Here is a 72,089-nt window from a genome sequence, read left to right on the forward strand (position 1 = left end):
AAGCGCAGCCAAATGTTCCTCACCTATTGTAGTTACGACTGATGCAGCAAGTCCAGAACTAGAAATAATATTTGTCGCATCCCGTGCACCTCCCAACCCAGCCTGTTATATATAAAATAAATAAAGTTAATATTAAAATTGCCATCTTAGGATATTGAATTGGGTTATGAAAAGCCACCAGTATAAATTTAATTCCATAGAGAATAATTGTAATTGCATATAAAATAATATATATATATATATATAAATAATAAAAATAAAAAATATCAACAAGAAGCAACACTGAAAAAGTTAATAGTCTTCCAACACTGTACATTTTAATTATAAAAAAAAAAAGAAGAAAAATTGCAGAAAGAAGACATCAAATGGCTTAAAAAAATTACCTCAATAACTGCAATGTCAACATTCTCTCGAGCAAATAGGGTGAATGCCATTGCAGTGAAAATCTGAACATTATACAATAGCGAGTAAATTAGCGAGTGCAAAGGTAATTTGATACAAACACAAAATTTAACTAGATAAAATTTCCAATAACAAAATTTAATTTGGCTAGGCAACCAAACCAAATACATTCCCCCCATCTTCAATTGAAATTTTAAAGGTACAAAATCAAATCTTAAACATGAGAATTTAACATGTGAAAATATTCATGGTAACTACTTTGACCTGAAAGCTACAATAAAAGTTTCAGAGGAAAGCAAAAGAAGAACAAACAGGGCAGGTCAACTAATTGAATCAATTACATATACCATCCCCAAGCTTGCACAGGGTCATGTAAATACCCATCAAATAATCACTGATTCTAACATCTTTAGAATAGCTATTCAGTTCTGAAATCACTAGCTTCTGAGTCTCTTTTTATTCCTTGAACTAAATTCCATTGTTCATCTAATCCAATTGGGAGGGGAAGTCAGGGGTGGGGGACAATACCGTACACAAGTTGATACCTCAAAATGACTTATACGCCCATTCTCATGCTCTATTGCCTGATCAAGAATTTTTTTAATCTGAAGGAAAAGACAATTTAATGTCTTTGCTGACACCGGCTCACCAAATCTGCCCAATGATATGCGTTCCCTTATAGTCTGAATATGTGGGCTGCTTAAGAAAATGAAGCCTACTGTTAAAAAAATACAGCTGAAAAATAAGCAATACCTAAAAGTTAAAACTAAAAAGCAGCTGCAGACTGCATAAATCCTTTGATACATTATCTGAAAAACATGAAGAAAATGTCAACATTAAAACAAACCCATACCTGCTATAACAACCAACAGAATACCCTTCTGCTCGTAAAATATTGGAGAGAAACGCAGCAGTTGATCCTTTTCCTTTTGTCCCAGCAATGTGAACAGCCTATAATAGCTGTTGAGCTAGTTACTTAAAATTAATACTCAAACTCACCAACAAAATGAACAAACAAATTTACAATAAAAATTCAAAATTCAGAACTTTCTGTGCCCACATACATAAAGCATTACTTTTTTTTTTTATTTAATTCAATATTATGGCAAAACTTTCTGCACGCTGAGCCTAATTAGACTACTGGGTTTAATTCAATAGTGTGGATTTTGAAAAATAAAATAAAATAAACAAAAAATAGAACACAAAGCTTTGAAACGTGAATATCCTCTTCTTATGTTGTTTAAACTATTTTTAAGTAATAAATGTAACATTCAAAACCTGAAATTCTATTATATCCCAACAGAGAAGTTTTTACAACCAAAGCTCAAAACTTTCACCTTTTTTTTTTCTTTTACATTTTCTCAGAAACCAAACAAAATAAAAAAAAAAAAAAAAAGTGTTGGACTTTGAACCTTGAACTGAGCTTGAGGATTGCCGAGCCGCTCCATAAGCCGCCTCATCCGACCCAGATCGAACCCATCATCCGAGTCCGTACCAGCACCTTTGGGCACGCCCACTTTCTCGTAGTTCTTCAAAGAATCCATGTACTCCATCAACTCCTTCAGCTCTGGCTCCTCCGAATGCGCAGAGAACCATCTTCTGGGACCCAATTTTCTAAGAACTCCGAAGCTAATCGAAGAAATTAGGGTTGGTCTGTGCTGGAGGATGGACTGGCAGGTGAGAATTTTCATGTTTTTCAGTTTCTGTTTGTTTCTCACGAAAGCGAACAGCCTCGAAACGAGCAGCATTTTCTATACGGTAAACAACTAAAAAAAGTAGCATTTTTATACTATACGACTTGTAGTACAAATGTCACTTGCTCAACTATTTGCAGTTTTGGACCCAGGAATATATTAGCTTAACTTTAAGTTTCAATTTTTTTTTTTTTTTTCTATTTACGTCTTTCGTCAATTTCATTTAAAAAAAAAAAAATTGATAAGGTAAAATTTTGCCAATAAAAATATTTTTGTCTCAATGTGAGTAGTGGACGAAAGGCCATGTTTGCAGTTTTTTCATTAGTTAATTGTATATTTAACGACAAATTTTTAACAAAATTAGATGAAAGACTTGAATAAATTTAAAACTTTTGAAAACTCAATTGAACAAAATTAAAATTAGAAGATTAAAATGAATTCTAGTTAAATTTAAATAGTGCAGTTTGCATTGAGTATGACTTTGGTAAAGATGATGTGTAAAACCTATTTTTACTCTATCTAGTAAAAAATTGTTATATCAGTCTTTTACATAAAACTTTAATATATTTTACTACACTTAATAACAGCACATTAATCTTTTACTTAAAACATGAAATATGATATTTATTAAAATGTATCCTTTAGTAATACGATGGTATAACTTTTCCTTATTAAAGTATGTAAACCAAATGATTTACATCATTTTTTTTTTTTTGATAAATTTATGCTAAATTATTATAGAATTTAATCTCATTTGCATTTTACCTATATAATAAAGGACAAAACTTTTTTGTATTTTTAGAAGAGTAAAAGACAAAACTTAGTCGCAGTTTTGCCCTACAATTCCTCAAAAAAAAAAAAAAAAAAAAGGTTTTGCCCTATAATAAAATGATGTGAAACGTGGCGTTTATATAAGGGCAAGCCCATACGTCAGATACTTTATGTATTGACTATTGGAATAATACTCTTCCTGTTCCCATTCCATTCCTTCTTTCCTACACTTCATGAAAGTTTGGAAGTTGATCAAACTCAAACCCCACAAAGGCAGAGGACTCTCTCTTCGAATCGTGAGTCTTTCTATTCCCAATACTACTCCTTTAAATGTGTTTGCACTTTCCATTCCAATTCCTCCTCTTCTCTTTGGTTTTTGTTTTTTCAATTTTTTAATGTTGCTTGGTTTTATTATAAGTACAGTTTCGCTTGTCTATCTTTCAGTATAGTTTGTTAATATTCGAGGTTGTCTTCTTCTTGTTTTTACTTTTCCTTATAAGGGTTATGTTTGTTTGCTAAGGAAACTAAGAAAAAGAAAAAGAAAGAGAAAAAGAAAATAATTGACTGGTGCTCTTCTTTCCCAAATGGGGTTTAGAAGAAAAGAAAAGGAATTTAACTATACTAGGGAAAGTTTTTGCTTGCTGGGTGTTTTCTATTTTTCCTCCTCGAATTATATTGTTGGGTCAAGTTGGGTTTTATTATTTATTGCAGGATAAGTTTTTTTTCTTACTTAAGTCTTTCAAGTTGTAACCTTTTTAATTACTTTTTCGAATGCAGGTATTTTTAAATGTGACATGATGAGATAGTTTTAAAAAGTTGATCATTTGTTAGATATGGCGACTTGAGTGGTGCTTTTCGTTTAGGTTATTTTGAGAGTAAATATGGAGATGGATTTGGGAAAAGCGAAAAATGAGGATGACACCAAATGTGAGATTTTTTTTAAGAATGAGTTGGTAGATTGTCTATGTGGTGAATTGGAAGAGAGGATTAAGAAAGCTGAAGCAAGGTGTGTTGAGTTGGAATTGGATATTCAAAAGAAGAAGAGCGAGTATGAAGTGCTTGAGGACAAATTTAGGGCATTGGAGGCTGACAAGCTTGCAATTGAAGAAGAACTTAAGGTGTTGAAGAGAAAGAATGATGAAACTAAAGAGCATGCTGATGGTGTTGAAGGTGAAATGAAGGACAGTAGTAGAATAGAGAGGGATGTGGAAAAGATTGTTGATTTGACAGAGGAGAATGAAGAGGAAGATAAGGTCGTTCAGCTTTTGATTGAGAACAAGGTTTTGGAATGTGAGAAGAAAAAGGCTGAGAGTGAGGTTAAAGTTTGGAAGCAAAGGTTTAAGGAGTTGGAGTCGCAGGTTTTACGGTTGGATGAAAACTCATTTGTGAGGTATGCGGAACAGCCATTGATGGGAGGGACAAAAATTGAAGGGATTAGGCCTAGAGATGGATCGCATGATGAAACCGACTTGGGCTATATGCAAAACAATGCAAACGTTGAGAGTTTGGTGGATGTTGGCTCTACTTTTTGTCATTCCCCCGGTAAAGGAACCGTTGATCTGCAAGCAGCAGGTACTAAATTACAGGACATAAAATATTTGTGTTTTCTTTTCTTAAAAATGCAAGCTTTTGGAGGTTAGGTTTTACCTTTTTGTTAACAAATAGATTGCGTTTTCCATTTACTCCCCTCCCCACAAAGACTTAATGATAATAATAACACTAAATAAAATGATCGACTGTTTGAGGAAATATGTTAGTGCACAAGTATCTCATTACCAATTTTGCACCTTTGGGACATTTAATTGATTTGAACTGTATTGAAGTTGATAATTAGACTAGGTGAGCCAATGATTTAATCAATTGTGTCTGCTTAAGTTGTATGTAAACAGTGAGATTAGCTGCAGATTGTTACTTCTTTTTTAATTTTGAAATATATAATTAATAATTATGCGCTCCTAAGGATTGGACCTTAAACATCCTCTGTGAGCTACTTTAGCAGCATGTTTATGACTTCTCTGCACACAATTATCAAATTTTATTACGGTCTTCTCCTCTGAAGCAACTATCTAAACAAAGATTCTAATCTAATGCAGTCTCTTAATGTGACTGCAATCTGGTATTTCCTTGAGGGGTGAATTTCATTTTGGTGGGGAGTTTGGGTTTGACTATTGTTTATAATTCAATGCATGATCATAATGTTTCAAAGCTTTCTTCTGTCAGGAGGAAAGATATCTTAAATGATCACATATGTAATGACATTGCCTGATTGGGTGAAATTGGCTAGTCGCTGACAATGTTTGTTTTTTATTTATGTTTTTTGGTAGGCACACCTTTCACTGACTTGCCATGTAAGCGTGATGTTTGTATTGAGGAAGGAAAAAAAGGTGTCTGTTTAGAATATGAAGTGAAATATGCTAGACAAGTTAGAAAACAATTGTCTTTTGAAGAAGAGAGAAGCCCTAGCAAAAAGTTGGCTCCGTCCACACCCGGTGGTGCTAGGCCTGCTTCTCTTGGCATCATTGATATCAGTGATAGTGACAGTGAAGTGGATAATTCTCATGCTAAGAAAATCAGAAAGGTTCGAGTTTTAGAGGATTGCATATTAGGAGGATGTGTGGGTAGTGAAAAAGAAAAATTTTCTCAAAATCGTGTGAAACAGACACATTATGATCAGAATGACAAGGAAGATATGGATGCTCGGGAGGAGAATATTTTAATTTTTCCGACACCCAAAAGAAAACGAGCTTCTAATGTTGTTAACAGTGACACAGAGAGTGATGATGATAATGTTCCTATCTCTAAACTTAAGTGGATGCATCTTCAGGAAAAAGTTCCTGAGATAGTAGGTTCTGATTTGAATGACTGCTCAGTTACTGATACTATTTCTGTGGGCAACAATGTGATGGATATTATAACACCTCCAAGGCGGCGTCTGGTGACTTTGAGAAAATGTGAAGGAAAAGGTGGGGCAGGAAGAAACAATTTAAGTCAGGCTAGTGAAACTAAATATCATCAAGGAATCCCTACAAGGGAGGATGTTGAGGATGAGGATTCAGAAGAAGCTGGGTCAGAAAGTGAGGGTGAAAGTTTGGGTGGATTTATTGTTGAGAGCTCTGATGTTTCTCATGCTGATGATGCTTCTAGTGAGTCACAAGATGTATCGGATGACAATGTGGACTTTGATGAGATCCTATCCAAACTTCAACGGAACAAAGATCATAAATCAGAATGGGAGTTTGAGGCAGACATGCTTGCGGCATTCGGAAAGGATATTGAACTTTGCATGAAGGCTGTATGTGCTCTATATCGACAACAAACTTCTGAGGAAAAACTTAGTAAGGAGACATTCTACTATAACAGTCGAGGTTTTAGCAAGTTTGATGCTGAAAGGTATGCCTTTGAATGCATATAGTCATAATTATTTTATATAATTTATGAATTAATTGAATTGCTCTCACTTTTAGATGGAATTATACCATTGGACCTGTACAATAAGGCTAGGGAAAAAATATTTCACAACTTGCTGAGTTGGGATGTTGTGATTTGTGTCAATAAAAGTTATGTTAGTGGTGAGCTCATGTGAAAGTTGTTCCAATAAAAATTGGCCACATGAGAAGTTGTCAAAAAGAATTTGAAAATTATTGTGTGCCCAGCATTTCTGGTTGGTTTGTGCATACTTATTGCCAACACATTACGCTCATATTCATCTTCATTAGTAGAATGCACTGAATTATCTTACATTCTCTTTGTTCTACTGAAATTGGGTTTGTTTTTTTATCTGTAGGCAATCTGATGTAGGTCATTCAAAATAAAAACGGAGCTCTATTTAATAATGGCTTCATACTCTAATTAAATGCAAACTGCTGATATGGTTTATGGTCATCTTATTTTCTTTTATGAACTTTCTTCATTCTCACTTTATTTAAATTTTATGTATATGATTCATATGAAGAATCTCTAGCAGATCTTCTGGTTCTAAACTTTCTGTGTTACAAAGGACAATTTTCTGAAGAGCTCTTTAGTGGGCAAAATAGTTCTTCTTACTGGTGCAATGAACAGTATAATCCCTCACTTTATTGACTTAAGCAGAAAACCTTTCACTTTTCCATAAACTTTCCCATTTTGGACTTAACTGCAACCTTTTGGTTTAAAGGATTATTTCTGAATCTTCTAGTTTTCAATTTTTCACATTCTGGACAAGCAAAAAATTTACCACATTCCAGACCATGTAATCTCTGCACAAGACAAAATTTCCATCAATTTAGCCTGACCTGTCTTTAGTTTGAAGCTTCAACAACCTGAGTCAATGAGATTCCCCTTGTATCACTTTTTACTTTTTGTTTATATTAACATATAAAAAGTCTCTGTATTTTTACTCGAACTCTTTGAGACCCTGTGGTTTTGAACTTTTCTTTCACTATGCAAGTGGAGCAAGGTATGGTTCCTGCATTTGCATCCAGGCATTGAGTTTCTGGCTTTAGGCAGATGAGATTTCCAATTGTATCATGTAGAAAACCTAAGCAACAATAGCATTTACCCTTTGCACTAACAGGGCACCAATCCAGCTGGTGCCATTGCTGCCGTCATAAACTTTGAATTTCTGAGAGCATCTAGGCCTTACAACCAGATGAAATGTCATTGTTGAGTGTAATATTGAGAAATAAAGATGGGATGTTGTTTTGAATGCATCATATTTCTGATTTTTCTGTATTTTAATGATGTGTCCTCTTCTTTGGTCTCAGTTAATATTCTAGTGAGAACAAAGCAATACACGTCTCTATCCTTTTTCCATTTCTTGCCAAAATTATTTATGCAATCATATTCTACTGCTCAATTGATTCCACTGGTTTCCAAAATTATATATTTCTGAAATATCTGTACTCTCATATAGGGGCTCTAGATTGGCCGAGTTTCTGACTGACGGAGACGCAACAGGTGATGTTAAGAAATCTGCTAAGGAGTTGCAAGAGTATGACCCAAATGCAGTTGAGCTGTGCCGAAAATTGGCAACTCACTACTCTAAACAATTGTTTGAGATCTACAAGAACAAGGAGGATGCTCTTTTTCTCTCTTCTTGACATGACCTGCAACAAATTCACTGCTAAGATGTTAGTTTTAAAATCCTCCACAAGAAGAATATCCTTGAGAAGGGTGTTTTCCTGGTTTTCTGTTCTCGGCTAGGCCTTCTGGTTATGCATGTTCTGTTTGTATATATAGTCATTTAGGTTATATATCCTAGAGAAGGGTGTTTTGCTGGTTTTCCGTTCTCTGCTAGGCCTTCTGGTTATGCCTCTTTTGTTTGTATATAATCATTTAGGTTATATGCTTGTATCTTTATCAGAGTTAGTGAGTTATCACTTGAACCCCCCTTCGAATGTTATTTGTATATAAAAAGTTAATATATAATATGCTGTTGTCTATAGGTAAATTTAGTGTAGTTTATTTTCATTTATCATTGAATAATTTGCAAACTTCAACCTGTAAATTTGGAATAGAGTTGTGATGGCTTAATGGTCAAATACAAAGGCACCCGAGTTAGAAGACTCGTGTTTATTGCTAGCAGTATTGAAATGAGTTAAAGAAGCTATTTCAATGTAAAACTGATAAGAAATGGCTAAGCTTGATCTTGTGAATAACCCACATCATACATCAAAACCTAATTATATCATATGGCTTGAAGTACATGATAAGAAATTTGACCATATAAACGTTTGGTTTTATCATTCACAATATATAGTTCATGGCTTCATGCAGCTTGTCTAAGTGTATCAAATTGAAAATACAGAACAGAGATACCTCTTGTGTAATATCATGCTAACAGTTTTTCTAGCGCAAAATAAACATTTACAAAAAAGTTCATTCATCCTTTGTTAGATAAACCTGATAATTAGTGGACTTTCACGTGATAATCTAGAGAGTTTAAGCACTCCCTTATGCTCTCTCCAAAAAAAAAAAAAGTACTCCCTTATGTTAAGTTCAAGTTTATATATATTAGTAAAAAATTTCATATCCAATGATAATTTGGAGATTTTCACTCTTTTAGTTATTTTAAGGAAAATGCTAAAACTAGTACCAAAATTATTATAAAAATTTTTTTAAAAAAAAAAAAAAAAAAAAAGGACTTACAAGGTAATGTAGTAATGAATGTGATTGATGCTACATCAACAACAATAAATAAAATTAAGAATTTTTTTATTTTTTATTTTTTATTTGTGTGTGTTCAAAGGTTAACACAATAACACCTCCTTAAAAAAAAATTTAATTAAAAAATTAAAAAAGAAAAAGAAAAAAGAGGTTAACACATTAATTTGTAAAGCTTTTTTTTTTTAATAGGAATTAATTGGTAAAGTTTAGTGTAGGGACACGATTCTTTTGGGGCCCAATAAAGATGTTGGGCTCGCACATGAAAGATCCCTCACAATATGATTTGTAGAGAGTGGGCTTGAAAAGCTTGCCTTTGGTCACGGGGCGATGTTCCGGTCTTGATTTTAGAGGGATTCCTGTAGAAAAAGGAGTCAGGTTTGAATATTTAAGCCCTATAGCGTCGCATCTTATGGGGTTGGGCTCCTCGGACTTGATCCGAGGACCATTAAGGTCTTACCCCGGTTACCCAACGGTGGGTTTTTTTTATGATGTGCATGTGTTTTTAAGGTGTTTTCACCCATGGAGTTTCTTTTCGGAGATAAGATCAGATCCCCCTTCTAGGTTCACTTACTTTTTCTTTTATACTAGCTTGCGTCCGCTGTCCTTCGTCCACGTGTAGGGTCAACCTTTACAAGACTGATATTTGTCCCATCAGTCTAATCCCAGAATTGTTGGAGATGGTTGATAAAGCTGGAGAATACGGCTCTGTTAGGTGCAGAGTCTTATCTGGGAGGGGTAGTAAGGATAACTCTCCCAAGATATTTTAGATCTCCTTCCACATTTGTTCCTTTATCTCTTTTTTACCCCTCCCTTCAATGGAGCTTTGGGGTCTGCCGAGGACGAAACTGTCCTCGGCTGCATCTCCGGGCCATTATCTTTTTCGGCTTGGACCTTTGGACTCCCCATGAGCAAGTGGGCCTGGCCCATAAATTATTGGGCCCCACATTTAGTTACTAAAATTTGTAGTTGGTGTAATATCTGTCATGTTTTAAAGTCTCTCCCTGTATGCAATTTCCAGCTAAAAACTCTATACTGTTATGTTCTGGTGACAGGTTCCTCATAAATTTTGGTGAGTTGTCTTAGGGTATTTTTTGTTTTTTAATGAATAGTTGTCTAAGGGTGTTTAAGTCACCAGAGAATCTTCTTTAAGAAGAAGAATCAACAAAAATGGAAGGCTTAGAAGCATCCATGTTGGCAACAAAAAAAAAAAAAAAAACATATAAAACAGATTACAGTTTGTCCTTCCACCTAACACAGCTTGTAACTACCTTAAACGATGAACAAAAACAACAAAGCAAAAGCATAAAAAAGTTAAAATACAACACAGCAAAAGCACAAAACAATTGGATACAAAAAAAACAGAACAAATAAAGGTAACATGGGTGTATGGATCCCCTAAACATGCGGTTTGCCTCAAACACTATTTTCATGCATAAAACTAAAATATAAAACAGCCTTTCCTTCTCTCTCTCTCTCTCTCTTGTCAAAGCCAATGCTATAAAAACGCTTCCTCTCTCCCAACCTCATTCACCACCACCCTTTGCTTTCTAGTTCTATAGTGATCGATCCATCTCTTTGTATTTGGTACGGGGTTTCTCTCTTGATTTCTCTCTCTCTCAAGGGAAAAATTATTTGTAAAGAATAAACAGTGAGAGAGAGAGAGAAATGGCTGTTGCAGGGGCTTCATTCGGAATGGTTGCCATTGTTGCTGTCATTTTCGCCTTCATTTTGCAAGTGGCTCAGGCACAATCTCCCTCTCCTGCTCCTGCACCCACAAGTGATGGTGTGTTGTCCTTTCTTTTCCTCTCTTATTTTCTGTTTCATTTCTAGAAAAGAGTTGAAAATATTTTGGATACTATCCTAAACTTTCATGACTACCAAACAGAAGTTATCACATGCATCATTCATTTCACAATATACAAGTCTTACACAATTGTGGAGCCCAAATACAATTTTTTTTTTTAGAAAGATCTGGAGTCCAAATACAATGAAAATATAAATGTATATATCGGATGAATAAAATAATTATTGACCAAATCGGCTGGCTCTTTTCTTCAGAAATCTTTAACATGGAATGGCATTCAATGTTTTTAATTCTTGGTCTTATAAGGATCATCCAATCATTATGTTTGTGAAAATGGCATGATGTTTTTATTTCTAATTATATATGTCCTCTTTTTTAAATAAAATTAAATAAATTATCATATATATATTTTTTTTTTTTTATGTTTTTCAAGATCATATTTTATGCTATATGTCATTTTTTATTATTAGTAAAGTTTCTTCTTGTTACACAACAGATCTAGAACTAGAATGGAATGTCGCCTGTTATACCAGGAAAAACAGAAGTTTAAGGAAAGGAATATGACTATTTTCCATTGAATAGACAACCTATATATAGAAAATGAGCCTTTGATGAACAAAAATAATACCCAAAAAAGCAATGATTTTGCAAAGAAAGAAAAGGTTGAGAGAAAAACTATGCGAGAAACGGTCCATTTAAACACCATGGAACCAAAAATACCCGTATCCTAATCCTAAATTTTAGCTACCATCCTATTTTCTGAAGAAAGAAAAGGTTGATTTTGCAAGTTTAATTTCTTTTTAGTTTTTTTAGAAGCATTGCAATTCAGCCAATTTATTTCCAAAACATTTTGTTTTCATGCTTCAACTTTCTTGAATAATCATTAGAAAAGGGCAGGCCACAGTCCTATAATATTTTAAATCCATGTCTAGTTCATTTTTCTTTTTAAGTTTTTTTTTTTTTTTTGAAAGTAGATTCCATTTACTTTACCATTAAAACCTCTTTCACTCACTCTTCTTTGGTCAATATCTTCTAGATTAATTTTGTTTTACAATGATGATGATGATGATGATGATGATGATAATAACATTTGATCATCTATATATGTTTGCAGGGACCTCAATAGATCAAGGAATAGCGTGTGCTCTAATGGTTTTGGCTTTGGTACTCACATACATCATCCACTAATTCCACTCACTCGACGCCTCATCATCACCGTAGAAGTTTATATTTGATCATTAGCGGCACAATAGCAATGATGTTTAATGCTGAATGTACTTTACCTTTTGTTGTTAAGTGTTAAGTTATAGGTGAATGATTTTTTTTTTTTTCCTGTTTTTGTGGTGGTCTTTATAACTTGGGGCCGAAATGCGACGAAAAGGTTTCATTTGGAAAGTGCCCTATATACTTAATTATATACTGAAATGAAAATTTCTTTGTTCATTGTTCTTTGGGTGTTATTTATTTTTTAATTTTTGTTTGTATATTGCATTTTGTAGTTTCTTTATAAATTGAAAATTATATTTATCTAGAAAATTTCGGATGCCATTGACAAAGTCAGAATATGTATTAGTTTTTCGGAAAGCAAGAAAATAGTTTAGGCTCTTAAAGTTAAAAGCACCCAAAATTTTGGTCTAATTCATTTTACTTAAACAAGGGCCACCCTCAGTAACAGATTTATTGAAAAAATAAAAATAGATAAACGGACTTAACTATAACAGATCCAATCTTGCATTCATTTTGCTTAAACAAGGGCCACCCTCAGCAACCTGGTTGTTTTTTTTTTTGTTTGTTTGTGAGCTGTGTAGTTGCGAAGAAGATGAAATTTGTTCTGACTTCCACATGTTAGAGAACACAAGTGATTTTCTGCGTAAGGGACCATGCTGATTCCAGTGCTCAAAGTGCAAAGTTAGGGATAAAGAATAAAATTGTTATCTTGAACATGTATTAATAAATAAAAAAAGGAAGAGAATGTATTTGCTACTAATTTTTTTTATATATACAATTTAATTTTAACTTATGGCGTCCACTTCATAACTCTTAAATCTTAATCATCAAGCAATTTCAAGATTAACAATTCCCAATCATTTTAACGTTTCTACAAATATTATAACAAACCCCTAACTGCAACTCATCTGCCAACATCAATCGTTTCAACATGGAAATTTATAAATGATGGGATTTTCAAGTATGGGGATGAGGATGAGGATGAGTCTACATCCAAACAGAGTGTAACAGAACCAGATACGTATTGTTTTAAGATCCAACAACGAGTATGAAAGAGATTGGTATTAACAAACTGAGATGATATCAGAAAAAAACATTGAATGGGGAATAAAACCCAAATGTTACAAAATTTCTGCTCTAACCGAGCTACAAATTACAAACTAAGAACCAAAACCGTGAGGTGAGAAGTTCATTTCTGCCTTTCAAGGCCTGGAGACGAGGATCTACCATGGACAAGAATCAATACTACATATTTTTATTTTTTTTGTAAAAAAAAGTGTAGGTGAAGGGGTTACCCATACCAGGGTTAAGGCAAGCCGTAGGCCTCAAAGAAGACTTACATTGGACTTATAGATCGCCCATCAAAGGAGGACTACTGGCAGCAAGACTCGAACCTAGGCATTGGGCAAAGCCCTCAAGCCTTACCAACTAAACCAATCCCCTTTAGCTGCATATTATTATTTGCATACTATGATATCCACAGAACAAAAACTTCATGCTTTCTGGTCAAGTCACTCTCTTGCCAAGTTACCAAAATTGCTTCGAGGACTTCCACAGAGAAGACTAGAAGTGAAAAAGTCAAAACTGGATAAAAAAGCATCTCCTGTCAATATTACGAAGTTGCATAATGGTGATGTAGAACACATTTTACAATTTCATAAAATGAAACCTCAATCCCAACTGAAGGGCCTGCACGACCAACACGAGGACCGACTACGGTAAATAGACCCTTCCTCCCTCCATCCCTGTTCCAAGCAAATTTAAAGTTCAAGAGTTACAATTACTATTACCAACAGAAAAATATCCTAAAGCCAGATATAGGTAGTGGTTGGAGAATAGTGTCTTTTGTTAAAAGTAGTTCATTCAATCACAATAAGAAATTTTTTAAGACTGCAGTATCAAGAGAAACAAGATCAATGGACAACATGGTTGTCTAATTTCTATCTCATGTTCTATTTGATTATCTTTTTTCTTTTTGATGCAGTACTAGAACATTGAAGAAATATAATTCACACCTTCATGCCCAGAACAATCAAACAGGAATGATCATAAAATTGGTTGTGCCCATTACACTATGGATTTGCTTTAGCATTACACTTGAACTACAGAAAACCTAGAAGCATTTTTCAACATTACAAATTGTTGAAGTTTATCAATGGGTGAACCTTTTTTAACTTCTGTCTCATCCAGTCACACACACACACTTTTATATATATATATGATAGGTAATAAAACTTCTATTGAAAAAAATGAACATCACATTCATGATGATGAACACTTTGGACATGAAAAAATACAAAAATCTCAAGAGCTAAAGCTAACAGATTGTAGGAAACACACACATATATATATTTAAGAAATTAGTGCATAATTAAATAAAGTAGAGATATACCTCCAAATCTCCAGAAGTGTTTTCCTTGTTGTCATGCTCAATTGCCTGACTGGATCCTTATGAATAATTCATAAAAGAACGGAAAAGACAGAGTTACTCTAAGATATCTAAGCGAATATGGTATAATGTTGTTCGAATCTTGCCAAGGATGCAGACTATGCAGTTATATATAAAGATTAACCCTAAGCTAATTAAAGATTAACTCTAAGATGTGCAATATAAATACTGGTATAACACATTACAATATGCATTGAATTGAACCTAAACTAATATTTCCAATATCAACAAAAAAGAATAGGAATCAAAGAAGCCACAACTCAATAATATTAATCTATGGAAGAAAAACACCTCAAATTCACAAACCTATCACTATCTGCATCTCTTCCTCTAGGCTTATAATTATGCTACTATATATTTTAACCATTCATGGATCCCACATGTAAAAAAAAATTGAAAATATCACTCTCCGAACCATCTTAGACACGCTATAATTAGCCTACATGACTAGACTTTCATAATTGGCTATTGGGCATGACTTTGCTTCACACAGCAATTCTGGTCCATCCACTAGGAGACATGAGGACCTCTAATTTGTAAAGATGTCAATAAGTTTGGTTCCTGGTTACTATCAAGAACAAACATGGACCAACATGCTGACATCTTGTTCTTTTTAACGGACCACTTCATAGTTCATAGCCTCTGCATATTCTCTCCAAGAAACTCTACGATTTACAATCCTTCTTCGTTTAAGGAAACAATTAAACATGGTGTTCCTTCTATGGAACTGATTGTAATAATCCTGTTTTTGATTATACGTATGTTCTTTTTCTATCAATGTAAAAGATATTATGGTTTCTGTAAGTTTAGTCTTTTGAGGAAAATATATTTATTGTCAACCAAATCATTCAACATTTGCATATTATCATCCTTTATTGGAAAGAAAAAAAAAAAATAGCTTCAATTATTTTAAAACCTATTACAGTATTAGATACTACACCATATCCATAATTTTGGATTTGTTTATTTCTGCTGATTGAGAGGTTGATGGACCTATATATGTGAGTATAATGTAATAAAGATTTAAAGACTACTATGTTTGAATGGTAATACAAGGGAAAAAAGAAGTAAATAAACAATAGTCCATGAATAGGACCAACCCCAAATTCAGATTTACGAAATTTTCAGAACTAATTAATATGGTCATATTTCTAAGAATGAAGAAAGCAACTTGTATTTGTAAATTTCAGAACTAATTAATAAGGTCTTGCCCCTATTTGTAAATTTCAAACTATATTGAAAGGTTGGACCGATACATGTGAGGATAAATGTATAATGTAATAAAGTCATATGTTTGAATGGTTCCACACATGGAAAAGAAAAAAGGTACCCAAACAAATAGGACCAACCCAAATTCAATTGAAAATTTTCAACAGTAATAAGGTTTTATGACTCTTTTCTCTAAGAATGAACATGTACGCTGGGGACTATTTGTAAATTTTTTTTTTTTATATATATATGATATAATTTTTAACTTATGACATCCCTGTCATAACTCTTAAATCTTAACCATCAAGCAAACTTCATGATTAACAATTTCCAATCATTTTAACATTTCTACAAATATTATAGCAAAAACCTAACCACAACTCATCTGCTGATTCTTCAACATCAGTCCGTTCAACATGGAAATTTATAAACGATGGGATTTTCAATTATGGGGATGTGGATGATTCTACATCCAAACAGTGTAGCAGAACCAGATATGTATTTTTTTTGAAATCCAACCACGAGTATGAAAGAGATTGGTATTAGCAAACTGAGATAATCTCAGGAAAAAAAAACATTGAATGGGGAATAAAACCCAAATGTTACAAAATTTCTGCTCAAACCGAGCTACAAATTACAAACTAAGAACCAAAACAGTGTGGTGAGAAGTTCATTTCTGCCTTTCAAGGCCTGTAGAAGAGGATCTACCATGGACAAGAATCAAGACTGCATGTTATTATTTGCATACTATGATATCCACAGAACAAAAACTTCTATGCTTTCTGGTCAAGTCGCTCTCTCGCCAAGTTACCAAAATTGCTTCGAGGACTTCCACAAAGAGGGCTAGCAGTGAAAAAGTCAAAACTGGATAAAAAGAACATTTCCCGCCTATATTATGAAGTTGCATAGTGTTGATGTAGAACATATTTTACAACTTCATAAAATGAAACCACAATCCCAACTGAAGGGCCTGCACGACCAACACGAGGACCAACTCCAGTAAATAGACCCTTCATCCCTCCATCCCTGTTCCAAGCAAATTTAAAGTTCAGGAGTTACAATTACTACTATCAACAGAAAAACTTCCTAAAGCTAGATATAGTAGTGGTTGGAGAATAGCGTCTTCTGCTAAAAGTAGTTCATTCAATCACAATAAGAAAAAAATTTTAAGGCTGCAGTATCAAGAGAAACAAGATCAATGGACAACATGGTTGTCTAATTTCTGACTCATGTTCTATTTGCTTATCTTTTTTCTTTTTGATGCAGTACTAGAACATTGAAGAAAACTAATTCACACCTTCATGCCCAGAACGCTCAAACAGGAATGATCATAAAATTGGTTGTGCCCATTACACTATGGATTTACTTTAGCATTACACTTAAACTACAGAAAACCTAGAAGCATTTTTCAACATTACAAATTGTTGAAGTTTATCAATGGGTGAACCTTTTTTAACTCCCTGTCTCATCCAACCTCACTCACACTTTTTTTTGATAGGTAATAAAACTTTTATTGAAAAAAATGAACATTGCGTTCATGATGATGAACACTCTAGACATGAAAAAATACAAAAATCTCGAGCTGAAGCTAACAGATAGTAGGAAAACATACACACATATATATTAAAAAAATTAGTGCATAATCAACTAAAGTAGAGATATACCTCCAAATCTCCAGAAGTGTTTTCCTTGTTGTCATGCTCAATTGCCTGACTGGATCCGTCTGCATAATTCACAAAAGGATGGAAAAGACAGAGTTACTCATAAGATATCCGAGTGAATATGGTATAATGTTAAACTTACTATCCATATCTTATACGAAAACTGTATTTCAAAATCCTTACTAAAATATATTAATAGTGCATGAATTGAACACAAGACCCCATCCCATCCCAAAATTGTGCCATGACAGCATTGGCAATTCAAAAATTTATGCTATGATTCAACAAATCATGTAAACAATCCACCATTTCCATCCTCAACTAAGTTCTGAAATTTTCCTCATTTATTTTGCTCTATGAAAAATTCACATTTTCTCAGTCATCTAAGATTAAAGTATCTATCAAAAGAAGAAGCACACCAAATGAACCTCTAAGACTTCAAGATAATATTAAAGCAGAAATTAATGTAAGTCTAAATCCCCCATAATCAAACAAAGCATAAGTTTCATTTTAAAAAGAAAAAGGGGGAAAATACCTCTATCTGCCTTCGAGTTTTTGCAACATCTAGAGGACATGTGGCAGCAGCTGCAAGACTTCCTGCAACAAAACCGGCAGAAAAATTTGCCCCAAGGACACTGACTGCATTGGCTTCATCCCCCACCAGACCAAGGAGTTTTCTCCTAATCTATACAGAAAGAGAACAGAGCTAATCATCAAAACATATACACAGAGCAGAAATATGCATTAAAACAGTTTGAAGAATAAGATCATACTGGTTCAAGAGTTGACCAACAGATTGCAGAGAACGGAACATCACGAGCAAGCTGTGCTCCCATGCCAGTCCAAAGAACACGATAACCTTGAACTGTAACAGACAAGAGTATGTCAATTACAACTGAAAATGAATTACAACATCCTTACGGGTAAAATGCTAAAACAGCAAATCATCGTGTGCGGTACTGCCAAAATGAAAACAAAGGTGCATAATAAGTACAATCCTTTCTTTCCTCTTCCTCTTTTTGCGGGTGATTTATTTTTTCCTGAGAACTGCTATAATGAAGAACATTATTTATGGAAACTGCCATTTTATTAAAGCATCCAAAAGAATCTAATAGTTTGGTGATAGCAACTAGTTCATTTTCCAACCATAGCCTTAAATTGAAGCCTAGACCTCCAACATTTAAATAGGAAATTCCAGTTTAAAACTTCAGAAGTTCCACAAACAAGCCCCATGTCCCAGATTTCTAGTGTTAATGGAAAACTTTGCACAAGACAACATCTAGCAGATGGTAATCGAAATTAGCTTTTCCAAAATCTACTTCAACAAATACAGTCCTTCGGCCACAAAATAGAGTTGGAATACCAGAGAAAAAAGCAGTAAAAATAATTATATCATGTGACCAGAAACTTTGCGATCATGCCAAGCCCAGTGCCATAATCATACTTACAATTGTTTTGAACACCAGTGCCATTGACGTGAGAGATGACCCCAAGAAGAGTCTTCCAGACTCCAGGAGGCTTCATACCAGTTTGGGTAACCTTAAATGCCTATTATCAAGACAAGAAAGCGAAAAGATAAGAAGCTGCCACAAAAGCAAGCTGGGAGCCAGACTGATATAAAATATTCTGAAGAGCGTATTCCACAAACAAATGGAATTTATCATGTTTGCAAAGAATTCTAACAAATGCGGAACACATAATATGAAACCAGAGACTATCAACCACATAGATATGACTTATGAGAAACACGTGGCCCTAAACAATAAACACACAGGACATATAGAATGTACTGCAATAGACACAAGAAATGGATTAAACAGAAAAGGCAGCTCTGACATGGTCTATCAACACAGAATTGTAATCCATACCTCTAATGGATTCACAAAAGTTACCCCAATGGTTTTATTATTAATTACATACATAATTTATTGTACCCCTATAACATGATATATCAACATGTCACCACGTCCACTGCATGCATAAAGATAGAAATATAAGGCACACATCTTGCTGTATACAGGGATGTTTGACAGCAATCTTTTATGGCCAAGCTATGTCCATGTCTAATAAATATCCACACGGTCCTTCAGCTTTAATAATTACAAATCAAGAAGAACATTATCCCTATGAACTTTTGTAATGTCCAAACTTCACAGATGAGACTATAGAATGAAAATACCAAAGTTTAAAATTACCTGCATGCGAGTTCTAGCAAGTTCAATAGGATAACAAGTTGCACAAGCTAAGGAGCGTGCCAACGCGCCTGCAACTAAAGGGGCATATGGAGTCAAAGTTGGAACATTCTGGGAAGCAAGTTCCTCAAACCAATTTCGGAAAATGTCATAGCAAGGTAGGTAGATTCCCACCTGGATATCAAGGAAGAAAGTAAAAATGATATCAGAAATTTTGTACACACAACAAATTCTGAAAATGCAATCACTTACCCACTCACCCCCCCAAAAACAAAAAAAGCTATGCATAAAATGAGGAACTTACTGTTGGTACAGCAAGTGCTAGACCTGCATTTGTGCCTCTCCATAGCCTGGCAAATCCTTCCTGTAAAAAATACTCTCCCATTAATCCATCATATTTGTAATGTGTGGTGAACACAAAAATAATACTTAAAACAGCAGATAAAACCTATTACATTCTGAAACATAAATTAAATGTGTTTTACATCACTTCAGAACAATATTAAGTTCCTGCAAGTTTTAACTTCTCAACGTTTCTGTCAACATAAATCTAGCAGTTGCCTAGTACAGGATATATATATATATATATATACAAGTAAAACATATCCCCATCAAGCATGTAGGAGAAATACAAACCTTAATGCACTTTAGAATGCAGCATAAAGATCATTTCTGCCTAACAATATATATTGTTAACTCCATACTCAATAGGAAAAATCAACTAACCTGTCTTACAATTTTGTAGAAGACATCCAGCGTTCCTTTGTATTGAAAACAATCTGGAGGACATAAAGCTACAGTACCATGAATTCCAGCACGTGTGCATGATGGGGAACATCTTAGATCTGCAAACATCTGCACAAACACATAGCAAGGCAAAGTTGATTGATTAATTATTGGATGAGGATATGCTTAGATGAAAGAGAAATTCCAAAAATAGTCAGTACATAAATTTTCTGTAAGAAAGCCCTAATTTATATTTCTTTTTTTTAAAGACATAAAACCTAGTAAAAGGAAGGCCTTTTAACATCCAGGTAATTCTTTCCCTTCATACCCCCACACTCCAAAAACCCCAGAACACCATAAGAAAAATTTAACAAAGAAGCATATATAACACTTTCTCATTGGTAATACTTTAGGCACAGAAAGCAATAAACTAGGTTTATGTCTCCTTTGCTCCATTAAGGTTTATTTCAACATCATACTAAATAGGATAATCACATTTGGTTTCCCATAAAATTTGAAGGCATCACTATTATGGACTCATTACAGATTATTAACCTATCACTTCAAGAATTGGAAACAGCATAAGGGGTATTTGCATCCACCCCCCCCCCCCCTTTTCTTTTATTTCCATTTTGCAAAACTCTTCTACTTATCCAGGGAAAAAAAGTTAAAGAGTAACTTCATAAAATCCTACAAAAGGATCCAACATAATAAATGAAAGATCCATTAATTGTTATACGGTATTTGAAATTACAAGGGAACATTCATTTTCATGGGGAATTCCAACCAAGCAACTATTCAATAATTCCTAAAATCCTAAAAGTATCAAAGTGCCTAGGTGAATTAAGGCAATGGTCTTACTATCACCAAAACATTTCAGGCACTGAACAGCCATCTCAGAACACGTCATATAGAGAGTAATTATTCAGTTCTCCGAGAGCAATGCTCCTTCCTCTCACTTGACAGTGGATCCCACAAATTAAATTCATGGTGAATCTCCCTTTCATGTGAGAGGAGGGAACATTACTGCATTACTTCCATTTTTGATGATTCAATAGTTACAATGGGTACGGTGGATTTAAAATTTTAAACCTAAGATGCCAACTAATTGAACTACAAGGTACTAGGGGTGAGCATTACTTCCATATCCGAATAATTTCCCACCCCAACCACCTAGAAACTAGAATCATCGACGGTCCGTTTAAGGAACCTAAGAAATCCTAGCTACTAATGTTTACACTAGAACATCAAAGATATACTACCACATACATTTTTTGCAATATGATTAAGGGACAGAACTAGAGTATACTTACCGTTTTGGGTCCAAAATATGCCATTCGATTCATAATGTTACTCAGTGGATGTGAGTAAGCAACCCCTGCAGCCTGTGCTTGCAACCTCGTCTGATAGACAAGACAGAAAAAAAAAATAAAAAATAAAAAAATAATAATAAAAACCATTATTTTAGACACAAAAATCTTAAATTTGCCATTCAGAACAACAACAAGACCGAAACTTTTCACCAACCCAGATTGTCATTATATCAAATACATAATAAAAAATCAAAAAACAGCACAAAGCTTTTCATTTACATAATCAAAACCCAATCTTCTTTTCTTTTTTTCATTTCTTTTCCCACAGTTCCACACACCAAACCAAAACTAAGGGGAAAAAAAACATGGGCATGTGAATGTGCCTACCTTGACTACATCGAGAGGGTTGACGATAATAGCAGAGAGAAAAGCGGCGCCGGCGGCGGAGACAGCTCGCTCTCCGAACCCCAAAGTCACATCCGAAGTAGAACTCTGCGTTGCAGTTGAACCCAATCCCACCTCTTCAACTCTGCTCTCCACCGCCGAATCCTGACCGTCCATCCACGGGTTCTGACTTTTCTCTGTCTCAGTCTCCACCATCCTATTCTCTCCTAACCAACTTTCTACAATTTTATCACTCAGATCAATCTGAAAAAACAAAAACAAAAACAAAAAACAAAAAATGTTTTTATTTGTTTTTCCTGGTTCCTTGGAGGAGGGGGAAGAGTAAGGAGAATATTAAAAAAATAGAGGAAAAACGCATACCAGGAAGAGAGCGAGAGAATCGTATTTCTCTCTGTTTCTCTGTAGTTTGGGGAGGCCACGTTTGTTGACACTTGCAAAAAGGAAAGCGACTATCACGGGCTTGTAGGACCCTGATACACCAGCTAGCAAAAGCAGACTCCTAAAAGGTCAAGCCCACACAATTGGGGACACTAGAATCTGTTTGGTAAAAAAAATTTAGTAATGTTATTTAAGTGTTGTAGAAATATGTGTGGTGAAAAAATGTTGTAAAAATATGTATTATGGTGTTTAAATAATGAAAATTATTGTTTAAATATCAGTACCAAACGGACTAAATAACAATACCAAACGGACTAGGAAACAAAACAAATTTAACATTTATTTATTTGACTAAAATGTAAAATTTACTTCTTTTATGTTTTATTAGAATTCATTTTAGCCATTTTATTTTATTTTCATTTATTCTTTAAGATTTAATTTTATTCAATTAAAACATCTCTATTGACTTCTGTTAAATGTTATGGCTAATTTTTCAATTTTTTTATTTTTTGCTTCAAATTTTTTAAATTAAAAAAATTTAATTAATTATTGAAAAATATTTTTTTTAAAAAAATTTAATAAAGGTTGACAAAAAGACCTTAATTTAAATTTTTTGAAACTTAGAGGATTTAAATGAACGAAAGTAAAGTTAAAAAATTGAAATGAATTCTAATGAAGCTTAGAGTATATTTTTCATTTTAACCTATTTATTTTTAGTATATATGGTTGGACTTATGTCTAGTATTCCTATAGATTAGATCTAGACCTATGGTTGATCCAAAAAAAAAAAAACACTAAATTAAATATGATATGCAAATACACGTTTAAAAATGGTCACATGTTATCATTGCATTGAATCTTGTATATTGAAAGAGAGTGGCCAATAAGATATGTTTGGATTTTCAGTATAATTATCATTGGGAGTTCAAGTGATAGATAATGACATTTTCTATAGTGCGGAACATAATCTTCTAATTTTGTTTATTTTTCACAATTCATATTTTATTTTCTTGAACAAACTCACTAAATCTGTAGTGTCCCCGTATTTGTGTGTTTGCAACCAGCTTCCCCTCTTCCTGAATCTGCCTATTTAAATTTTTTTTAAAATTAATAAATTTAAGCAAATAAGTCTACACCACTAGAAAATAGGACCTTTTGGCCTTTTGTTTATAAAGACTTAAAGAGGACTTTTTATTCATTGTGGAAACAAACAAGGCCTTAAAATGTGTGTGGGTTTTATGCCGTTGGGGCTTCTAGGGCTTTCCATTGTGCTCGAGACGAGGCGGGATACCCGATGTGGATTGTGGACCGACATGGAGCAAATTAATGTATGGGAATTTTAACGTTAAAAAAAAAAAAAAAAAAGAAGGAAATTAATTGTAATAAATATTAAATACTCCGAATCTAAAATTGTGGTCAGTACAAGTAAAAATTGCATTCTTTCTTTCTTTTTCTTCTTTAATTAATTTATTGTCTTAAATTGCTAATTTTTTTTTTTTTCACAACTTATAGTATCTGCTCTTAATGATAGTTTTTTATTATCAAATCAAGATATTAATCAGTTTTTTACGTAGGTAGAAATTAAACCCTAAATCTCTTACTTAACCATCAAAAACTTTACCAGTTGAGTTAACTGAAACCCACTAAATGGAGCTACTTTTTTTTTTTTTTTTATTAAGTTATACAAAATAGAAATTCTACTCTAACATAATCTAAGTGTATATGTGTGTAAAACTCCCTCTTAGAGATTTGAACCCCAACCCTTACCCTTCACACCTCACAAGTATTTATAGTTATGAAGTGACCATCGCATCAAATATATGTAGTGATCTAAGTGGTACTACTTGAAAGGTGGGATTAACCAACATTTTAGAAACTTTCTCTAACAGCAATTATTATTATTATTATTTTGAATAAATGGTCTTGTGGGGCCCAATAATTCATGGACCAGGCCCATTTGCCCTTAGAGAGTCCAAAGGCCCGAGCCGAGGAGAACTACGGTCCAAGCTCTACAATGCAGAGCACCAAACATTTTTGTGGTGCAGCCGAGGACAACTCAGTCCTCGGCAGATCCAAAACCTCACCAAAAGAAGAAGGATAAAACCGGTATAGGACCAAGCTTAAAAGAGAATCTAAGAATATCCGGGAAAGCTGCTCTCATTGCCATTCAATGCGCTGCTCCTGACAGAGCCGTACTCTTTAGCTTTATCAAACCATCCCCAACAATTCCGGGATTGGACTGATGGGACAAATGTCAGTTTTTGTAAAGATTGACCCTACACGTGGACGAAGGACAGCGAATGCAAGCTAGTATAAATGAAGAAAGTAAGTAAATCTGAAGGGGAGTCCCATCCCACCTCCAAAACAAGAAAGACGACATGGGGGAGAACATCTCAGTAACACCGGACTTCACTGAAGAAAACCCATCGTCGGGTAACCGGGGTAAGCCCCCAATGGTCCTCGGATCAAGTTCGAGGAGGCCCACCCCATAGGATGCGAAGCCGTAGGGCTTAAATGTTCAGGCCCAAATCCTTTTTCTCCACGAATTCCTCTAAAACTAGGACCGGGCACCGCCCCGTGACCAACGGCTAGCTTTTCAAGCCCACTCTCTACAAATCATATTGTGAGGGATCTTTCATGCGCGAGCCCAACATCCTTATTGGGCCGCCAGAGAATTGTGTCCTTACAATTGGCGCCGTCTGTGGGAAAGCTTGCGCGTTGGCGCAGGTGGCGGTGGAATCAACTCATTGGCAAGCAGAAATTTCTGGGATCTCCTCCGTCTCCGGCGACATATGGTTGTCGCTCCGACGAAAACTTCTGCTAGGGGCTACGCCTCGCAGTACTAAGGGCGCGGGCATCTCTAGGGGCTTCCAGCCTCGAGCCAACTTTCCCCGCCCTGGTGTAGGGGCTTATGGTCGAAAAAAAAGAATAAATCAAGCAAAAAAGAAAATCTTATAAGTTTTGGACAGAACCAAGGTCTTGCATGGTCCTCGGATTCAAGCCTATGGGGAAACCAAGTACAAAAAAGAAAATCTTATAAGTTTTGGACAGAACCAAGGCCTTGCATGGTCCTCGGACTCAAGCCTATGGGAAAACCAAGTACATAAAAAGATCATAAGTTTTGGATAGAACCAAGGCCTTGCATGGTCCACGGACTCAAGCCTATGGGGAAACCAAGTACAAAAAAGAAAATCTTATAAGTTTTGGACAGAACCAAGGCCTTGCATGGTCCTCGGACTCAAACCTATGGGGAAACCAAGTACATAAAAAGATCATAAGTTTTGGACAGAACCAAGACCTTGCATGGTCCTCGGACAAGAAAATCTTATAAGTTTTGGACAGAACCAAGGCCTTGCAACTCAAGCCTATGGGGAAACCAAGTACAAAAAAGGTTTGGACAGAACCAAGGCCTTGCATGGTCCTCGGACTCAAGCCTATGGGGAAACCAAGTACAAAAAGAAAATCTTATAAGTTTTGGACAGAACCAAGGCCTTGCATGGTCCTCGGACTCAACTATGGGAAACCAAGTACAGTTTTGGGAACCAAGGCCTTGCATGGTCCTCGGACTCAAGCCTATGGGGAAACCAAGTACAAAAAGAAAATCTTATAAGTTTTGGACAGAACCAAGGCCTTGCATGGTCCTCGGACTCAAGCCTATGGGGAAACCAAGTACAAAAAGAAAATCTTATAAGTTTTGGACAGAACCAAGGCCTTGCATGGTCCTCGGACTCAAGCCTATGGGGAAACCAAGTACAAAAAGAAAAAATAAGTTTTGGACAGAACCAAGGCCTTGCATGGTCCTCGGACTCAAGCCTATGGGGAAACCAAGTACAAAAAAAAAATCTTATAAGTTTTGGACAGAACCAAGGCCTTGCATGGTCCTCGGACTCAAGCCTATGGGGAAACCAAGTACATAAAAGAAAATCATAAGTTTTGGACAGAACCAAGGCCTTGCATCGGACTCAAGCCTATCCAAGGACTGAAGCCTATGGGGAAACCAAGTACATAAAAGATCATAAGTTTTGGACAGAACCAAGGCCTTGCATGGTCCTCGGACTCAAGCCTATGGGGAAACCAAGTACTATGGCACATAAACCTCAAGATCCATCCGAAGAGAGCTCCTCGTTAACAGTTGGGTCAATCCCTTAATTGCACGGGTTCCTTGGTCTACCCTCGGATCCCCCATGCCAAAGGGAATGATGCGATACGGTACAGCATATTACCCGAAAGCACAAAGTCCTTCGCTACTCAACTATCATCTCGAACGAATTGTTTAGAGTTTATCGTTCTCGGGAATTGGTCTGGCGTGCATCGCGCAGCACTCAACAGCTATCCCGGTTAGTTCCATGAATTTAATCTATTAAGGATTACCATTGTTATACTTGATAATATTTACGAGTTTAAACTAATAAGGATTTGTGTTGAAGTATTCTTCTACCCAGAATATTGTTAAAGGCAGGCTTAGACTTAATACTCAGACCCAAAGTGGTTGTTGCAAAAAAAAAAAAAAAAGTATGTATGAAGAAATAAACACATCTTTTATTCAGACAAAAGAACAGTACAGTGTACAATAAAAGCTGAAACAAGCTTACATTAGAGTTAATTGCGTAAGCAAAAGAAAAGTACAAAAGAGTGAAGATGATGCCGAGGAGATAGCTTAGAGGAGAGATTGGCTACTGTTCCAAGATGTCGTCTAAGGAAACTATTCATCGACGCTTCTACATGCCCATAACTCAGGCAGCCAAAGAACCTGACCTCAGGCTAACACCATCTACCGAAAAGGTGCAGGGAGCCGGAAGTTGGGAAGCCCCCGCAAAAATTTGCCTGCTATAAGGCAGACGGCGCTGATGGCGGAAATTCCTTCTTCGGACATACCAAAAATCTGGCATGACCAGAACCTACTTCGGATTTTGACTAAAAGAGGGAGAAACACCCTTTCCCCTCTCTCGAACTGGAATATTCTCTTGAATTTATGCCTCCTTTGCCCGTACCCCACTATCTAGAGTCTCAGGAAGACACGGCGCCTTTGTGGCGGAGAGAGTTCTTTTGCCCCAACCCTTGCCTCAAACATGATGTACTAAGAGAGGAAACTGAAGGATTTGTGCGAAGGTAAGACAGCTTTCTCTCCTATTTATTCAAAAAGCTAAAGTGGTGGCATTTAATGCATGCAACGTCCCAAGGAACGCTACGGACAAAATGTCTCCGGCTCGATTTCCCACGCCATCTGCAATATTAAAGGAGCCTCGTGAAGGCGCACCTCGAACACTGGGACGCCAAAAAGTACCGCGTGACCAAAGACTACGGAAATGCCTCTAAATCTGTGGGCCTAATAAATTCGCGTCCCAGACCCGTTCTACATGGAGGCCCACGGACTACGGCCCACGCCGGGGAATAACTGTTGCCGAGGACAACCTCCTGCTCGGAAACTTGTGAGATACCTGAGGAAAGACCAAGTGCGTAAAAAGAGCATAAAGTTTTGGACAGAACCAAGGCCTTGTATGGTCCTTGGACTCAAGCCTATGGGGAAACCAAGTACAAAAAATAAAAATTACAAAGTTTTGGACAGAACCAAGGCCTTGCATGGTCCTCGGACTCAAGCCTATGGGGAAACCAAGTACAAAAAATAAAAATTACAAAGTTTTGGACAAAACCAAGGCCTTGCATGGTCCTCGGACTCAAGCCTATGGGGGTACAAAAAATAAAAATTACAAAGTTTTGGACAGAACTAAGGCCTTACATGGTCCTCGGACTCAAGCCTATGGGGAAACCAAGTACAAAAAATAAAAATTACAAAGTTTTGGACAGAACCAAGGCCTTGCATGGTCCTCGGACTCAAGCCTATGGGGAAACCAAGTACAAAAAATAAAAATTACAAAGTTTTGGACAGAACCAAGGCCTTGTATGGTCCTCGGACTCAAGCCTATGGGGAAACCAACTACTCGGATAAGAAAAGGTTTGAATTTCGCAAGATGGGCTACTTGATAAAAAGGTCAGGTCACTTCATCCGCGGCTTAAACACCCTAAAGGGTTAGGCCCAACGAAGGTGTAAGGAAGGTGCTAGAACGCCCCAGTATTCATTGGCCTAAGAGGGCTGTTCATCTGGTGGGTGATATGTCTTCAAATGGTTATTTCTCACACGGCATCAAGCCTTCAGTTCTCTCCTCGGCTAGCATGGGTAATTATAACTTTTCACTGGTCGGCCTTATTATGCCAAGCATTTTTATTAGAGTTATGGCGACATCTTTTTTACTATCAAGTATTTTGGTCTTAGTTGACATTGATCTAGATGCTATATTATTGTGCCGAGCGGCGCTTGCAAATTTATAAAACAGAGACAAAACATGCAAAATGAAATAGAAACAACTTTTATTAATATGAAAAATTATTACAATGTACAAAAAGGGGCTTCAACAAGCCTATACAAAAGAGGGGCTGCCGAAGCAGCACTAACACCCACAGTACAGATAAGCAAACGATCAAGCGCTTTTTAAACTTGTCTTCAAAGTCTCTCCAATCTCCACCTCATTGTTGCTCATACTAAGAGAAGAACTCGCTTCAAAAAAAAAAAGAGAATGAAGAAGAAGGAAATAGTAAGGAAGAAATCAATGAAGAAGATGGAGGAGATGAATGAAGAAGATGGAGGACATGAGTAAGAGAAGGAGGAGAAGAAGAGGGGGAGAGATGAAGAGATAAAGAGAGGAGCAAAAGAGGGAGAAGGACAGCACCAGGGCGGAACTGGTGCTGGGAAGACTATAAGAGGAAGGCGGAGGAGGGCACCAGTGAGCAAAGAGAGGGAGAAGCAGAAGCACTTCGCCCCTGCCTCAGCCCTGACTCCTAACACACTGGTGCCATGTTAGGTACGCTCGTGAGGAGCCGGGTGGTGCTGATATTGGGTGTTCTCGACTCAGTCACGCCGAGAATTCGACTTGACGAGCCCCTGTTTCGGATTTTGGCTGAAAGAGAGGCGGGACAGATCTTAAGTCTGCGCCACCCTTGCCCTGATCGAGTCATTTCAAGTTTTATCAGAACATGGTGTTTTGAGGAGGGGCATGGTTCCTTTATCATTCGTTATGGTAGGCGTATACTGATATGGTGTATAACAAACGGGCTAAGCAGACGCTAAAGGAGGCTACGGGTTTCAGATCTCAGAAGGAAGGAAAGGAGTCTGCACGAAAGTGATGGCCTCCTGCTTGCCTTCTTATAGGAAGGGTAAAACGGAGGGTATTAAATGCATTCTAGTTTCCAAAAGAATCTGAAGAAAAAAGAGGCGTCCGTTCCATTTCCCCACCTTATCAGATGAGCCGCCGGACATAAATGAGCCTCGTAAAGGGGATTCATTAAGGGCGCGTCTGGGACAGCCAAGCGGCAGGAGTAGATCACGAGCAGATTAAACGGAATCCCTTGAAAACCGGCTAACTTCCTGGACAGGTGGAAAACCGCTCACATAAATGCGGGGTTGAACTAAATAAGCCACATTAAGGGCCCGGGTTTGCCAAAACCCTCATTTCCAACCCGGAAGTCGGATAGAAGGGTTTTGAGGGGCTATTGTGGGGCCCAATAATTCATGGACCAGGCCCATTTGCCCTTAGAGAGTCCAAAGGCCCGAGTCGAGGAGAACTACGGCCCAAACTCTACAATGCAGAGCACCAAACATTTTTGTGGTGCAGCCGAGGACAACTCAGTCCTCGGCAGATCCAAAACCTCACCAAAAGAAGAAGGATAAAACCGGTATAGGACCAAGCTTAAAAAAGAATCTAAGAATATCCGGGAAAGCTACTCTCATTGCCATTCAATGCGCTGCCCCTGACAGAGCCGTACTCTTTAGCTTTATCAAACCATCCCCAACAATTCCGGGTTTGGACTGATGGGACAAATGTCAGTTTTTGTAAAGATTGACCCTACACGTGGACGAAGGACAGCGAATGCAAGCTAGTATAAAAGAAGAAAGTAAGTAAATCTGAAGGGGAGTCCCATCCCACCTCCAAAACAAGAAAGACGACATGGGGGAGAACATCTCAGTAACACCGGACTTCACTGAAGAAAACCCATCGTCGGGTAACCGGGGTAAGCCCCCAATGGTCCTCGAATCAAGTCCGAGGAGGCCCACCCCATAGGATGCGAAGCCGTAGGGCTTAAATGTTCAGGCCCAAATCCTTTTTCTCCATGAATTCCTCTAAAACCAGGACCGGGCACCGCCCCGTGATCAACGGCTAGCTTTTCAAGCCCACTCTCTACAAATCATATTGTGAGGGATCTTTCATGCGCGAGCCCAACATCCTTATTGGGCCGCCAGAGAATTGTGTCCTTACAGGTCTCATCACAAACTTTTGATTCGGGAAGTTGTGATTGGTAGGAAAATAAACTCTTTACTACCATGTCAAATAATATAAATAAATAAATAAATAATATTTAAGCAAAGTAACTATATTAAAAGGATTTAGTTGTCATCTTCTAAATATGACAAAGTACAATTCATAAAAATAAAAAATGACAAAGTACAAGGACACATTTTGCCTAGCAATGATTCAATATTTCCATAATGAATTAAGAAAAAAAAAATGCATGCGCTTTCCCTCTCATGTAAATTTGGTGTAACACGTTACTCATGTGAGAGAGGAGGGACATGCATTTATTGTATCTAAAGAGTATTAAATAATTACATCATTTTGTTATACACTTTGTCACAACCCGCATATTTGTCAAACGGTTACTGGAAAGTTTCATCAAGTACCAATGATGAAATATATTATAAGCCTATTTAAAAAACTTTATATACTACTTTCGTGTTTGTGTGTTTTAATAAGTATTACTATTTCCTAAAAAAAAAAGCATCAATGATAAACTCATGTGTAAGTAATATAATCCAATCACTAGCTAACACATATGCACATTTTTGCAAGGTGTGTGGTAAAACATGTGTCCTTAGAAGAATTATATTAGGGGAAAAGTTAATGGATGTATCAAGGGAATTGATTTAGGATTTATTTTTAGAAATTTTTTATCAAAAAAAAAAAATTCAATGTTTTTGACAGTTTTTTATAATTTCCATAAAAATAATATCAAAATGTTCTTAAAATAAATTATTAACAATTGTCCTAAATGCACTTATTAACAGGACCATTGTTATAAATATTTGGAGCCTTACAACTTTTTACACTATTTTTTATATATTACATTTCTATTTTCGATAATTCATTCTACACCGAGTGGGGGGAGGGGACTTGAACATATTTTTCCTCCTAAAAGAGTTTTTTTTTTTTTTTTTTTTTTTTTTTTAAGAACCTAAAGAAGTAAAGTTAATGTCAACAAGTTACAAAACTACGATAAAGTAAAGTAAAGTTTTTTTTTTTATTAGTTTTTTTCAAAATTTATTTTATATTATTTTTATGAAAAAAAAAAAAAAACTCCTTTGTTTGCTCTAACTATACATTTAAGTATGGTTTCTTTTAATAAAAGTCACTGTTTGTTTTTTCTAAAAGGAGGGGTGATCAATTAAGGCTTTAGAGTCATCCCATTGAATCTATAAAAATCTTGAAGAAAACTTTGGTGAAGATCCTTTGAAACTATATATGGTTGAGAAACACCTATTGTACTTTTAATTGAAATTTATAAATAGTCTTTGATTAGGAAGGACATGTATTGTCCTATTGGTAGAATATTGTAAATTTCATTGTTTGTCATGTTGCATCCTCTCCTCCTTTATAAGAGGTTCATATCATTTGAATAAATTAAACAGCGAAACTAATAATACTTTTCTGGTTTTCTTCAGATAACTTATAGTCTAGTGCACAGGAACACTAGAATCTAGACTTTAGACGCAAGTCGTATACCAAAAAAAAAAAATTGTTAGTCCATCTACAAGGGTGGTTGCCTTCTTCCATTTACTATAATTGCTTTTTATCCCAAAGCTTTTGACTTTCATGTAAAAGATAGTAGTAAGGTTCATGAGTCCTGAGGTTAATTACTTTTCTTTGTGCAGCTCACAAGAAATTTGGTCGGGAAAAAAAAAGGTGAATGACCACATAATCTATACACATCTTACACACACACAGATTAATTGACACTTGATTTTGATTCTATATTGTTACATGCTGATTTTGTATTAACAGCTTGCATCAAATACCCACTCAAAATTCTGTCCAACTCCAAAGTTGAAGCCCAAAACCTTAGCTCCTTTTATATTAACAGCTTGAACAGAACCAATAGCAAACCAGAAAGCATTCCAATACTATTGTGTATTGAATTGGCCGAAGACTTGGTAATCATCCCATATATACCACCACCGCCCGAAGACTCACCTCCTTTCATTACACTGATTTTTAACCTTTCCCCATTTTGGCAATGATTTTTGAGACCACAAATGAAGTAGTGATCACCAGGTTTGGTGACCTCAAAAATCGCTGGTCCATTATCATACTTTTTGATCACATGGTTTTGAGTGCAGTCATCATAATCTTCCTTTTTAACCTCTAGCACGTTGTGCAAGCCCGTAGTGTACAAGAAGACTGAAATTCAAGAGGGAGAATCAACGTTAAGATTGAATTGAATAAAGATCAAATAATCAGAAGATAAGATAGAATTGGAAACCTATAATGTAATTTACGTCTACTATATGATGATTTTTTTTAATTGTTAGGCTAAGATATCAATGAGGTTGTTTTAGGTGTAAGCATATGATTCGAATCTAGGTCATTTACCCATAATATAGAAGATTTTATTAATTGAACTAACTAGAATTCTATATCAGCCCAATTCCCTCCCCCCAAATATTTATTATCTAAGCTAGGCCTAAGGATGTATATATATATATATATATATATATATAAAAATATAAAAGTGTGTGTGATTTTGAAGAGCCTTTTAATTCAGTCTTACATGACACTATTACAATCATAGGTGAAAAAGTAAAATAAAGATGCTAGAAAATTGTAGAGTTGCTATTATTGTGATGAGTTAGTAATAGAGATGTGACAAAGCTTATGTCATGTATGACATGTTACTATTTGTCTAAAGTGACCAAAAGATGAAAATTTTTAAAATAGAAAATATATAAATAAGAAACTTGGTTTACCACAAGATATGGATGAGCATACTATCGAATTTGACATAAACACTATATTATGTTACTTACCACAACAAAATGCGATTAAAAAGAAGCATATTAAGAGATTGTAAAGTTACTACTCAATATTATGTAAGTGATCAACAAATGAGACAACGTTATACATGCATTCGTATTTATGTTTTAATTTTAATTGCATTGTAACTAAAGTTTGTATTTTGCAGTTGATTCTATGTTGAAATTTTTTTTTTTTTTTTATAGAGGAAATCATACGAAGATCTTTGAAGGAAAATATTCTTATTTCCTTACAAATGATGAAAACTTTTGCATTAAGATTCTCAAATTCCTTGTATATAAGTTGCTTTACAACCAAACATGACGGATACTAATTGGAAGGGGTATCTGATAATTAAGATGGTCTTATGAGACCACCCCTCTCATAGTTCATGGGTCCCATATATGAGGTGTTAGGAGAGACGGTACCTTGTTAGGGGCTCTCAATAAGCCCTAAACTTGTGACACATTTTGGCATAATAATTGCCTTAAAACTTTTAGTATCATTCTGTAAAAACTTCCAATCTTTGTCATTCAAGCATTGATTAGTGAGCAAAGTCTCAATTAATTTGTCTTTTCTGATTGTTATTATCTTTTTCTTTTGATCGGTAAATAGTAGAAGAGAAGGAAGATGAGGTTCGAATAACAAATGTAAGACACTACAAAAAGATGTCATTATTGGTGGGTTATCACCACTTAAACTCATGAGAAATTTAGAAAATTCACATTTGCATTTTTGCTCATCAACCCAGAAGAAGAGGCACTTCAGGCAAACATAAAATCTTAATAAGAACTTACTCAGTTTGTCTCCAGAAGTGAAATTTCTTGGCTTGGCCCAGGCTTGGTAAAAGGAAGTATTTGCAGGGAAGCGCCAACCAAAGCTTCCTCCAACAATGTGTGTCATTGCACCCACCTGCCCAGTTAGAAAATAGCCCATAGTTACCCACAAAATTAAAGAAAGCATTTTGGCCATATTTTTTTTACAATATCTCCTTCCCTTTCTTTTTTTACTTTTTTTTTTCCTGGGCTTGGTGAGCTTTGTGTTGGAAGAGATTTTGAACTTTCTTTATCTCCTCCAACAAAGCAGATGACTGTGGATGGCTAAAATGTTACGGAAAGTTTTTTATAGCTAACTCTGTTATTAGGTCATTCCTAAAATCATCCATGGGATACCATCACACAGACCTGTATAACAATACCAACAATGATCCCCAAAAGTTTGCAAGTGCCACAATGTGCTTTTGTACGTTAATACAATACCAATCAAATTTACTGACATTTAAACCCATTTCTCATGACATGTGTATATGTTCATGGAGATCACCTAGAATATATATATAGTATCAAAATTAGTAACTTTGCTATATATACTTGTGCTGTTTTTTTATTTATTTATTTTTTTTTTAATTGTTGTTAATCAAATGTCAAATGATCCTAAAATTTTGGAACTTAGACTGGTTGTTGGTGTTTATAATAAAATGTCAATATATATATATATATATATAACAATAATAATGGCAACAACCTAAATTAAAGCCTGTGTCATGAATCTCATGATCATAATGAGTGTTCATTTGGGAATAACCTATTTAACTTTTTGTTAAAAATATGTTAAAATATACTTATGCTTTGAAAAAATGAGAAAAAAATTGAGAAAAAAGATAAAAAATGAATTCAAAAAGCTATACATAAAAAATAAAAATTAAAAGCTAAGAGCTTATAAGCTAGGCTCCAAAGAATCAATTGGCTTACAAATGTCAAACTAGTTTTTGTATCATGGAGATTACAATAAGATATATGATGTAAAATTTACTTTTTACTGTATATTTAATGGATCGTATAAGTCTTTAAAAAAAAAAAAAAAAAAAAAAGGATCGTATAAGCGCTCTACTTCCGTTCTCAACCTTTGAAATATGGGGTACCAAAATAACTTTGCCATTATCTATGATTACACTAAGTAACGTGAACCTATATATCATACCACAAGTTATACAGTAAAAGAAACAAGTAAAATTTAATTAAATAATAATAATACAGAGATTTTAATGGTTTAGTGGTACAAAGAAATCTCTGTCTTAGACAATATTTGCCCACACACACAAATTATTACAAATTTGTTTCTATGGTAAATAGGAATTTTGGAGAAAACCTACATGATTTCTAATATTTTTGAAAAAATTTCATTAGAGGAAATAATGAATGTTTAAACAACATATATAGACCATAAAAAGTCAAAATTAAAGTATTATAACTGTTAAAAAATAGTTAGAAACAATCTTTTTAATGTTCACCTATTTAACTATCAAGTGATGTAATTCTTGGCAATTTTTTTTTTTTTAAAAATACAAGATAGAATTCTACTCTAACCTAATCTAAGTGTATATGTGTGTAAACCTCCCTCCTAAAGATTTAAACCCCGACCCTTACTTCCCACACCCCTCAAACATTTATATTTGTAAAGTAATTATAGCACCAAGAGTGTGCGATGGTAAAAAGGCAGTTAGTTAATAGAGTGTTTATTGAAATCAAATCAAAACTTTCGCTAGACACGCAATAGACGCTCAGTCAACTGCGATTTCTGTCATTTCTTTCTTTCTTTTCTAATTTAAAGTGGACTCAAACAACATTCTTCCACTGCTATTAAAGTGGGATCGAACGTCTACTGCAACTTACTTGAATATACAAAATATCCAACAAGATTAAGAGAAAATTTATTCGAAAAATGGATCTCTCCATCTCCCAAAAAAAAAAAAAAAAAATTCAGTTCCAACGTAGGAAAAATTCTCTACAGTGTAAATTTCTGGACCTCACCCTCCAAGGAACTCGTTTCAATTACGTTTTCTTTTTAAGCAAAACATTTTTTTTCCCTCAAATGTGTCATGTTGGAACAATGGGCAAGTAACGATAACATAGCCTTTTGGATCCTCTCTTTGAAAATTTATTGGATCAATGAATATATATATATATATATATGTATGAAATACACCCTTGGCTTAGTTATTAAAAAAATAAAGTAAAACAACATTCTTTGTCTATTTCCTTAAGATTAAAGACTCTTAGTTGTCTTGTTTCATTCTTTCGAACTTGTGCATCGTCGACACAAACAAGTTGGGAACAGCTTATGGTTGATCAGACTCTATTCTCTAGATAGTAAGAAAAGAGGCCAAGTCATATTTACTTAAATTTAAAATTACAAGGCAAATGATAAGGACTTCAAAATTTCAATTGTTGGAAACTTAGAATTGCACGATTTCACAACCTCAGAATCTATGTCCAGTTGGGTCTGATTTGATCTTAATTATATATGATTCTTATCTGTGCCATTATACAGCTATATATAGTGTCCAATAAAACCGTACGTAAGGCCATAATCGTACCATTGGTCTTGTACGATGTGGATAAGAGCAACATGCCAAACTCTAAACGTAACAGCACTAAAAATCAATATCATGTTAGAAAATGACATCCATCATTTATGAATGTTGTGGTTAAAAGTCAATATCATGTATCAAACCGTAAATGTGTTTGAGATATTCAAATTAAGTCTTGTAATTATATCGACATTTTCAACGGACACTTCTAAAATTTAAATTCTTTTTCTCCCATTATGGTAAGTTATAGCTATCAAATTATGAAAAATATGAAGTGTTTGGTATTGCAAAAATATCTTAGTATAAAGAATGTCTTTGATTTTAATTAAAATGTAACATATGGCGGTGACTCTAAAAAAAAGAAAAAAAGAGTATCCAAAACCTAAAATTTGTATTTTGTCTTCATTGCAAAATTACATCACTTACATCTAGACAAATTGATACGTACTAAATCTATCATATTCAGACAAAATGAAAATAGGTTTATTTAATAATTTTCAACTTTGATATTCCAACTAGCAAGATTTCTACAAAGTTCTGGGCTAGCAAATGCATGGCTGGTGATTAATCAATGTGACAGCTTAAATACTAGTTAAGTGATAAATTTTTCTTCATTTCTCGATTAGTCAAATTCTCGATTGTATCCATGTGAGTAGAATATCACTACAAGAAATTTGGTCTTTAGCAACGGCATATAGTAGTCACTAATGCTTTAAATATCGTCGCTAATTATATTGGCGACGAAAAATGTCGTCGCTAGCTTTTGTTAAACGAATTTGGTTACAAAAACGTTTTTTAGTAACAATATTAATGTCGTCACAAATACAATACTATTAACGACAACAAACGAAAAATGTCGTCGCTAACTTTCGTTAAACGAATTTGGTTACAAAAAAGTTTTTTAGTGACAATATTAATGTCGTTGCAAATACAATACTATTAACGACGACAAAGTTGTCGCTAATAGTGACAATTGTCGTCATAAATAACTCGAGACCCCAAGACGAAATGTCGTCACTAATATCTCATTAGTAGTGACAAATTTTTTTGTCATTGCTAGTAGATTCTTATTAATGACGACATGTTTGTGGTCATTTATATATCATTACTAGCGACGACGCTTGCTGTTGTCACAGATAACGATATATAAGTGACCACAAACATGTCATCACTAAAAATTGCATATTAGCAATGATATTGTTTGTCATCACTAATGATATGATAAAATATTAGCGATAACATTGTCGTCGCTAATAATATTTTACATTTTTTTTTTCCTTAAAATTTACATTCTGAATTTTACATGGTTACTTGTTGGGTAATAACAAAGCACAATCCTATGCACATAAAAAAATTTCAATCACAAATACTCATAGAAGCATAACAACTGCTTAATCAATAACTACTAATAAGGGAAAATAATACCCAAGTTCAATATCACATACATAATAAAAGCTCCAATCTATTCACTTTAATACTAATCAAATGATAATGAATTCCTCATGAAGATATGCAATCAAGCTAAAACTTGTTGCAATGAACAAAACACAAAACAAGAGCCAACAAGGAACAAGACAAAAGAAAGAGAAAAGAAAAGTAACCGCTAAAATTCCATATCCAATTTTCTCAATATTTCCAAACTAGTCTCCTTTTAAAAAGTACTCCATAACTCAAATTAAATTAAGACCCTTTTTACAATTCACCAATCAGTTACACCCAAAACACACAAAAACTCCAAAATTCATTCAAAACCCATGAAACTCTAAGACACAGAGACCCATAACTAAACCATGAAACAGTTGCTGATTTTCAAAGATACCCACAACTTGTTTACCAAAATTAAGGAATACCCAGAAGGTAAAATGAAGAGAGATCATCAAAAGTACCTCAATTTAACACAACCAGGAAAGATGTGAACTTTGACCCTCCCCAAAGTTGAAGTGTCAGACTTTGAGTTTAGTTTCTTGCTTCTATAAAAAATAAAAATAAAAACTTTGTTTCTTTCACATAGTGTCTGGTAAACGCCTTGGACTTACAAGTTGAACAAAAGAGTGAGATCGTACTCTTTTCTGATCACGTTTGTGCCTTCAAGACGAACCACCACTAGTACTTTCAGCATAACCTTCAAAACAAGTATAAGATAAAGAGTTATAACCAAAAGGTGTATAAAACTAAGAACATGGGTTACCTCTAAACCTTCCACAAAAAAACTATCTCAAGCATTAACTTAAAAAGATTTTAATTTTTAGAAAGATGAGATAATGGGTCTATGCAGATTTTTATACTCCCTCTCCAAATTGAGAGTCCCACTTTGGGAATTTAACAATAAAGTGAAAATGATAAATGGTCACAACTATACCTCAAAAGCTAAAAATATACTTAGATTTTCTTTTCTTTTTTTAAATGATTCATTTTTTTCCCTCCAAAAAGATTAATTCAAGAAGGTTCTAATTTTTTAACTTTACTTTTCAAAAGGCTACATTTAGGGAAGGCAGGGCGGGGTGAATATTCTTTGTTGGAAAGATTAGGGGCAGGTTCATGGTTTACTTTATACCATAGGTTTGCAGTACAGGTGTACCTTTCAAATGCTGAGAGAAAAATGCAATACATGAAAAGCAACTCACATATATTTTGAGTGAAACTTAATCACAACATTAGTTAAAGTTTGAGTATACCTATATAAGTTTGCATGAATGCAAATTTTGTTCACTTTTGCAAATAAAAAATGAGAAATAGAAATTTGGATGCGATGTTTAATTTGTAAGCGTAAGAAAATTAGGGGCAAGATAGAATTAAAAGGCAAGCATCCTAATAAACAAGAAAATGTCAGGCTTCTTCATGGTTTTACAAGGAAATGACATCTGATGACACCTTTAAAATTTTAGATTTATATGGAATAATTTACAATAACATTGAATTATAGAAGTAAACACAAAAGGAGGGAAAAGAAAGGGAGACTACTCACAGCCTTTGAAGACTAGGAGACCCAAAACCGAAATGTTGGAAGGCTTTGACACTTCACCAACCAAATTGTTCAGCTCCACAATAGCAGCAGAAGCCAATTCTTTTGCTTAAAAAGCCTCTTCAGCCAATTTTTGATTCTACACACATAACCCACTATTCTCCTCTGAAAGCTGAACATGTTCCAACTTAAGTTTCTCATTCTCAATCTCCTATCCAAACAAACAAACACAACAATGAGTTCCAAAAGTGCAGACATTTGTCAAAATGTAGAATGACACATAAACAATGTGCTTTAATACCAGACAACTGTGTAGTATATTTTGTAGATGAATCAGGAAGTTTCCTAGCATGAGTGGGTCAAGCAACTGGATCTTTTACAAGGATCACACGCTAGCCATTTGTGAATTAGATTTAGCCAGATGGATTGCCATGATGTAGAAGACAAGGTGTTATTTGCATGTTATAAACAAGAGTTTTAAATTGGGTCAAAAAAGATGAACTCATGATAAGGACAATCAAGTCGCTGCCATAATAATCCGACTTTAATAAACCATATTTCCACACATCACAAATTTTCAATCACAAATACTCGTATAAGCATAACAACTACTCAATCAATAACTACTAATAAGGAAAAACAATACCCAAGTTTCATATCATATACATAATTTAAAGGATAATTACACTTTACCCACCTGTGGTTTGCCTCTAATTCAATGTGCCTACCCGTGGTTTCAATTTTGACACTTTGCCCACCTGTAATTCTCACCGTTACTGTGCCGTAACCCACCTCTCTACTTTCCGTTACTCTAACACAGAAAATGTAAAAAACAAAACCCCAACTGGATCAAAACACTCTCACTCAAATCTTGAACATGAAGAACATACCCAAAAATCTGACAATCACATTCTTACATGCTCCCTATAATCACAGGAAAACGAATCTCTCAACAGTGCCCTATATAAAACCAACGAAACCACAGATCCACACACCTAGTCCAAACCCATCACCATCAGTCACCGAGTGAGTGAGTGAGAGAGAGAAAATGAAGAAGACAGGGAAGAGCTACAAGCCCAATGGAAAATCAGAGAAGAGAAAAGATCTGAAATCAAGGATGGGCATGAATGGATCGCCGAAGAAGAGGGGTCATGGAGGCAAGTTCACTTGGGTTGGTGATGGCTACTCTTAGCCTGAGATTGGGTTCGAATCTGGAGGAGTTTTTGATGTCAAGGACCCCAAATTTGAAGACCCAAATGAGACCTTCACTATCTAATGATTATGATAATCATGTGTTTGTCTGTCTTTTATTTTTACTAGATCATGAGACTTATGAGATGTAAATATTTCATTTGAACAGTTCTAGATCATGAGACTTATTTAAACGAAATAAGTTCTAGAGTACTTTCTGATTCAAACGAGATTATTCCGTCAAACGAGATTATTTCAAACCCAAACCCAAAATATTTCGTTTGAACCATAATATTTCAAACCCAAACCATTTTGTACAGTTCTAGTGTACTTTTAAAAAAGAAATAAGAATTGATGAAGCTATAACATAATCATATGATGCTCGAACTGTTCTGATAAGTTATTCTGTCAACACAGATTTATACTAGTTTTGATCACATGATTGCACAACATAGTTTGCTAAAATAAAATTGAAACTGTGGTAATGCTGCTATGGCCCCTTTGTATCAAAATTGAAAAAATCTGTAATTTTTCAGATTTTTGGGTATGTTCTTCATGTTCAAGATTTGAGTGAGAGTGTTTTGATCCGTTTGGGGTTTTGTTTTTTACATTTTCTGTGTTAGAGTAACGGAAAGAAGAGAGGTGGGTTACAGCACAGTAACAGTGAGAATCATAGGTGGGCAAAGTGTCAAAATTGAAACCATGGGTAGGCACATCGAATTAGAGGCAAACCACAGGTGGGTAAAGTGTAATTATCCCTAATTTAAATTCAAATCTACTCTCTCTAAAATAATAAAATAATAATAAATTCCTTAAGAAGATATACAACTAAGTTTGCAATGAAAAGTGTCTCCCCTCAACATCATCAGTAGCCTAAGGCATGCGACATTTTAACCTGAAATAAAAAGAATAAACCAATGTAAAGGTGAACTAAAGTAGATGACAAAAATGTGTACAAAATAGTTTTAACATCCAAGTAAAACTTTAACATTTTTATTTTTCAAAAATACCATAGCTAAGAAGATATGAAGGCTTTATGTATTTAACAAAACTTAAACTGCATCAAAACTCAACTTAATCTTCATCCCCAAGATCTCCAATAGATTCATCATTGCTAGATAAATCTTTTTCCTGATCTGAGCTTGAAACATCGTCATCACTATATGTTTCTTCTTCATTGTTGGAATCTGTATCCCATTCCTCATTAGACAAGTCATCATTGATGAACATACTTTCATCAAGTTGCACATATACATCATCAACAAGTATTAAGTCCCCTAAATCTATTGCTGGCACACCATCTCTATGTAACAAAGTTGAGTCTTCATCATTTTCTTGTTGAACTGTTGCATTAACCCCAATACATTCACTTTCTTGGTATACCGCATTACCATTATCTTCTTCATTTTCTTCATGCACTTTCTCTGTGTCTGTGGGAATATCATACATGTTTCTATGCATCATATGTTGCACTACTCGCCAACTACTGCCCAATTTGGAATCATTCAAGTAAAAAACTTGTGAAGTTTGGCATGCTAGGATAAATGGGTAAGAATGATACCATATACGAGATGTATTCACACTTGTACAATGCTCATCCCTTTGCATTCCTATTCCATCCCTAGTGTCCCACCAATCACACTCAAATAAATATACATGATTATTGCCCATGTAGGTTAGTTCCAAAACATTCCTCAACTCACCATAATAGTTAGTTTTTGTTCCACCAACTTCACCTGAAACAAAGACACCGTTATTTTGAGTACGACGAGTATGTTCACGGTCTTTTGTGTGGAACGTAACACCATTCACAATGCAACCTTGGTAAACTGCAACTAGAGCATCAAATCCGCATGCAAGACTATATAATTCTTTTGACACATTTGTCACATTACTCCCACATATATGATCTTTGAACCAATTTTCGAATTCAACTTCATGCTTATGATGATCAATGTTAATGATGCCTTCTCCCTGGATCTCCAAATAATGTTCACTACATTATAAATACGTAAAAACACTTCATTTTATTTTCAAGTAACATGAAAATTTTCTTTAAAAAAAATCAATGGATTTTCAGATAACGCTTACTACATAATAAAAACATATAAGCACTTCATTTTATTGCTAAGTAACATGTAAATTGAAATATATATATATATATATATATATATATATATATATATATCAATGAAACACTTACGTTTTGTTCGAATCAATTTCTGAGCAATTGCTAAGCACATACCATCGAGCCCATGTGAGATGCATATCATCAAGTCTTACATATTTTGCTACTCCTAAAGGACGTACTGGTTGTGAAAAAACAGACAAGCCTACATCCCTTTCCCCCTGACACCTGTTTCTATTCCGCTCCTCACAACTCCATACTGTCTCAATCTCACGAAGATACATGGAGCAGAATGTCAAACATTCAATAGATAAATATCCCTCAACAATTGACCATTCTGGACGTGCTCTATTTCGCACAAACCATTTTAATGTACCAAGAAACCTTTCAATTGTATACATCCAGCGAAATTGAACAGGGCATGTAATCTCTACCTCTCGAGGTAAATGAAGAGCTAGATGTACCATTATATCGAAAAAAGCGGGTGGAAATATCATTTCCATTTTGCATAAAATCACAACAATGTCTTCCTTCATTTGATTTAAGACATCTAACTTCAATGTTCGTGAACACAAGTCCTTAAAAAATAAACACAATTTAGTCAATGTTGTACGTATATTATCATTGAAATATCCACGAATTGCAACAGGAAGTAATCGTTGTAAGAGTACATGAAAATCATGGCTTTTCATTCCTGAAATCGTACCCTCATTAGTGTTCACACATCTACTAATGTTAGATGCATACCCATCAGGAAATTTCACATTTTTCAGCCAATCATAGAATCTTGTATTCTCAGCTTTTGTCAATGTATACTTTGCTTGTGACATTTTTGTAGATGTACTAATTTTCTGTAAGTGCAAATCTTTACATATGCCCATATCTTCTAAATCCTTTCATGCATTAGAAGTGTCTTTATTTTTCCCTTTTCCACTATCATACATCAGTGTACGTAAGACACTATCACATATATTCTTCTCAATATGCATGACATCTAAGTTATGTCTTAGTTTCAATGTTGACCAATAAGGTAACTAAAAAAAAAATACTTTTCTTTGTCCAATTCAACTCAATCTTCGTGCGCTTTCTTTTTCTTGTAGCTTCATAATCTCCAAATTGCACTTCTGGAACATTTATTAGTTGTTGTAACAATTGATCTCCTGATAATTCATTAGGGGCTATCCTATGCTCTTTAGTTCCATCAAAAAATTCTTTCTTTTTTTGCACCAATTATGCTCCTGAGGTAAGAATCGACGATGACCCATGTAACACAATTTGTGGTGTAACAATTGATCTCTTGATAATTCCTTAGGGGCTATCCTATACTCTTCAGTTCCATCAAAAAATTCTTTTTTTTTTTTTTTTTGCGCCAGTTATGCTCCTGAGGTAAGAATCGACGATGACCCATGTAACACAATTTGTGGCTAAACTTCAAATAACTCAACTCTGTATTCTCATTACATATGGAACATGCTAACTTTCCCTTGGTAGACCACCCAGATAAGTTTGCATATGCAGGAAAATAATTTATAGTCCATAATAACGCTGCATGCAACTTAAATGAATGTTGCGTTGATGCGTCATACGTCTTGATGCCTTCATTCCATAATTCTTTTAAATCATCCACCAACGGCCGCAAGTACACATCAATTTTGTTTCCAGGTGCCTTACGTCCAGGAATAAGTAAGGACAAAATCATATATGGATCTTTCATACACCTCCGTGGAGGTAAATTATACGGCATAAGTACTACTGGCCATATGCTATATGATGTACTCATGTTACCAAATGGATTGAACCTATCGCTTGCTAAACCAAGTCGCACATTGCGGGAATCTGTAGCAGACCAAGCATGTTTTTTATCAAACTCTTTCCACACTATTGAATCAGTAGGATGTCTAAGGTAATCTCCATCTTCAAGTCGCTCATCTTTGTGCCACCTCATACCTTTAGCTATATCTTTCGACATAAACAATCGCTGCTACCTTGGTTTAATTGGAAAATACCTTAAGACCTTCCAAGGAATTTTTTTACCTTTACCATTGTCCTCTTTCCATCTTGAAGTATGACATTTTGGGCATTCTTCTTTATCAACATGTTCCTTCAAGAAAAGTGTACAGACTTTTTTGCATACATGTATCAACTCATAGTTAAAACCCAAGTCTGGCCTAAACTGCTTTGCTTCATAATACGATTTTGGCAATGACTCCCCATCTGAGAGCGCCTGCTTTATCAAGTCAATCATCAAATCAAACGACTTATCACTCCAACTGCAAAGTGTCTTTATATGAAGTAGTTTCATACAAAAAGAGAGTTTAGAATACTTCTTACAACCTGGATAAAGCTCAAGTTGGGCATCTTCCCACAACTAATCAAAAGGTCTTGCTTTGTAATCATTGTTTGATGGACCTGGAGAAGTGGAGGATTCACCTATATTTGCATCGGGAAATGTCCCCCTATAAATGTCATCTAACATTTTTCCAACGTCATCAATGTCCTCTGCTTGTGAATTATCATCATTATGCTCAGCTTGCACGTGTTTAAAAAACGGATCTTCTTCCCCATGAAATATCCATTCGGTGTAATTCAAATCAATTCTATTCACAATCAAATGAGTCTCCACCGTATCTATATGTTGATAATATCGATTTGTGCATTTACGACATGGACACTTAATCCTACCAACTCGATCTGCATGACCACGTGCCATGTTAATGAACTGCTTAACACCTTCACTATATCGTGTACTAATTCTATCAGTTTCATGCATCCAACTTTTATCCATCTTGATGTCCCTATCATAATTTCAACAAACACATTCTTACTGGAGATGAAGTGAGTCGATGAGTTAAACAAGTTCTCTATTATGATGTCTCTATCATAATTCATAAATACAAAAGAAGTGAACTACTTACCAAGTATAACCCAATTTTCATTAGAAATAAAATCAATTAAAAAATATAAACAAAATTGCTTGTTATTGAAACAACAACAATCATAATAGACTATTTTCAACTAGTCCGACCAATTCATTGTACAAGACAACAAGTGCCTCAAAAACAAATTAATATGTTTTTTGATAAGTCAAAATAATAATTATAATGAATATGTACATTGTACATACTCAATTTGTAAAATTTCAGGGTGACAGCCATAGTTTCAAAACCAGACTTGATCAGTTGATTCCACTAGTTTAGCCATACCTATACCAGACCAGTGATTACCCTAAAATCGAAAAAATTCAAAAACTAGTCAAAATTGGTTTTGGCCAGTCTTGATTTTTTTTTTCTCTATTTTTATAAATCCCTCTCCTCAGATCAAAATGGAAAAGAATCTCTAAAAATATTTGGACTCACAAAATAATAAATTGAGAAATATATATATAATTAATTTTTATTATTATTTATGAGATGATACAACCATTGATCAAACTCTAATCTGACCACAAAACCAGAAATCACTCTATCTGGTTCTCTATTAAGAATGGTTTTAAAATAATGTGACTGCCAAAACTCATACCCAATTCTTTGTAACTGCCTCAGTTATGCATCGAAACTTTAAGCTGAGACTACCAACCAAACAATTCAGAAACAAACAGAGAGCATGAGATTTTCCTCAACAAAGCCTTTTTCCCATGTATTTGATCAGTTTAATGAAATTCATTTAGTCATTCCATCTAGAAAGCACCAACGCAAAACTAGGCAATCCTTATATACAACCATGTACATGACTCTGATCTTAATTAAGAACTCATGCCAATCTTGATTACATTTACTTCAAAACCTTTATGGTTATCAATATTCATGTATGGTTCAAGTTTTTATTTCCAAATAAAGTGGTTGAAGTGTGTTTGCTCAAGTCTTGTCTAAATAGTGTTTTGTCTTTTTTGCTTAGGTACAAAATAACTAATCTTGAGATTGTTTTTGTATATGTGAATTCCTTTTTATCACCTGTAACCAACATAGAGATGTGATTCTCCTAGCTCATGTTTTTCTGATCAATATACTGTTGTGTGTATTACTCACAGAATTCCATATCCTAATTTTGATTACTGGATGGTTCTATCAGGTGAACCTTTTAAACTCCGTCTGATGGGGGCTTTTATAGGGTGTTTCCTCATTTTAAAGAACAGAAGCATCTCATTAGATAAATCAAAGGTGCTTTAGCCTCTTGCTAATTTTGAGAAGCAACACAAGGATTGCTTCTCAAAGTAACTAAGCTTCTCATAATATTAAAAAAGAAGTATGATAAAGATACGGACACAGTATAGGCAGTTCTTCAAAAACTAGGAGAGGATATTGTGGGGAAGCGACAATTAACTATTTTAGGTCTACTTTATGTTAATTTTAGGATTAGAAACAAACAAATATCAAAATATTTGACAATATTTTAGAAACAAAATCAAAAGCAATAATAAATATAAGACAGTCCAACTAGTGTAATTGAACTCCCTTCAACCACAAAATAACAATAGAGATAAAAACAAAATGAATATCTAACCTTTACACACTTTGTAGCGGCAAACCAATTACGTTTCCCAAATCGCTAACTTGCAAAGCACAACAAAAAAAAAAAAAAAAAAAAAAACAATCTCAATGCTCAATTATGTTTCCCAATTACGAATTCAAGGATTGAAGGCAAAGAAGCCAAAGGAAATAAACAGACCAAACTGTTCAACATTGAGAGTGTACCTGATCAGCGCCGAAGTCTATGACAGTTGAATGGATCTTACGAGCTTGTTCGAACAGTGATGGAAGAGGAAGGTCCTCTTTTTTCTTTTCTTTTTTTTCTTTTTTTTTTTTTTTTTTTTTTTTTTTTTTTTTTGCATTCACTCACCGGTGGGATTAGTGAAACCCTAGAAATTGAAATTAAAATGGGAATTGAATCTGAGGGGTGGGATTTGAAATTTATGGAAATTGAGAGCGGTAGAATTGAGATTTGAGAAGATCTGAAAGAGGGTGTAGTCGTGTAGAAAATTTGAGAAGAGGAAGACGATGACCCAGAGGGTGTATGTTAGTGCACTGTTGTCTTTATTCCCTACCTAAGGAATTAAGACAAAGTTACAATTTCTTTACCCTTTTTTCTCTAAACCAGTAATAGTTGCATTGGTTTTTGGTTTGGCTTAGATGCAACTTAGTTTAGTTGAAAACCACGACCACATAAATAAAGCCTAGTCTAGTTTAGTTGAAAACCACGACCACATAAATAAAGCCTAGTCTAGCCTACAGAGTAGAGATGGACAAATGGCTTTACTTTTAAGTATACTTCAGAGTTTTTACTCTTTTTCTATCAATTAATTTGGGTGGCACGTTACTCTTTTTCTATCAATTAATTTGGGTGGCACGGCACGTGTTGCATTTTTATTGAGAAAATTAAAATAAAATTTCTATTTGAAGATAAATAAAACCATGTATTTAAATTTAGAGTAACTATTTTAATATATAAGTATTTATTTGTCATGAAAATTTCTTAAAACCTATTTGCTAAAAGCAATATCCATTCACTAAAAACTTCTAAGAGTGATAATGAATATCATCTTCTTCTGATAATAAGCAATTGAGTTTTGTTAAGACATTATCACTCTATAAACTTTTGCAATGAATGATGTGATCATATATTACAATCGAAGGGCTTCATCAAATACTTGCAATTATTCATAATAAAGATTTTGTTATTCTTGCTTCATTTTTTGTTATATTACATTTTATGAGTCTAACCACGATATTTAGCTTACTTAGTTTTTAATGAACACCCTTTTAAGTAAGAATAGAAATTAAAAAAAAAAAAAAAAAAAAAAAAAGAAGAAGAGAATAACAAAGACATGTGTCATTGAAGTTTCAATTAGATAAAATTTCAAGTCTAGAATATTTAAACCTAGGAAAATCAACGTTCTTTAGGTAACAAATAGAATGTCATATATCACCATTCAAACTTTCCAAGTATGACTACCACATAAAACTCAAAATACATAGAAAATTTTTTGGGATATTAAAATTTAGTAAGGTTATTTTAGACATTCTACAATAGAATATTTTAAGAATCATAAGATTTCAAAATGGTTTAACTAAGAGGGTAACAGTTAGGGGTATTTCCTCAATTTTAAAGTTTAGGGAGGAATAAAATTACCCCAAACTTAATTTACTTTTGGTGTAAAACTATCTTTTTATTTTATTTTATTACTTTAAATTTTAAACGGTGTGTAAAAAAAAATCAACCCAAGAAAAATGTGCTTGAAAATGTGAATTTTGGCTTACCAAATTTGACTAAATGAAAAAAAAAAAAAAAAAAAAAAAAAAAAAAAAAAAAAAAAAAGGGGGTGAGAGTAGCTTTTTATTTTTCAAATTATACCATGTAATATCAAATGTGTGTATAGGCGCTAATTATAAATCTTACCTCCTAAAGTTATATCCTAACCTTGTCATTGGTTAGGCTCCCCTATCATATATTATTCCATTGTAATTTAGTAGTATCTTTTCTATAAGGCGTTTTTTTTTTTTTTTTTTTTTTTGGGTAAGCATTACACAATACCTTGAATTTTTTTTTCCTTGAACCTATTATAATTGGTTTCTCTAATTTAATGCAACTTTTCTCATTATAAAAGAAAGAGAAGACAGAAATATTGGTAAATTACAATTTAAATCTTATAGTTTAGGGGTAGTTTAAAAAGTTTCAATAAAACTATGAAGTATAAGACCTGTCCATGAAGTTATTATCTTTTATTTTATATATATATACACAATCTGTTAGTCATTACATGCAAATTTATCTCTCTTTTTTCAACCTTAAATTCATTCTCCCAAAGTTTAAGTGATGGATGAGTTGCAACTGACGGCATATAATATCCAGGGTGCCAAAATTTTGAAGTTATTACTTCATGCGGTGGAAAGTTAAGTTTAAGTTTCAGTTTCAATTCAAGATTTACAAATACTCATGAAGATCTAAGCAAAAATATAAAATTTAGTAATCAAAAGTAGATAGGTTTTCTAGTTTAAGCATGAAGCACTGATGAACATTAATACTCCCTATAATTTAGGGATGGCACTTAAAATGATTGTGAACTTTTGCCATGCAAAAATCCCTTTCAGAAACCTCTCAACTCCACTTCTCATATCTACAAAATACTTTTTCCTTGTAAACTAAGACGCAAAAGTGAAAGTTTTGTGCATTGAGTATGACTATAAAGCCTCAAACTTAAGATAACTTATTTTTCCTAAACTATCATATCACAGGAATGGTAAAGATCCATAAACCAGATCATAAACCAGACACATTCAATTAGCAGTACAATTAAGTAAATAAAATAAATAAATGAAATCCCCACTATCATTTCCTAATTGATTTTCCAAACCTACAACTTCCACCACTGAAAATTTAGGCACCGGTTTTTGAAAAGTTAAAAGATATAACTTAATTGGAGCATACCAACAAAAAACAAAAACAGTAAATTATAGTGATAAAAATTGGAGATTATGTTTGGGAAACAAAATGGAAAGACCTGGGAAACCATCAAAGGAATAAGCAATAACTACTAATAAGGAAAAACAATACCCAAGTTCAATATCAGATACATAATTTCAATTCCAATCTATTGTCTCAAATACTAATAAAGTAATAACAAAGTCTCAAATACTAATAAACTAATCACCTTATAGACTAGCTACCAAACCTTGCCATCAATATAGCTAGTTGCTGACATTGTTCCTCTACCTGACTCTGTAACTGTGCCACTTGGTTCTGTGTTTCAGCAAGTTTTTGATCCGACTCACCCTGTTTTTGCTCCGCATCGGACAGTTTCAGCATCATATTGGACAAATCTTTTTGCTCCGCATCGGACAGTTTCAGCATCATATTGGACAAATCTTTTTGCTCCGCATCGGACAGTTTCAGCATCATATTGGACAAATCTTGCTTGCAGGTTTCCAACTCCATATTCATGCTTGTCTCATATCGTAAATGAGAAGAAGGGGTTGGGGTCGGAATCACAAATTTCCCCATCCCTCTTACAAAGCCTCACCTTGTCCCTAGGACTTCTATAAAAATTTCCTCCTCAGTGCTTTGGTTCTCTTCATCAGCTACTTTTTCTATCATTAGATTCTGCACAGGTGACAAAATTTTACTAAATAATTTATGCAATTAATTCAAGATTTACTCTATAAATTATCTATATGAAATCAAACTTTCATATATATGAAGACAAATTGGAATATTAATTACGTAATTTTCTTCACTGGTATTAGTCACAAAAGAACCATCTTTCTTTGTGTGGGTCATCTTATAAAAATCCACTTTTCCAATCTCTTTACCACCTTGTTTTTTCTGCACATAATAAAGATAAAATTAACATGTATACACTAGCATTATTATAAATAATAAAGAATTAAATTGTTGCAACCACTTCTTAGTAAGCAATAAATGATTTGGATCCACAAGTGTGACCAGTTTTGTTCTTTCCTCTATTATCCTTATTCCGGTCTGACTTTTTCTAACAAGTAATAGATAAAAAAGAAAAAAAGATAATTAAAATGAAGAGAATTAAAAATCATAACAAAAAATATATGAAAATATACTTTTGTTGAAAATTATTAACATTTTAGTATGAACAAGATTTACCTTCCATGTGGTTGTTTCATATAGATCACATAAAGCATCCCATTTGTCCTGTGTCAAATCTGGTGGAACATTGGCCCTCACTTCCTCCTTACTAAATGTCAAGTACTCCTTGTAATAGTTACTCCGAATATTATTATAGTTACTTGACAATGAAATCTCCATACACTTCTTATCCTCAATGCGATTTGGGTCCAACGTGAAATCAGCCTAAAACATAATAATTAAAAAAACAATTATCGTTCATTTTTTTACACAAATTTTAAATACCATAGCCTTTGTAGTAACAACTTACCACCAAACAATTCTTCAACATTTGTTAGTGTTCTTATGGGGCCTTAGACCAAGATTGAAAGCTAAGGTTCGCATGTTCACGAACGATGAAGCCCACCCTTCTTGTAAACACACTAGCATTTTCACACACAGGTCCTTGGGCCCTTGGAGGTATGGTTATCGGAACGAGTCCATTTTCCCTCAATTTTTTAAACTTGGTGCATAGATTTCTACCTCTTTTCCATTTGTTGGTCATATTAACTATTAGAAAAAATAAGATAGCATATTCAGTAACATTTTGGCAACGTAACTTATTCAAATTCTATAGTAACAAAGACAACTACATGAAAGCCCTATAATTCCCTTCACCGTCACATTCTCCTTTAGTGTCTGAGTTTGAGCTGTCAAAATCACTAAGGGTAGTGGCAAACACTTTACCCTTCCCTCTCAGGTAGTTAGGACACTCCTTCTTGAGATGCCCATGACCATTGCATTCGTAACACACAATTCCTTGAGGGGATTGAAAATCCTTCCCATCTTTCTTCTTAAACTCCTTCCTATCACCCTTGGAGGATGAAAACTTTCCTTTGCTGAAAGGCTTCCTACTGTTTTTCATCTTCAAGCTACTCTAACCCATAAACATTATAACACAGCAGTAAAACGAAAGGTAAAAGAGTAGGGAAGAAGAATGCAAATACAAGATAACACGCCGATGTGTTATCGAAGAGGAAATCGAAAAACTCAGCGAAAAACCTCTCTACCGCCCTCCAAATGGTAATTGATCCACTAGACAATCAGTTGGGATACATGGGTTAGCAAGAGACCCTCCAAGTCTAATCTACCCGATGTACCTAAGCCCTCCAAGCTCCTACTCTAACAAGGCTTCTCGGAACCGTGTCTTGTCTAGCTCTCTGGATCCCGCAACAAGCTCTATGTTGCATCTGCCATCCTTGGCTTCTTCCAATTTTTCCTAGTAGCACCAAAACCTCACTGAACACTCTAAAAGGTTGTGGTAAGTGTTTGGGCTATCAACCTCTCAATGGTATGGAAATGGAAAGGTAGGAGTTGAGGAAAATCCACAAACAATTGTGTAGAGAAATGTGGGTATAACAATCTCTAACTCTCAAGGTTTGTGGCTAGGGTTTTTCTCTCTGAAGCACTCCTCAACTTTTGTGGGTAATGTGGGTATAAATAGAGTGGGTACAGAAAGTGTGTATCAGATAACATAGTCTGGCAAAACAAAATGTTTTACGAGTGTCTCGAGGGAAGGCCTTACTCGCGAGCTACTCGCGAAACACAGTTGTTTCCATCTGTCTTGACTCTTCGCATTCCAGTCATGTGCAGGGCACATGCATCATCTCACGGGATGCTTCGTTGCAAGCTACCCCGAAAACTCTTTTGTCTTCAATTACTTGAGTCTTCACACACTCTCTCTCTCTATCACACAACCCTTACAATTAAATCCTACAATAAATACAAGATACAAAAGATTGAATAAAATTACAATCAAATTTGGCACGGAATTAAAGCCAACAAAACATATAGTTGTAAATTACAACTTTACACAACTTATTGGGTTCTTCATGATGTCTGTGTTCATGTTTGCGCTAGTGATCAAATACGAATACTTCAAGGCACATGTCCCGCTATTTGCATTGTTATACGGGCTAACATTCTTCTTTGCGAACTTTGGTCCGAATAGCACAACCTTTGTGTTGCCAGCGAAGTTGTTCCCGACCTGGGTGAGGTCCACATGTCACGCTATGAGCACGGCGATGGGCAAAGCCGAGGCAATGGTTGGAGCTTTTGGGGTGCAGACCTATACTTTGTCTCGTGAGACAGGAAAGATTAGGAAGGCAATGATGATTTTGACAGTGACCAACATGTTAGGTTTTTGCTTCACATTCTTAGTGCCTAAGACCATGGGAAGGTCTTTGGAGGAAATATCTGTTGAGGATGAACGTGGCAATGAAGCCACGCAGGGAAGCGTTAAACCCTCGTCGGTTACACGAACTGCATTAGCAGGAACTAACTACAAGGAGTCTATGTGATCAGCATTCAGCCATATAATCAAGTATACGTGGGAATTCAAATAAGTGAACAAAAGAATATATTGTCTTTTGTCTTTTAATTTATACGTAGCTTGGAAGTTCAAGTAGTTTAGGAAGAAATTTAACATGAAAATAGAAATACTAGTGTTTTAAACCGGATTTTTAATATATTACATAATCAGAATACAACTATAAAATGGCCTAACTTTTGTAGTTGTAAACTGGGGTTATAAATAGTGGACACTAGACACACACAACCAATGTGGGATAAATATCCCACTTAGTATAACTCTAATGATGTTACACCACTATGTTATGTTTTTTCATTTGATGAGAATTTTGAAAAATTTACTGTTGGATAACATTTTCTTCTTCTATCCTTTATACTTGCAAAATTTGAAGATGATAAAAAAAATCAATAGTTATATCATCAATCAAATGTTTAATTTTCAAGTTTTTGTAGTTTAAAGTATGCATAAAAGATGAGTTTATAGATCAAATAATAAATAACTTCCAATTGCTAAAAACTTTGACATGCGTATTAAAAACTTATAGAACATGTAATCTAATGGTAGAAATTTCAAAATATAAATTAAGCGAAAAGTTCTTAATATTTAGCACACAAAAAATTAACTTCTTAAGCTTTACAAAAAATTTGAACAGTTTATTCTATTAGATCTAATGGTGTTCAAGGCATTATTAACAAGTCATCTAACTTCTTGAAATTCTTCTTGTTCCTCCATTATCTCTCTCTCTCTCTCTTCCTTTCTTTTTCTCTCTCCTCTCTAGTTTTTATGAGCAAATAGCAATAGGGGTTTGTTATTACGCACACAAAAACTAGTCTTGCGTACAAAGTTTGATAATGAATTTAGACCCCTGGTTGATTGGTTTTAACTCAATTAGCTAACTTGATTAGTTAATCAATTATGCTTGTACAGTTTCAATTTAGTTAAACATGTAAACAGCCATATAAATTTCAAAAACAGTGTAGACCACGGAAAATTAGAAGACAAAGACAATATGGTTAATTACAAAAAGAAAATCTTGATAGAAAAAAACCCTATAGGGTTTATTGATAACCACTCGACGGAAGAATCTATTATAGTAAAATGGAAGTACACAACAATATAAGAATATATTGATCCTAGAATTAATACCTATAAATGGGTCGGCTCAATGAATTTGGGAGCTCTAGGCGAAATCTTTAAATGGGGCCTTTTATTATATTTAATTATAAATTCATATATTTTTTTCAATTAAAATTTATTTTTCTTGCTTTTTGAGAGGCAAAATTACTAATTAAATTTTTGCATTCAAATTCCGCTAACATTTCATTTTCAATTGGTAATATGACTAATCCACTTAATCTTTCTTGTGACATAGTTGATCTTAAATAAGATTTTATTAATTTTAATTTTGAAAAACTTATTTATGCGGAAGCAACTGTAACAGGTATAGTTAGTAATATTCTGAAAGCAATACATGCATTTGGAAAAGATTCTAGCCTCTTTATATAATTTAGTACATTAATTGGAGAGTTTTCATTTATTTGCAAAATTTCTTTTAAAACTTTTAGTTCTGAAAATAAATCTAAGCCATCAATATCGGAATAAGTTTCATGTGTGAGAAAATATTCAAGATTAAGACAATTTTTTTCCAAACTATACAATTTTTTGATGGGGTATTATATAATATTATATAATATATTATTATTATTTGGAGGCCTCTTTATCAGTGGGGGCCTTAGGCCATTGCCTAAGTGGCCTATAGCTTCAGCCGGCCCTGTGCCTATAATAGGACATACTATAACATGAACACATGTTTGTAGCTACAACTCCAGTTGAACTGTTCTGGATCTCTTTAATGCACACTATTTGATTCATGATTAACACCACAACATCAACTTGGTATAACAGCTTCCACTTGAAACACTAAAAGGATCTTTTAACTATTGGTGCTAGAAACTTTGCTTAGTACAGTAACTCCTAGCGTGCGCACACACAACAATATCTCCTCTTTCTTGTATATAAATAGTAACGTAAGATAGCCTTTTATATGTTCCGTGCAAATAGGGCATAAATTCCAAGGTTTGGTTCATTATGGGCCGAGCCTAAATTTGAAATATCAAAATTTCGATATTAATCGGTCAAGTTGTATCGAGCTTGTTGTCAAGTTATGTATTGAATTAAAAATAAAGATGAATTCAATACATAAATAGATGTATTGATACTAACAATATCAAAATAATTTTAGATAGAAGATCAAATATCATGATTTATGAGTCTAATTTTGATCATTAATCATAATTCTGTACACTTACATAATTTTTTTTTTTTTTTGTTAAACAATTTTAGATCTTAAATGAATTAAATTTCTAATATCCCACAATTTTTGAGGCCTTCTTATAGTGAGGCACAAAGGAAGTTCATCCTCTCTTTTTTGTTCAAATTTTTTTTTTTTGAAATTTTGGAGCCTATTTTTTATTGGGGTCCTACCCGTACAAGGATTGATCTGGTACAATGAGTAATACTAAAGTTACAAACTTTTTTACAATATTTTTATAAATTATTGATATGACCAGCATCTTATTAGTTTTCATTTACCAATAACTACTCATTATATCAGCAATTTGTAATATTTGTTGTAAAAAGGTTTGTATCTCTAGCATATAATTGTGAAAATACTAAATAGAATATCCTTCTTAGTTCTTACCTCCTAGCTATTTTCTTATCGATGGCTAATAGAATATCCTTCATATACCCTTATTTTTTTCTTTTCTTTTTTTCCTCCATTTTCCCAAAACCTAGGAGTAATTAAACGTTCCTCATATCTTTGTTATTTCCTTCACAGATTACACATAAGAGGAAAAAGACAACCCACACCAGCAAGTCAACAACCAGGCAAATAGCTCACTACAAAAAAAAGGTTCTATGGCCACGTTTTTAAAACGCGGCCATATGTCAAAAAAACGTGGCTATAGCCTATAGCCGCGTTTTTTTAGGCCGCGCTTTCTAATGTGGCCTAAAACCTGTGACTATAGGACTGACGGTTCTATGGCCGCACTTTTTAACCGCGGCCTAAGGGTCTGGTCTTAGGCCACGTTTAAAACGTGGCCATAGGTCCTCGTCTTGGGCCGCGTTTGAAAAGTGTGGCCATAGGACCTTTGTTGACAACTATAGGTGAAAGCTATAGCTGCGTTTAAAAACGCGGCTATAGCCCTTTTTTTTTCCTTTTTTTCTTTTTCCTAGCCCAAATGCCTTAAGGACCTCCACACCTGTTTTCTAGTATAGTCACCACAAACCAAGCCCTCATTAAACAGTTTTAATCTTGCATTAGTCTCACATTTACTATAAAAACTTTGAAAGTACATACATAGTAATATCTCTTGCAAAGATAAAATGCAAGAAAGGAGGGCAATGAAAGTGCATACATAGTACTCACAGTGCACTTTAGATAAAATTTGTGGTGAGGACTATAGAATTTGACATGCCAAATTTCTTGATTAGTATCTAATCCATCCTACAAAGCGAGATAAAATATTTTCATTCAATAAATCACCATGGATGGTCTTTGAAAAAAATACGCAAACTTCAATATGTCTATGTTTAATCATGATCTCCTCCATCCTAGATTAAGTATCCCTAGTTTCATTTATTTAATTAAAATATAATTAGTCTATGAATTATGCCATTAGATTTCAGTTTCATCCTTAGGCTCTATGCTAGTCTTCCAAAATCAATATTTAAATATTTCTATTTATCTTGTGTTTTTTTTTTTTTTTTACCAGAATTTTGTGATTTAAGGACACATATATAGTAAATGTGTATCACATTAGCAACTACTGTTCTCATATAGGGCTAATAATGATTAAGGGTCCAAAATCATATTTTTGACCTCAAATTAGCAATTGTCATTCAATTTTAAAATTTTAAAGACTAAATTAAAACAATTGATAACTTAGGAACAAAAATGCACTTTGATACATAGCTCACTGACCATTAATTTTCTTCTAAAACAAATCATATTTAATTTAAAACTTTTATTTTGGCTCCATGACCAAAGTGGGAGGACAAGTTGATAGAAGCAGACATTGAAAGTGTGGTGTGGCTGTGGGCCTCCCCTTTATATGCCTAGAGTGATCCAATACAACTGGGAGTTATTATTTTGCTTCAGGAATGAAGATAAGAACGAATTAATGTTGGTTGTTGATACCTAGCTCCAAGAATTAATAAATAAATAAAAAAGAAAAAGAAAAGAAGAAGCTCAGTAAGAATTAGTTTGCCATCTGGGAAGGTACTTTACATCCTTACCAAACAATTTACTTCCCATCCTTAACAAACAATATAGTGAACTCTTTTCGCTTATGAGATTGCTGTTTTAATTAAATTACAATTTACTTAGTCTAAGACTCTTAAGTTTAATTTATTTTCAATTCAATCATTTAAGTATCATTTTTCTCTTTCATTTCAGTTATTTAATTTTAATGTGTTTTCAATTTAATCTTTCCATTTAGTTTGTCCAATTATATCTTTAGTTTTAGCTTTAGTCTTTTATATATATATATATATTTCCAAAAGGACATTGTTTTGGTGTAATAAACAGTACGAATTGGACAAAATGACTGCATTAGTCATCAAGAGACACACAGAATGAAAATACCCAAAAGACCATTTCAAATAATTGGCTTTTAAGCTGATTAATAGAAACTACACTAAACTCAAGTATAAGGAAAAGAAACTGACATGAAGATCCAATGAAGTGCTCAATCTTCTCATCTATTTTCTTTTCAAGTTCCACATCTCCACATTGCACCTATACAACAGGAAAGGTTGCATTAACAAGAAATGAAATTGAAGGCTTAAGCTTCAACCAATCCAATGAAAAGAACCATATAGAATAACACTAGCAAGTTGGAAGATACATCTAAAAAATATATATGCAATAAGATAACCTTGTGAAGGTCCTTCAACGTAAAAGGTAGCCCCCTTTGCTATCTTAGGCCAACATTAAATAACAATGAACAAATTTTATTGTTACTTGTTTAGGTGTCAAACAGGTGGGCATATTTCTACTAGTGTTAGATTACAACATGATTTGCAATTGGCACTAACCCGAGTCTTCAACCAAGCAAGTAAATGTGAACGCATATTTTAGTGGGAACTTGCTGCACAACATTATTCTGAGAGTTTTTTTAGCAAGCCCAGAAAAAAGCCAACCTTTTCAGCTTATTTTGGCAGGCTCCACACCCAAAAATTTTATTTAAAAAAAAAAATCCCCCTCTTTTTCTACAATCCTTTCAGCTAATATACAATCAACAGAGCGCATTCAAACGCACTTCTGGTTTGGCTTATTTGCTGATTCGCTGAAAGTGGATAAATCTATAAGGCTTTAAAACACTATACATAAGCAAATAAGCTCCAAAAAGAAAAAGCAAAACCGAAGGCATCCAACACAACAACTAATCCTTGTAAACCATTATCAAACACCTAATGACCAATGAAATGTTATACTTTGGACATTTATTCACTGAACCTTAAATACTTCAAATAATCATATTACGCAACTACAAAGACTTGATCTAATCAAAGAAAGAGAACAAATGTAAAAAATACCCATTACACGAACTGATGCGTTGCAGGTTGTGGTGGGAGGCGAAGGGTTGCCGGAAGCGTCGCCAGATGGTGCGAACTGAAGCATCGCGAACATTCTGCCAGATGAAGCGTCGCGATCGGCGCCAACGACGACGTTTTAATCGTCACCATCGGTGCGCCGTCGCCATCGACGTCGATCTCCAACGGCGGCGCTCAAGCGTCGCGATCGACGTCGATCGCCAACGGCGACGCTCAAGCGTCGCGATCGACGCTGATCGCGACGCTTGAGCGTCGCCGTTAGCGATCGACGCCGAGTGTTGGCGATTGGCGTCGATCGCAACTCTTCAGCGCTGGCGACCGGCGCCGATCGCGACGCTTCAGCGCTGGCGACCGGCGCCGATCGCGACGCTTCAACGCTGGCGACCGGCGCCGATCGCGACGCTTGAGCATCGCGATCGGTGTGGGTTGCGCTGGCGATCGGCGCCGATCGCGACGCTTGAGCATGGCGATCGGTGTGGGTTAGAGTCTCGGCGTCGCCGTTGAGCTTCATCGGCGACGGCTGAGCTCAACGGCGACGGTGCTTGTGGTTTCTGTGTTTTTTTTTTTTTTTTTTTGATCGAAATGGCTCTGGGTTGAAATGTTTTGTGGCTTTGGGTTTTTTTGGGTGTGCTATTACTATTGAATGGAGGTCCTTAGGCCGCGGTTTTAGCTCAAAAAACGCGGCCTAAGAACCAGTCTATGGCCCCATTTTTAAAATGCAGCCACAGTTAAGGAAAAGAAAGAAAAAATTTGCCAAAAAATAAAATACGGAGGTTCTTAGGCCGCGTTTTTAGCTCAAAAAAATGCGGCCTAAGAACCCATCTATGGCCGCGCTTCAAAAACGTGGCCTAAGAACCCGTCTATGGCCTCGTTTTTAAAATGCGGCCATAGTTAAGGAAAAGAAAAAAAAATTTTGCCAAAAAATAAAGTACGGAGGTCCTTAGGCCGCGTTTTTAGCTCAAAAAAACGCGGCCTAAGAACCCATCTATGGCCGCGCTTCAAAAACGTGGCCTAAGAACCCGTCTATGGCCCCGTTTTTAAAATGCGGCCATAGTTAAGGAAAAGAAAAAAAAAATTTGCCAAAAAATAAAGTACGGAGGTCCTTAGGCCACGTTTTTAGCTCAAAAAAACGCGGCCTAAGAACCCATCTATGGCCGCGCTTCAAAAACGTGGCCTAAGAGCCTGTCTATGGCCCCGTTTTTATGAAACGCGGCTTCAGTCTATCTTGGGCCGCGTTTTTTATAGCCACGGCTTAAAAAACGCGGCCCAAGGCCCCCGCGTTTTGTAGTGGCTAGACGCCTAGACCAGCCCACAAAAATGGCCTTAGCTGTGCTTGAAGCCCTTAACTCTGCCCACAAGCAACGGTACCGCATCACAGCCATTGTCATTGCAGTTGCCATAGTTGGACTTGGTAGCCTAGCAATCCCACTAGTCTCCGGCTGGCTTAGTGACAAACTTGGCTGTAAAATGGTATACGGCCTCACTCTAATTCTCATGGTCATTTGCGCCATTTTCCGCGGCATGTACGTCTTTTGGTGCAAGCGAAAAAAATGACCTCCAAATTGAACTTGACAAGTTAGAGCTTGAACTCCAAGTTGAACATGGTAAATTACCCTAATTCAAGGCTACAAATAACAACAACCTATCACTCTCTCAGGAGTCCCTTCGGCACGTGAGTCATGTAAGACGACCTATAAAGTTCTCGTTAAACTCCTGGTTCTTGTTGAATATATTCTTTTATAGGCAAAATCAGACCCACAAGGATTTTTTCCCAGCAGTGAGATTAACTCAATGATTATAATTTATAAGCGGACGAAGTAAATGCTCTCCTGTGAGTCTTGTCGGTACCAAGGTCTATGTTCCTTGTTTACAATGTTATCCCCATCAAGTCAAAAGACTCATCTCTCTCTTTTTATTCTCTAATTATCTTTTAGCTTCCTTCTCCAACCCAACAAAAACTGAGGGCCTTTGACGCTAATATGTATGTGCTAATTTAATACAACTTTTTTCTTTTTACAATTTTTTAAAATGTGATTAATTGAAAAGGACAAAAGGTTGTCCCAAACAAAAGTGAAGTTTAGACAATACTGTATATTGAAAAAAGTGCGGTTTAATTTGGAAACATGTGGGTTCCATACTCAATATCACAAATTTCATAACAAAATGTGAAATTTTACACTCAAGAGACTTCGAAGATATCAATTCAAAAGGTGAAACTACTTAACTACCACTAATAATAATATATAGGTTATTCTCAAGTTAGACTTATGAGACATGCAGGATGTGTGGATACGTGTAAAAGAAATGAAAGAAACTAGGCCCAAAACCCAACGGTGAACCCAATGCACCTAGCTACAGTGGTGCATATTAAGGAAAGAATTAGTCATACGTGATAAAAGATAGATTTAACTAGTGGTAAATAATCAAGAACTAGTGGTGGGAAATGATATTCAATAAGAGATGAGAGGTGGTATTGAGCAAGTAGTGAGACTGAGCCTATCTTTTAATAAGTTGTCTATGTATTCAAAATGAAATCAGGTCTTAACGTAGTTCGTGAAAATGATTATGTTTAAAAATAAAAATAAAAAAACCAAATTTAGCTTCAACTCTCTCTCTCTCACTCTCTCTCTGTCTCTCTCTGTCTCACAACAGGACGTAAGAAACATTGTTAATTAGTAGATGTCACATTTACAGCTACTGGGCGTCACACAAGGAAAACAAAGGGAAAGAAATGAATGTTACGTAAGAAACATTGTTAGTAGATGTCAAACTTACAGCTAGGGGCCTCATACAGGGTAAACAAAGGGAAAGAAATGAATGTCGATTGTCATTAGGTTAAACTTCAAGAAAAAAAAGTTAAATGTACTACAAAGTTTTACTACATAAAACTTATAAATTAATGTGATAATGAATGTAATTTATGGACTTTAATCACTTTATAAATGAATATTTGAATTATTATTTTTTTATTAATGACACATTGATATATAAGTTGAATTTGATAATATATATACATATATATATATATATATATAAATATAAAAGTTCAATTTAGTAAAAGTTGTATTACAGCATTGCTCGAACTTCAAACATAATACCTTTTAAGCTAAAGAAGTTATTGATTCAGATAATTGAGTGCCACTAATCCCATCGATCATATTTTTACCCCAAAGACAAAATTCCCAATGATAAATGAACCTCATTTAGTCAAAGTGTCAAACCCCCTATCTTCAAATCCCTCAGTGGACCTCAATCAACTTGACTACCATATTCTGTTTCTTGCTTGATCAAGTTAACCTAGAAAACAAAGGTTAAGAAAGAAAGGTGACTATGAGCAATATTGGAAACTGATCTAAGGAGATTTTCCTGGGAACAAGTGGAAACATTTTATATATATATATATATATATATATATATATATATATATATAAACCTGCTGAAACAATTTAGATTATTTGAGCAACATAAGTAGGTCAATGATGTCAGTTTCTCTGATGATAGGTTGGGCTAATTAGCAATCATAGTAAAAATATATATAATGGTTCCAAGTCCATTTAAAATTCAAATCTTGTAACCTTGAGACACAAAAGTACTCAAACAAAACAATCAGTTCAAGAGTTTGGTTATGTCGTAGGAAGATGTGAGGCACACCCTGCCCTCTGTGCACTTACTAGTCCCTACTAAGTGAATAAGCGATATTTGATGTTTAATAGATTACTAAGTGGACATGTTATTATTCAAATTTATTATATCAACTTAAACAAGTGGTAATTTTATAGTATATGGTGGCTTAAAACTAAATTTAAGGACAATACAAGATATAATAAAAGTGACATAATGATAAAATCCTAGCTTAGGATAAAGGACTTGTTGAGTTGAGGCTAGCTAGTTGTAATGGTACAATAGTGCAAATAGAATATCCTTCTTACATTCTAGCTATTTTTTTTATCGATGGATATTTGTATATTCTTCATATACCTTTGTTTTCTTATCGATCTCTCCAACACCTCGGGTTAAACGTTTCCTCGTTTAACAAGCATAAAAGGAGCAAGAATAACACACAATCTATCCACAACACAGCAAGACAGCAACAAGGCAAACAAACCAGCCCACAAAAAATGGCCTTAGCTGTGCTTGAAGCCCTTGACAATGCCCGCACGCAATGGTACCACGACACAGCCATTATCATTGCCGGAATGGGCTTTTTCACCGATGCATATGACCTCTTTTGCATCTCAACCGTCACAAAACTCTTGGGTCGCCTTTACTACTATAATCCTGACACTAATATTCTTGGAAAGCTCCCCGCTAGTGCTAACAATGCTGTGGTTGGTGTTGCTCTAGTTGGTACCTTAGTAGGCCAACTAGTCTTCGGCTATCTTGGTGATAAACTTGGCCGTAAAAAGGTTTACGGCATCACTCTAATGTTCATGGTCCTTTGGTGCAAGCGCACATTCTGTTATCGGAACACTTTGTTTCTTCAGGTTTTGGCTAGGATTTGGTATTGGTGGAGACTATCCTCTCTCGGCCACGATCATGTCTGAATAGGCTAACAAAAGAACTCGCGGTGCATTCATCGCTGCCGTGTTTGCAATGCAAGGTGTGGGCATTGTATTTGCGGGGTTAGTTTCCATGACACTCTCAGCTATCTTCCTTCACTTCTTCAAGGCTCCTACATTTGATGAAAATCAAGTATTTTCCACACAACCAGAGGCAGATTATCTTTGGAGGATTGTGCTTATGCTTGGAGCTCTTCCTGCACTCCTAACATACTACTGGAGAATGAAAATGCCCGAAACAGGTCGATACACAGCCTTGATTGAAGGGAATGCTAAACAAGCCGCTGCGGATATGGGTCGGGTTCTTGATTTTGAACTTCAAGTTGAAACCTGACAAATTGTCACAATTCAAAGCTGCAAACAACTACACATTATTCTCTAGCGAGTTCGTTCGTCGACACGGGAAGCATCTTATAGGCACCACAACCACATGGTTCTTATTGGACATAGCATTTTACAGTCAAAATCTGGCCTAGAAGGATATTTTCCCAGCAATGGGTTTAATTAAGAAAGCAAACCATGTGAATGCCCTCCAAGAAGTCTTTGACACCTCAAAGGCTATGTTTATAGTGGCTATGTTGGGTACCTTCCCTGGTTACTGGTTCACTGTGTTCTTGATCGAAAAGCTAGGAAGGTGGGTCATCCAACTTGTTGGGTTCCTCATGATGTCTATCTGCATGCTTATCATAGGGCTCAAATATGACTACCTCAAAAACAATGGCAATTTGTTCGGGTTGTTATACGGGCTAACGTTTTTCTTTGCAAATTTTGGACCTAATAGCACAACCTTCGTGCTACCAGCCGAGTTGTTCCCGACACGGCTGAGGTCTTCATGTCATGCTTTGAGCACGGCATCCGGGAAGGCTGGGGCTATGGTTGGGGCATTTGGAGTGCAATACTTTACTTTGGATGGTGATGTAAAAAAAATTACGAGTGCTATGCTGCTTTTGGCATTTACCAACATGTTAGGGTTTGCCTTCACATTCTTGGTGTCTAAGACCAAGGGAAAGTCTTTGGAGGAAATATCTGGTGAGGATGACCTAGGCAACGACACAACACAAGGGCCTGTAGTTAAACGCTCAGTGTCTAGGTCTACATCAAGAACTTATGCGTAGTCTTTAATTGTGAAGGATAAGGATATATTTGCTTGATATTTAAGCTGGGATGCACGGACGTGGCAAAACCCATGCCGCACCCGTGTCCGACGCGGCCCAATGCGGCAACGCACAAGGGACACCGCTGCTTGCACATCGGTGCCACATCCAGCTTTTTTTTTTTCCACAACTCGCGTTGATGCAGCTCAGACTCGGGCCAAATCGCACTGAATTGGGCTGATTCGCGTCGACTCGGGCCGTATTGAGCGAAACCGTCGATTCAAGCCAAAATTCAAAAAAAAAAAAAAAAAAGGTGCAAAACGCACCGTTTGAACTTAATAACAAACCCTAAAGGGCCTAAACTCTCTCACGCATTCTCACTTCATTCAAACTTCAGCTCTCTCTCATTCATCTCATGTGCTCTGCTCTATGCCTCTCTGTCTCTGAGACACTCAGCCACTTAGTCACAACCTCACTCTCACACTCACACAATCTCACTCACAACCTCACCGACCCACTCTCAATCTCAAGTCTCAACTCTCAAGCTCAACCCACTCTCAAGAGTCTCAACTCAGGTATCAAACTAAAGCTTTCAATCTTAGTTTTTTTAATTTTTTTTAAGCTAAAGCTGATCTGATTTTTTTAGTCTAAAGCTCACCTCACCTGATCTTATTTTTTTTAAATTTTTTATATAAGCTGTAATGTAATAATGTTGTGACTTAGGTCTGATTTTTTATTTAGTTAATAGTTATTACTCATTGTGATTTGTGAATTTGTGAACATGGGTTTGATTTATTATTAATTTATTTAGTTAATACTTAATAGTTATTATTTGTAGGTTATATTGAATCTATTGAATTTGCAATGGACGAAGTTACTAATACAGAAACTTCACCTTCATCTAATCAAGAAGTGCTAAATGATGAATCTCCTCTTTGGCAGTATGTGAATAAAGTAGAAAAACCACCTGGTGCTATTGTTAAATCAGGTGGAAACACATACTTTAAGTGCAACTATTATGGTTTAGTTTATATGAGATCCTATTCTAAGGTTAAGGCTCATTTATTAAAAATTCCTAATAAAGATATTAAACCATGCCCTAAGGTGACACTGAGTCATAGGTAGGAAATGCAGTGAATGCATGATCAAGTTGAGAATGATAAGTTAGAGAGAGAACGGAGAAGTCAAATTCCCTTACCCCCACCTCCCCTAGGCCATGAGCCTATACCTATTTCCCCATTTTGGAGACAAGAAGGGAGTGATAGTACAAATCCGGTTGATAGTAAGAGGAGGAAGGTGACTGTGAATTCTCCTTTGGAGAAAGCATTCTAGAATAATACTAGACATGAATTGGATAGCAGAAGCTAGGATGTTTTACACCAGTGGGCTTCTGTTTAACTTTGCAAGGAACCCATATTATCGTAATTCCTATGCATATGCTGCTACCCATAGCATTTAGGGTTATGTTCCTCCTAGATACAATGTCTTGAGAACAACACTTTTGCAAAAAAAAAAGAGCTCATGTCAAAAGACTTTTGAAACCAATTAAAAACTTTTGACTTGAAAATAGTGTAAGTATAGTTTCTGATAGATGGTTAGATCCACAAAGGAGGCCTCTTATTAATATTCTGGCTATATCATATGGGGGTCCAGTGTTTATAAAGGCAATTGATGGGTCAGGTGAGTTCAAAGACAAACATTATATTGATGGGGTGTTGAAGGATGCCATAAAAGAGATTGGACATGAAAAAGTTGTCCAAGTCATCACTGATAATGCTAGTATGATGAAGTCTGCTAGACCTTTTATTGAAGGTGAGTATTCTAAAATATTTTGGACACCCTGTGTTGTCCACACTGTCAATTTAGCTTTGAAGAATATTTGTGTAGCAAAAAACACTGAAAAGAATGAAGTTACATATGAGGAATGTAGTTGGATTATACGTATTGTTGATGATGCATCCTTCATACGTGTTTTTATCATGAACCATTCAATGAGGTTGACAATGTTTAATGAATTTTGTCCATTAAAACTGCTCTAAGTTGCTAATACTAGATTTGCTTTAGTTGTTGTAATGCTAAAAAGGTTGAAGTTGATAAAAAAAAAAGTCTTCAAGTCATGGCTATTAGTGACCAATGGGCTTCTTATAGGGAGGATGATGTTGGAAAAGCTCAAAAGGTGAAAGATATGATTCTAAGTGATCTTTGGTGGGATAATATTGATTATATTCTTGAATTCATAGCACCTATTTATGATATGCTACAAGTAGCCTACACAGATAAGCTTTGTCTTCATCTTGTGTATGAGATGTGGGATTCAATAATAGAGAAGGTGAAGACAGCAATATATCGGCACGAAGGCTTGGAAGATGATCAGTTTAGCTCATTTTAGGGTGTGGTGTATGATATATTCATTAATCGATGGACTAAAAATTATATACCACTACATTGCTTGGCTTATTCCTCAAATCCTAAGTAAGTACATTTATTTTTTATTTTCCTTAGTTCACCCTTCTAGTAAAACACACGTTTCATCTATATTTGTTTTTTAATCTTTAACTAGGTATTACTCCGTTGAATGGCTTTCAGAGAATCCAAAACGCATCTCTCCACATTGGGATCATGAAATTTCTATGGAAATGAGCAAGTGTTTGGATCGATATATACTTTGAAGATAAGAATGAATTAAAGGGGGTGAAGTTTGAGTTTGCTGCATTTTCAGGAGGGAGGTTTCCTTCACCAAATGCCTTAGCAAATAAGTGGGCCTTACAACCTTTGGTTTGGTGGCAATACCATGGCTCTGCATTTCCAACTCTTCAAACCCTTGTTCTTAAACTTTTTGGACAACCTTGTTCATTCTCATGCGTTAAGAGGAATTGGAGCACATATAAATTCATTCATTCTTAAAAAGAAACAAAATGGCTCCTGCACGCGTTGAGGATTTGGTATATGTGCATTCTAATCTTCGGCTTTTGTCAAGGCACAATGAGGAGTACGTAAATACAGTAACAAAGATGTGGGATATTGCAGGAGACTCTTGGAATGAGAACGACAAACATGGAGGAGCTAGAATTCTTGAGAATGTAGCCCTTACACTTGATGAGCCAGAGTTGGAGGCCATGGTTATTGGAAATGCTAGCACTAGTGTTACTACTATTGAAAGTGAAGTTCGAAATGAAGCTATTGATCTTAATGATAATGATGTTGGTGTTTGATTGTCTTGTTGATTACCTTTTATTTTGTTTTAGTTTCAAACTTGTGAGTTGTATTCTAATTTCCGAACATCATAGAATGTTTTAGTTTCAATTTTGTGGGTTGTATTTAATTTATGAACATCATGTTTTAGTTATTATCTACTATTGCTCTTAAATTTGGTATATATTTATATAATGTGAAAAAGTATGCTTAGCAATATATTAAAAATATAAATAAAAATATTTTTAATAATTTTTTAATCGCTGCACCCCGCCGCACCCACACCCACCTTTTTCAAAAATTGCCGACCCGCACCCGCACCCGCACCCGCACCCGCACCCGCACCCGAGTCCCGAAACGCACTTGTGCTTCATAGTAATTTAAGTAGTCAAATAACTGAGCAAACGACAATAGTTTATGCTTTGTCGTGTACTCGCCTTTTTTATAGTTGTCTAGGGAAAAATGTCTCCTATAATAAAAGCTGCAAAATGTTTGTGAACTTTTGATTTCAATGAAGTTTCGGCGAAGTGGAAGGATGTTTTTTTTTTTTTGGAAGAAATTCATGTGTTTTATTTTCTACTTTCTTTCTTTTTTCATGTAATGGTGAAATTATGTAGCATTTTGTTAGCGAAATACTTTTGGCAACCATCCTTTTGGCAATGGATTACCAGTCCTTGGAATTTTTTAGATAAATTGATGGTAGTCTTAAAATCCTTAAGGTCCATGATTAAATGAACTAGTAAGTTTCCCGTGCGACGCACGGATAATGTTATAATGTTTTATGTAAATTTGTTTTTGAAAAATATTATACATATATTATAGCATATTTATTATAAAACTTTTGTAGTAATGAGTTCATCATAAAAAGTAACAATTATAAATTGCACACATATATCTATTATAATTATTTTGTTCAAGTAATGAGCAATAATGAAAACAACTTGAAGTAATATTGTATAATAAAAGTTGATAAAAGCATATTAATTCATTCTATATTATTGATTTTTATTATGTGATGTAATATAAAGCTTCATTACAAATTTTTTCTTCTTCAATGCTTTGTTATTGCGGTATGGTGATGCTTGTTGTCATCATCAGTTTCTCCATCTTCATCATTTGAAATTTAGTCCGTCCATTTTTGTTCAATTTTTGAGCTTTCATCATTTTTTCCTTTTGTTGCATCATTTGTATTTGTGGGGCCCAATAGTTTATGGGCCAGACCCGTTTACTCGTAGGGAGTCCAAAGGCTCAAGCCGAAAAGGGTTATGGCCCAGGCCCAATAATGTAAAGCATAGGATAGCCTTAAGATACCGCCGAGGACCGCTCAGTCCTCGGCAAACCCAAAGTCCCACCGGAGAGAGGGGCAAAAACGGTATAGGACTAAGTTTGAAAGAAAATCTAAAATATCCGGGGAAAGCTGCCCTTACTACCATTCAATGCTCTGCACCTGACAGAGCCGCATTCTTTGACTTTTACAACCACCCCCCAACAACTTTGGGTATAGGCTGATGGGACAAGTATCAGTCTTGGAAAATTTGACCCTACATGTGGACGAAAGACAGCGAACACAAGCCAGTATAAAAGGGAAAATAAGTGACCTAGGGACCTGGCGGGGAAAAGTGGCCAAAAACCAGAGCCTCATAGCCCACCTCCAGGAGAAGGACTCCAGGGGTGAAGGAGACTTAACCTTGTATGAACACCATGAAAAATCCACCATCTGGTGACCAAGGCCTAACCTTTCAAACCCACGCTCTACAAATGATATTGTTTGGGCCTTTTTATGTGCGACCCCAAACTGTTACGGTTCGTTACGAAATCGTGTCCTTACAATTGGCGCCGTCTGTGGGAAAGGCTTGTGTGTTGGCATAGATGGTAGGTTGAGAGAGTTCCTCTGCCATTTTTAACAACTAGTTATAGAGTTTTAGTGTAAGGTAAGGTCTATGCTTCTTGACTAGGGGCTACGCTTGGTAGCGTTAATCGCATGGATGAACTCTAGGGGCTTGGCTGAGGAGCTAACTCCCCTAAAGCCAAGGTCCCAAGCAAAGGGAAAACTAGGTTTTGGACAGAACCAAGGCATTGCATGGTCCTCGGACTCAAGCCTATGGGGAAACCAACTACTTGGATGAGGAAAACTAGGTTTTGGACAGAACCAAGGCATTGCATAGTCCTCGGACTCAAGCCTATGGGGAAACCAACTACTTGGATGAGGAAAACTAGGTTTTGGACAGAACCAAGGCATTGCATGGTCCTCGGACTCAAGCCTATGGGGAAACCAACTACTTGGATGAGGAAAACTAGGTTTTGGACAGAACCAAGGCATTGCATGGTCCTCGGACTCAAGCCTATGGGAAACCAACTACTTGGATGAGGAAAACTAGGTTTTGGACAGAACCAAGGCATTGCATGGTCCTCGGACTCAAGCCTATGGGGAAACCAACTACTTAGATGAGGAAAACTAGGTTTTGGACAGAACCAAGGCATTGCATAGTCCTCGGACTCAAGCCTATGGGGAAACCAACTACTTGGATGAGGAAAACTAGGTTTTGGACAGAATCAAGGCATTGCATAGTCCTCGGACTCAAGCCTATGGGGAAACCAACTACTTGGATGAGGAAAACTAGGTTTTGGACAGAACCAAGGCATTGCATAGTCCTCGGACTCAAGCCTGTGGGGAAACCAATTACTTGGATGAGAAGAAGATTGAGTTTCATAAGGTTGGTTAATCAATAAAAAAAATTTTTAAGTTACTCAATCCTCGACTCAGATACTGCAAAAGGTTAAGGCTAGTAGAAGTTAAGAAGATGGTGAAACGCCCCACCCTTCAGTAGCCTAAGAGGGCTGTTCATTTTGTGGGTGATATTTCCTTGGATGATTACTTCCTACACCGCATCGAGCAATCAGTTATCATCTCGGCTAGTTTTGGAGTAAGTATCCTTTTTCTCAGGTCGGCATTGTTGTGCCAAACAATCCTATTAAAGTTGTGGTGATATCTTTTTCTTAGCAAGTATTTTGGCCCTATGTGTCATTGATTTAAATGCTATATTATTGCGCCGAACGGAACTTGCAAATTCATAATAACGCCCTTTTCTTTGATAAAAGATTAGGGCCCCAAGTATTGTATTCTAAGGTCGGCGGTATTGTGCCGGGCCGACTCAGTAAGCTCATCATAATGCCCTTTCTTTTCCTGTCTAATGGGAGTTTCAACCCTAAGTATCATTCGTTCGATTCAGTATTATTAAACCGGACTGTTTTTATAAACACAGAGCAAGACCTTTTTATTTAACTGGGACTTTGGTCCTAGACGTCGGTCATGGTTTAAAAATAAAAAGAATTCACAAGGGTGTATGTCTTTGCATTGCGTTATTATTTCGAAAATATAGAGATAGAACATGTAAAGTAAAATGATAACAATTTTTATTAATGTAAAGATGTATTACAACGTACAAAAAGGGGCTTAAACAAGCCTATACAAAATATAGATTGTCAAAATCATAAAAAAAGCAATACATTGAGTAAACAGTCAGATCTCTTTTTAAACTC

The 72,089-nt window shown here is 35.2% G+C and overlaps 5 protein-coding genes and 1 pseudogene across 5 annotated transcripts in view; 3 read left to right on the plus strand and 3 right to left on the minus strand.

The window, feature by feature from the left end:
* The window catches only part of LOC115959397 (dihydrofolate synthetase), a 5,635-nt gene extending 3,486 nt beyond the window's left edge, over window positions 1-2,149 (minus strand). The window contains exons 1-5 of the mRNA XM_031077759.1: window positions 1,815-2,149; window positions 1,256-1,353; window positions 948-1,098; window positions 384-446; window positions 1-102 (exon numbers count right to left, since the gene is read on the minus strand). The exon at window positions 1-102 is cut by the window's left edge and continues 60 nt beyond it. Coding sequence (XP_030933619.1) covers window positions 1-102; window positions 384-446; window positions 948-1,098; window positions 1,256-1,353; window positions 1,815-2,093 — 693 coding nt within the window. The 5' untranslated portion in view covers window positions 2,094-2,149. The remainder of the gene's footprint in view (window positions 103-383; window positions 447-947; window positions 1,099-1,255; window positions 1,354-1,814) is intronic.
* An 840-nt stretch (window positions 2,150-2,989) lies between these two features.
* LOC115959396 lies at window positions 2,990-8,295 on the plus strand. Its single transcript, XM_031077758.1, has 4 exons — window positions 2,990-3,163; window positions 3,645-4,439; window positions 5,192-6,257; window positions 7,759-8,295. The coding sequence occupies exons 2-4, from the start codon at window positions 3,749-3,751 to the stop codon at window positions 7,943-7,945; spliced, it is 1,944 nt and encodes a 647-aa protein (XP_030933618.1). The 5' UTR covers window positions 2,990-3,163; window positions 3,645-3,748; the 3' UTR covers window positions 7,946-8,295.
* A 7,920-nt stretch (window positions 8,296-16,215) lies between these two features.
* Window positions 16,216-22,464, minus strand: LOC115958846 (mitochondrial carrier protein MTM1-like). Its single transcript, XM_031077099.1, has 11 exons — window positions 22,358-22,464; window positions 21,980-22,240; window positions 21,593-21,682; window positions 20,280-20,408; window positions 19,858-19,917; window positions 19,557-19,727; window positions 18,810-18,909; window positions 18,135-18,226; window positions 17,897-18,046; window positions 17,365-17,423; window positions 16,216-16,726 (listed from the first exon to the last, which is right to left on the minus strand). The coding sequence occupies exons 2-11, from the start codon at window positions 22,190-22,192 to the stop codon at window positions 16,594-16,596; spliced, it is 1,197 nt and encodes a 398-aa protein (XP_030932959.1). The 5' UTR covers window positions 22,193-22,240; window positions 22,358-22,464; the 3' UTR covers window positions 16,216-16,593.
* Window positions 22,465-32,332: 9,868 nt separating this feature from the next.
* Window positions 32,333-34,553, minus strand: LOC115959214 (mavicyanin-like). Its single transcript, XM_031077530.1, has 2 exons — window positions 34,290-34,553; window positions 32,333-32,880 (listed from the first exon to the last, which is right to left on the minus strand). Exons 1-2 carry the CDS (start codon window positions 34,462-34,464, stop codon window positions 32,552-32,554), a joined length of 504 nt encoding a protein of 167 aa, XP_030933390.1. The 5' UTR covers window positions 34,465-34,553; the 3' UTR covers window positions 32,333-32,551.
* Window positions 34,554-53,609: 19,056 nt separating this feature from the next.
* On the plus strand, window positions 53,610-54,074 carry LOC115961214 (inorganic phosphate transporter 1-11-like). Its single transcript, XM_031080232.1, has one exon. The coding sequence runs from the start codon at window positions 53,610-53,612 to the stop codon at window positions 54,072-54,074; it is 465 nt and encodes a 154-aa protein (XP_030936092.1).
* Window positions 54,075-63,822: 9,748 nt separating this feature from the next.
* LOC115961215 lies at window positions 63,823-65,378 on the plus strand (annotated as a pseudogene).
* Window positions 65,379-72,089: the final 6,711 nt, after the last annotated feature.

This window comes from Quercus lobata, chromosome 9, assembly GCF_001633185.2.
Source record: "Quercus lobata isolate SW786 chromosome 9, ValleyOak3.0 Primary Assembly, whole genome shotgun sequence".
In the NCBI taxonomy this organism is placed as follows: domain Eukaryota; kingdom Viridiplantae; phylum Streptophyta; class Magnoliopsida; order Fagales; family Fagaceae; genus Quercus; species Quercus lobata.

Coding starts and splice junctions, on each gene's coding strand:
- LOC115959396 (XM_031077758.1), top strand. CDS start 3,749: ATGGAGATGGATTTGGGAAAAGCGAAAAATGAGGATGACACCAAATGT. Junction 4,440..5,191: donor CGTTGATCTGCAAGCAGCAG/GTACTAAATTAC, acceptor GTTTTTTGGTAG/GCACACCTTTCACTGACTTG. Junction 6,258..7,758: donor AGCAAGTTTGATGCTGAAAG/GTATGCCTTTGA, acceptor ACTCTCATATAG/GGGCTCTAGATTGGCCGAGT.
- LOC115958846 (XM_031077099.1), bottom strand. CDS start 22,192: ATGGTGGAGACTGAGACAGAGAAAAGTCAGAACCCGTGGATGGACGGT. Junction 19,728..19,857: donor TAGCACTTGCTGTACCAACA/GTAAGTTCCTCA, acceptor CTTGATATCCAG/GTGGGAATCTACCTACCTTG. Junction 18,047..18,134: donor GTTGGTCAACTCTTGAACCA/GTATGATCTTAT, acceptor CTTTCTGTATAG/ATTAGGAGAAAACTCCTTGG.
- LOC115959214 (XM_031077530.1), bottom strand. CDS start 34,464: ATGGCCAAAATGCTTTCTTTAATTTTGTGGGTAACTATGGGCTATTTT. Junction 32,881..34,289: donor CACTTCTGGAGACAAACTGA/GTAAGTTCTTAT, acceptor CTTGAATTTCAG/TCTTCTTGTACACTACGGGC.
- LOC115961214 (XM_031080232.1), top strand. CDS start 53,610: ATGTCTGTGTTCATGTTTGCGCTAGTGATCAAATACGAATACTTCAAG.